This window comes from Carassius gibelio, chromosome B20, assembly GCF_023724105.1.
Source record: "Carassius gibelio isolate Cgi1373 ecotype wild population from Czech Republic chromosome B20, carGib1.2-hapl.c, whole genome shotgun sequence".
Taxonomy (NCBI): domain Eukaryota; kingdom Metazoa; phylum Chordata; class Actinopteri; order Cypriniformes; family Cyprinidae; genus Carassius; species Carassius gibelio.
The window spans coordinates 12,627,066-12,699,154 of NC_068415.1; the positions used below are offsets into that span (position 1 = coordinate 12,627,066).

Here is a 72,089-nt window from a genome sequence, read left to right on the forward strand (position 1 = left end):
TATTTTGATCCGTTTACTCCTCTTTTTTAATCTGATCTTGTATTACAGTAAGTCACCATAATTAATAAATTCCTAGATAAAATTTAAATCATTCAGTTTAAATCACACATGATCAGGCTTAATAACAGTCTACTTTAATAATATACTTAGGCCTGTTTAGGTTTCCGAGTCATTATTTTTGCAGAATCAGAAATAGATTACTAAGCACAATTTCCTCTGTTTTAGCTCATTTGTTTGTACTACTGGGCCCACTTTTTGGCTCAGGAAATTATTTGATGTCTTTAGAAAATAACCACAGGGTGGCAATGCAACTCCATAGCTAATAAACTGAGGACACTAGAGATTCCAGATAAAACACAGTTGGTGTTGATTATTCATATAGAGTGGAAATACACCTCTTTGTTTTACTCAATATGGAAACAAAATATTAAAAAAGACAAATCATAACCATAATGACACTGCTTTCTTAGACAACTCTTCAGAATATTAGGTTTGTATTATATGCTAATACATTTACTCATACTTTAGTATTACTGTTTAAATATATGTATGAACATTATATAATGTTAAAGTAATTACTATTTGTATATTAATAAATGCAAATGTCAGTTCAGTCTAGAGGAAAATTAGTAACACAAATCGCAGATGATTTTGTCACCGAGTTGCAAGAGTTTTCTATGTTTTATGCTTACCTTGTCTCCCCTTCTCAGAGGCCAGCAACCCGCAATCACTCAATCCCTCAGCTGTCCACTATCATTAAAATGTGTGAGATGGGCCAAACCACAACACTCAGTCTTGCGCTTAAAAAAAAAAAAAAATCTCCATCAGTTTTTCCATTGCAGCATTTATGTGGATGAATGGCCTTAAAAAAAGGTCAACACTGAACATTGATTACACACCTCGCTGTCAGAAGGGCCTGGGGAGAGGGGTAAGTGGCCATTTGTTTTGTGCAAACTCTTGAGTGTCTAGAAATCTTCAAGAAGGGCTGGCAGAAAAGGCTGGAGCATTGTAGAGCTCTCCATCATACTCTGGCACCGGTTGACACTACAGAGCCGTTTAAGAGCTGACTGCTCCCCAGACATCCAAAACTGCAGAGTGTGACTCTGCGCTTTTATTTAATGCATTGCTATTAAAATTAAAGCTAAACCACTTAAAACATACATTTTCGCAGGGCTGCACTGCAGAACATTTCAGCTGTCCAACTGTTATACAGCAGTTAAATAAAATAGAAGAGTATATGGAGTGTTTTACATTTAAGTCAGTATTGCCATTTTTATTTATTTTTATTTTTTTGGTCCACCAATGAAAATATCTCTAAGCCAATGCAGATGTGTCCCTGAAAAACACACATAATTATTTTGTCATTCCTGAATGAATTCTTTGAATCAGTGATTCAGTGACTCACTTGTTTAGTTCATTTAAATGAATCAGTGTTAATGAACCAATCAGTTAAGTAAACGAATGCATGACTCGCTCATTTGGGTCATTCCTAAATGAAACCATGTTTTTGAACAAATCGTTTGAATAAGTGATTCAGTAGCTCATTAATGAATCAGTTAAGTAAATCATTCTCAATATTTAAGAATAGCAGAGTCCACACCACAGCTGTAACACTGACACCCAATCAGAATCCATCCTGCTATAACAAGCTTGAACTTAAAGTGGCAGATGAGTGTGCACTTAATAAACATACATTATCGTTCGCTGGTGTGAATGCTAATATCTCTACAGTTACAGTATCTTTATAGTTATCATTCTTGGTGTGAACTGGACTTTACTCAGCTTTTCATTCCTGAATGAAACCATGTTTTTGAACAAATAGTTTGAGTGAATGATTCAGTGACTCACTTGTTAAGTTTTGAAACGAGATTTCTTATTAAACAAATCAGTTAAGTAAATGGACGCTTGACTTGAATCAGTGTTTTTGACAAATTGTTCTGTTTTTACATGGAAAAGCGATGCAAAACAGCATGGTAGAATGCAAAACACACCCTTATAGTGCTCTATCCTGGGAATGCTGTTTGTTCATTACATTTAAAAATAGAACTAATTGTAATGTATCCTATAGTTGGCTGGATTAAGCCTGAACTGAAGCCAATAACTGCTAGCAATCATGTCAAGCTTTCTCAGTTTTGAACCAAGTCTGAAAACATCTCTACAATGAACAGCTTGTACAACAAAGATGTGCATTTTTTTTTCCGCAGATGTTGTTGTTGTTGATTCTGATCCTTGAACCAATGAGATGCAAATGGGTGAAGCCACATTATCGGTGGCGCACTGGTTTTGTTTATAGGGGACAGCAGAAGGATTATCCTCTCCAGTCCATTTCATTTGATCCATATGGCCCAAAAGGCCTTAGCTTCAGCTGTGCCACAGCTTGGGAGCCACGAGTTTGTTATTGTCCCAACTTAGGCTGAATGGAGTGCTACAAATCCTGACAATATAATATGCACAGTCAGAGCTCTGGCTTTCTCTCTCAGCAATGACAGACAGAAAAGCAAAGCTTCTTTAGTGTTGTTTACTTATTTAGCCTTCATACACAAATATAAGTTTACATTTAAATTGATCTATCATTTAGATGTGATGTCTCTGCAGAATAATTGATTACAGGGCTGTCGTGATGGAGTCATATATCTATAGATTTTTGTCATCATCTAAAAGTGGACCTCTCTCTCTCTCTCTCTCTCTCTCTCTCTCTCCTCTCATGAGCAGGAGCTGAGCAGAGCGATTTACAGGCTGTCGGGTTGGCTTTGTTCCCGTGTAAGTCAAGTCTCGGTGGAGAAGAGACGCATCAGTGCTCCAAATGGCCCCAGCCGTCTCATTGCATTATCTTCAAATGGCACGTCTGATGGAGAAGTTAGAGAACAGCTCCTAGATTCTCTCATTTAGATATGCCTCCTTTATTAACATGTAACGCACCTAGATTGGCCTGTGTATTTTTGTGTTAAACCAAAATTGAACATGTTTACTTAAGTTCAAGACCCTGGTCTTGGGGATTTGGGTTTGTGCCATGTAATGTCCCCTAAGCAATCTTCGTATGGATTCAGTGTTCTGGGTGCCTTCTCATTGATAAAACATTAATACTGGGTCACCTATTATAGAGGGAGATTATGAGGAAGCTTTGAAAGCTTTCGAGCAGAAGAGGTGAGAGAACCAATTCCTTATTCTGCCAGCGGCCGATGTGTGGCTGCCTGGAGGGAAAGGAGCGCTGCACATGAAAGCTTGTTGATAATTTCATGAATACCTGCACTGAAACACACACACACACACACACACACACACACACTTGTACTGTATGTGATCAATTGTATTTGGTCACATTTATGAACGTATATGTGTGTTTCAGTGTGAGTGTGTGTGGATATATATATATATTTATTTATTTATATATACATTTGATAGAAAAATACAGTAAAACAGTACAAATTATTACATTTCAAATGACTTCTGATGCTAGTCCTACTTACTCCAGTCCTCAGAGTTACATGATCCTTTAGAAATCACCTGAACAATATCTTAAAATATTTGAATGACCACTACTTATGAAACTAATCAGTGTTTAGATTTTTGCTAATAGCCTAAAATGTTTTTTAATATAAAACAATGTCAACTTAATTTGTGATTTTCAGTGCTTTAAATGTATTTCAGAGAATAGCAATGTATAATGAGAGCACTTGGTCTGAATAATAGGAAGCAACACAGACAGATAACTTTGACTGACGTGAAGCCTCACTGGTCCCTGACTAATTGACAGTGTAAATATTGTCAAGCATTAACATTTTCATGTGAAAGTGACTGAATGACAGCCTGCTCGGCCTTCGGGTTCTCCAAGCAATTTATCATCCTTATCTACACTGGGGTCATTTATCTAGCTGAGCAGAGAAAATATGTTTACATTGTGGTTCAAGACATCTTAATATTCCACTTTTCTAAATTACTTGTCAAGCAAGGTGTGTCAGCAGACGGAGGCTAAATTACAACATTTTCTCCCCACAATTTCTCCCAATTTAACTCTTTCACAATGCTCCTACTTGCCTGACATGGAGGTTTTACGGTCTCTACTTAACCTTTGTTAAAAAAAAAAACTAAACAAAATAAATATTATACATCTTTTAAAAGAAAACAAATTTTTATATATGCAACAGAATGAGAGTATTCTAAAACTAGTCTTATGAGTCCTTGTTGTTGCTAGGTACGATATTTTTAGTACAACAATTATGTAGAGATAATTATATCTCAGATAGCAATTAATGGAATATAATTATTCACCATACACAAGCGCAAAACTTTCTAAGCCTTAAAGATATCAGGTGTCAAGAGTAATGAAATCATATTAAAACAGATTTATAAACATATTCTGTGTTTAAATATTATAGTCTACTTATAGACAATTTTTCTGATTAGAAAGCTGCACATATACAGTTTTTACAGCTGTGCACTAATCTAACCACTAAATTACTCTGCAAATTTAAATGATGACCAATGATTTTTGCACATAAAAAGGCACCAGATATGATTCAGTAGTACAATTTTATTTAAAACTAAAAAAGTCAGCAAGTTGCAATTAAATTAGTTCAATGCACAATATATAGTAGTTTTACATTTTGGTATGTGATGCATACATTGTGCAACAACCTCTGATTACTCAAATATACATTAATGGCTTGTTCCAGACAAACTATAACACTTATCTGTTCTGACGACACATCGACTTATACTTATCCCTATAAACATTTTCTCTTACTCTGTACACACAATAGACTGTCAAGAAGGCAAATATTGATATGTACATTCATGCAATACACTTCTGAGTACCTTATACAGTATATTATGTACAGTATAATACACATGTATCTTGTTGAACGAGTGAATGACTGTACAGTAGTTTGTGAGGATGTTTTACAGAATATGAAGAGGGATATTTGTTCACACAAGCTTTTATGTTATGTAAACATCATTGCTCAGTATGATTCATAGTTCAGTGTTACTATGCATGAGCAGTGCCTCACTGTTTTCTACAACAAGCTCCTGTTTATAAAAAAGAGGTGGGGGGGGGGGGGGGGGGGATCTAGACACGTTCAATATACAGTTCCAATGAAAATAAATGAAACAATAGAGAGGATCTAAAGTGATACAAGCTAAATGTAGAGTTTAGCTTGTTTGATGAATCACCTTGATACATTTTTAAATCACAGTATTAATGAGTTTAAAAATAGCTTTAACCATCTTTGTAAAAGCTTGTAACATCCTAGTTTTTATGAGTTGCCAAAAAAGGTCAAGAAGAGATTTGATGTGAATCTAGAATGATTTCAAAGAGATGAACAACAAATGCTGATGTGAATCAATAACCAAATAACTGTTTTCTGTTTTACTGTATTAACCATACTGATTTGATGTAATGACTGACTAATGTAAAATCTATATATTTCCCATTGTTTTTTTTTATATATATATATTATGAATTGCAATATTATGGATCACTTTCATGAACACATCATGACTAATTGTGAAAGGGTAAACCGATATTGCACATCCATCATATTGTGTACATATTAATGTTACACAGAAAGCCAAACTAGTCAAAGAATGATGCACCATATATCAGGACCATATCTCTTATAAGAGAACATGAGTCAGTTTTTAATAAGCATGTGTGTACATATTGGATATTTATTGGCAGATAATGGATATTCAATTGTGAACACTTTGTTTTGTCATGTCTTTTGTCTACAACCAACTTAAAAACATCATGGCAATGATTTACCCTTTAATAGCACTGTTTCCTAAAGGGTGCTTTCCTATACCTAAAGGGTGCTTTTCCTATACTCTGTTATGATTTTTAAAATCTCAACTAATCAATCAATTATTCATCTCAAAATAAAGAGTTATCCATATTTCATACTGTACATACTGTTGTCTATGCATACAGACATTGCAGTTTGTGGTGCATTTAATTTTTTGACAAAATAGAACAGATTTTAATATCAGCTATTTATCAGCCAAAACATGAAATTATTCATCAATCCTTTCCTAAAACTAGTCCATCATGCCTGTTGTTGTTTTTTACTGTATTTATAATTCGATATCTTTCACATGTGGGCTACACCATCAGACAAATTTGAATGCAAATGTATATTACGATCAAACTACAAGCTGCTAATTATCAGCAATGCTAACTCTAGCCTTGTATTTTTTGTATTCTAAACATGCACCTCAAGAACTCAATCCTTTCCAATTGCATAGTAACACAAACCGCAATAAATTTCTGGGTGATTAAGGAAAACCCTTGTTATTCTCCATTGTATATTTTGCTGCACAAAATACAGGATCATCCGATCCCTTTTGTTGATTGTATCAAAACAATGGGGCCAATGCAGTCATTTAACCATTAAACACTCACACAATCTACATGAGGTGAGAGGACCCTTAATGTTAAATGAGAAACACTGCAAAGACAGAGATAAAGACAAGAGAAGACAGGAATTTTAAAACATCATTGCATTCGACAGAAAGTGCATGCGTTTATTTAATTGTTGGTGTTGTATACTGTCCTCAAAGGGGCCCCGGGGGGCCGCCAGGTTGAGTCTTGTGATACTCGTGCAGCTGCCAACATCGCTAAGAATTTCCATGTCTCCTCAAAAACCTGCTTATACTTGCCTGTACACATCAGTCATTACATATTCACTTTTGTCTTTTCTTTAAACCATTTTATGTCCCAAGAAGGGCAGCCATGAGGTTTACCATTCCTAAATTCATAATATACCTTGCGTCCATCTCATAAACCCAAACAGAGATGGTGGTGCTGTAGGGTACAGAGTGTTCAGCTGTAGCATGGCCACTATACTCCAGTGTTATTGGTTTCCACTACCTGCTGTTTACAGCGTGAGCTCATGGCATACTCCCCTCGGCTTGTGCCGTTCTCTTCTTTTCGAAGGGGTTTCCTGGAAAAGAGAACAAAAAGATTAAGCTTCAAACGACTATTCTTGTTCAGACTGAGGATGCTATTGATCGGGTTGTAGAGGCTTGAGCTTAGTTCAAAGAAATACAATGTCTCAAAGGCAAACAGAAAAACTAGGAAAGGAAAATACAGAGTACTTACAGCAGGTTAAATCTAAATTGTACTTGTTTCCTGTGCACCATATTTGTTCTATCTTACAATCAGTGCTTCAGGAAGCCCCAGTGAACAGTTTTAGATGCTCCTTGAGACTCTAACAAAGTCTGGGTTGATAAACAGCAGCACAGGTCATCAAAGTGAGTTATTCCGCAGTTTAAATGACTTCCCGCAAGCCGTAATGGCTGCTGGACTTAAAAAGCTGTGGTATGCGCTCTGGCCTGTCCGTTCTTTATTACGATTTGAAATATGCAATCTGACTGCAGCCAATTGCCTTCATAACTGCATTAAAATCCAGAGCTGCCCAAACAGCGGAGCACGCAGATCCAATCTGTTGATATTTTGTTAAATCATGTCAGTCACATATTGACTTAATGGTATAGAGAGCCTGAGGTGAGAGCTGAGAGATAGATGCTGGGCATACACATTTTGTAAGATGCCAAAATGAATATCAGTAAAAGTTTGAATTAGTTAGGGAATATGTAATGCTTCAGCTTTTGCAAAGTAAGGCTGTACAGAAAGGGGCCACTTGAAAGCAGTTATCAACAATGTTCAATAAGCTAATGGAGGAGCCTGATGCCAAACTACTACGTCACTGCTAAAACAACACTTTCGTTCAATAGGGCTCAGCGCCTGGTTTATGTAAAAAATGCCATTCAGAACCTCCATAGTGAAATCGATTTTTAACAATACCTGATAAATATTTGAAGACAGCCTTAATATAACTCAAAGGCTAAGTGCTGAAGTATGCCTCCGTAGAAACCATTAGCCTGCTTCCTTTTTTAGTAAATCCGAATTAAGTGAAATCCACCAAGACGACAGTTACCATGGAAATCAAACTGATAACTAGAGAATGGCTCAACAGCACAGCAATAGAATATAAAATTACAATATATACATAACCATTCAAATGTTTGGGTCACCCTATGATGACCTCAAATTTTCTGAACAGATTTCAAAAAAGATTTTACAAATATACTTAGTGTACAAAATAATATAATAATCCAATTTACACAATTTATTTTGTAATGTTCTATGCAAAAGACATTGACTGCAGCTGAAATCAAATACTTTCAGAGTACACACAGTATTCAAAGACCCTTTTATTTATTTTTGTTAAACAAATACAAGGAGCAACTTTAGTACACAGAGCACTCACATTATTTTTTTGACCTTTTTGATTTCTATCAAATGTTGCAGTTGTTCAGCTCAGAGTTGTCTGGGCTTCAAGGCTTAGAATTTTGTGGAAATAGAAAAATGTGGATTTGACTTATAAGAGTAGAAGAATAAGAAGTGTGTGGTCACTGAGTTCTACAGTAAACACACCAGAAGCTTCAACAATAACAGTAAATACCAGAAAGAGAGATTCCACATCACATTAATGATTGGGTCAGGAAAAATATAAATGGTCATGAGAAAGAAAACAACCTGACCTTTACAGAGCCCATCTCTACTGTCTGCAGCACTCTGGGGTCTGTCTGGAGGACAAGACTAATTTCATAAACAGGGCTTGAGCTCATTAAAATTGACCCGTTTCTTCCAGAGAAATACACATGAGATTGCAACTTGTTGAATGAAGGCTGCTTTTGCAGACAGGATAAGATAAAGAGCATTTGTTTTAGCTGACCCATATGAAATGTCATTGGTGTGTGGAGCCAAGCTACAGCTTCAACATCCATCATTTAAACATGGTAAAATGTTTATGTTTTTGGACCTCGTTAATATATATCAAAGATTTTTTGACATTTATAATAATGTTACTCGAGCACCAAATCAGATTATTAGAATGATTTCTGAAATATCATGTGACACTGTAGACTTTGGAGTAAAGACTGCTGTAAATATTACATTAAAATACTACAGAAAACAGTTTTCGAATTGCAATAATTGTTCACATTATTAATGTATGTACTGTATTTTTGATTAAATAAATGCAGCCTTGCTAACAAACAAACACACAAAAATCTTGCCAATCTCTAACTATTTCTCTAATGGCAGTATATAACTGTTTCGAAGTATAGCTCATAGTAAACATGGTCCAAATTTGTTGACTTTCATAGTAAACAACTGTTGAAAAATTCTTCAAAATATCTTCTTTTGTGTCCTGCAGAAGAAAAAGTCTATATATTGTCTGAAATGACAAGAAGGTGAGTAAATAACAGGGTATTTCATTTTTGTGTGCATCGCTCAAAATTATATTTCCTTTTTTCTGTTGTTTGATTAAATAGCATATTATTATGAGTATAGACTTTGTTCCTGTTCTTCAGCTTCTAAATAAGACCTAGAATTTCAAACCTTGAGCAACAAAAACAGCTATGCCTTCAACTGAATTCCTTGTCGAGATTGATTAAATGTTCAGAGGTAGCTAGCGCTCATCTGTTGTGATAAACACAGTCTCTGTCTCTTGGGCAGGACTGATGAGACAATCCCATAGCTCTGCAGGGGCCATCTGTCACAAGATGCCCCAGGCTGCAGGGCTTTCCTATAAAGACATCCTCTTGCTTTGCATGATTTACACAAGGGAAAAGACTGCCTCATCTGATTTTAGAGGGGTGGAGTGGGAAAGGAGGAGGACAACAAGAAAAAAAATGTAAAGGGAACATCCTTCCTTTCAGAAGTCAACACACAGGGAGAAATAACAGTTACATTATCTTTAATATAACATTAAATAAAAGATAATTAGCTTAACTAAACACAAAGTTTATAGAAGCATATTATAAATAAAAGAAGAGCTGTAGAGCTGCACTGTAGGGCTGGGTCACTTAAGGAATGGTCTTTGTCTATTTGAGATGCTTAACAGCTGGACAAAATAAAGAACAATTTGATACAAATGGAAACCGCAGAATCCATACTGAATAGTCAGATTATTTAAGCAAAGAAGGCCATTTGGATTGATCACATTATCCCAGTCTTCTCAATTCACGTACATCCTGTCTGGAAGTCCACTGCATAAAACTATGCTTTTTCAGCTAAACGGTAGTTTTCCACTGAGAGCTTGTTTCAGTCCCCCCTCCAACCTGCTAAAGGCTCATGGACTTCAGCAGTTGTGCGAATGTCCCTCGAGTCGTGTTGCTCTACTGCACCGTGTGCAGATGCCCTGACAGTCGCCCATTTCTCTGTGGACTCCAGCACTAAGCTTATGTAACGTGCCAGGACGGGAAGCCAAAAACTCCTTTATCTTTCCCCTGAATCAGCACTGAGCCTGCTCGCTTGCACATTTTCTCTCGCTCTGTTTCTGCTCTCTACCACCTTTTCTCACTGATGGACAGCAGCACCTGAGAGGTCCTCGTGGCCATTCCCCAGACATTTCAGCACACTGTTTGGCTGCCTCAGTCATGTGTGACCTCTCCTCTGAGATCGACACATAAATCCTAAGGGGAAAATGTGGGCCAAAAATGTCTCTCGGGCTAAAATAAATGCTGATCAGGAAGGATAAGTTCTAAAGAACAGCTGAAGTTAGAAAAACAAGCGATAACTTGTATGAGCTGTTCTCTTAGGGCTGCACGATTAATCGTATTTTAATCTCGATAACAATATCCACCTTTCTCATTTCATTAGAAATAATCATCACAATATTGGCCAACTCCCTATTTATCCTGAAACATGTTTTTAATTTGGCATTTTTATCTTGCATTACTAGCAAGTCTTCACTAGCGTTCATGCTTGTGGCCCCAAAACAGAGCTTTTCTCCTTTAAGGATACACTTTCTGCACTGTGTTTTATTTAATTGGTGCAATCTGGCAACCCTGTGCACGCTCACTGATGGCGGCAAAAGTGCTGATGATAATATGAAACATACAAGTTTAGCAATATCTCCACAGCGATATTCTGCTTCCATGAAAGGGTCATATAGACAATGTGTTTTTTCACAAGCTATTTGTACTGTTTGTGTTACCAAATGGGCAATGATCAAACTTTCACTGAATATCAATAATGGATCTATTGTGTTTACTAAGGTGAACTAAAGAGATCTTATTGCAAAGTGATACCTATGGGTCTTTATTGTTCTTTTGCACTTTAATCTGTGTAAAATGTTTAACTTTATCTATTTTTCTGTATTGCTTTATTGTATTTAAATGTTCTGTTATTTTTGTCATAAGACAAAGTTATGTAACCTGTTATTCTAGATGACCACTTTTTTTTAACTAAATTGTAATACCATGATAATACCATTACCGTGACAAAAAGCATTACCAATGAATCGCAACAGGAAAATCTGATACCGGCATATCCCTAGAATGTACATAAACAGTCTACATGTTTACATTTACTCATATAACACTCAAGGTTTCTTGTTTGGTAAACACAGGGTTGGATCCTCAGTGGTTCAGCTAGTCATTTTTCATTGAAAAGAAGCCTGAAATATCACTGCAAAACATAAAAAAAACACACCCCTCACCTCCAAATGTGGGCCTGGGTCCTTAATAATACATGATGTGTAGTACACGCATGGCAGAGAGCTACACAAAAGATTACAGGTAAAGCTAAATATTTTATAACCTGGCTCCTTGGAATAGGCACCAGAATGTATTCATTTTCTCTCAAAATAAGATTGCTGAGATTGTTTCCATATGACTGCAGGATAAGTATAAGTTAAATGATGCTGTACAACTGTTATGTAATAAACTAGAATATTTAATTACCCCCCCCCCCCCCCAGATGTCATTAATCATAATAATCAACTATGTGTAGCATATCAGACCCGAACCAGACAAATTAAAGATTCGATAATAATGAATAAATGAATTAGGGGCCGTTCACAAATCTCGCCTAAAAACGCGTAGAAAACGCAAGGCGTGCCGCTTTCTCCTTCTTTCCAAAGCGCTCGGGCAGTTGCGCCTCTGGGGCATCTGCTGTTGCTAAGCAACAATGACGCGCTCTCTCCATGAAGACGCGGAAATTTCAGCAAAGGATAAATTGATTTGCAGCACTAAAAATCGCTTGCAGTAACTCTCCTGCTACTAAATTTATCTCAAAATGGCAATCCATATACCGCTATGGTCAGCTGTTCCTTCATATTGGCTGAGCTTTCAATGCTGTTACGGGAAAGGATGAAGCTGAATGTTTAGTTCTTGTCACATGACCCGCAGTGCGCTTGTGGCATTCTGAAAAGTTGAGATGTCTTTAACTTGATGCGGTGCGAACGCGCCTGGAAAAAACGTGCGCTTCGCACCACGTGCGAATCGCGACGGCGTCGCTTCTATTATGAGCGCGCATAAATTGGAAATAACGAAATAGATACGATATGTGAACGGCCCCTAAGAACTGCGGTCTTCTACAGTACTTCAAATATGCCGTGGATAATCACAGAAAGTGACCGAATTAAAGAACATTGTTGCGGCATCCCTCAAGCAACGAATAAACACCGCTAACTTGGAGAATGCAGTGAAAACTCCTCTTCTCGGTCCACCCTAGACCCTCGGCACAAACATCTCAGGTTTCACGATGAAAACATGAGAGAAGCAAGAAAAAAAAACTTTTTTGAACAATATCAGAACATTTTCCTTGATGCGAGTGGTGCGGATGCAGCCGCCACCAACGATGACGGAAAGCCCACTTGTCGGAAAAGGCTGAGCCAGTTTTTCAGAGATGATCACAGAGAGTCCAGCCGAGACGAGTGGGGAACAGTTCTTGCTGGAGCCATGTATTCCACCAGATGAGGATCCCATTCAGTGGTGAAATGAAAACACGAAGCGTTTCACAAAACGTATTCGCTTAGCACACCGTTATTTGTGAGTCGGCCTTATTGTTAACAGACTAAGGAGTTGATTTTCCCCCGATCATGTTCACATGCCCGTATTTCTTAACAAGAACAGGTAAAACAATATAAAAATAAAAGCAAAAAAGATTTGCTGACAGTTTAAAAGTTTAAAAGTTAAGTGTAGGCTGCAGGCTGCTTTACGTTTTTTCTTTGTTCACTTTTTTTTTTTGCTTTTAATCTGTACTTTTGTTTGTTTGCACGCATTGTTAAAGGTTTTCAGCTACAAAACACGATGTGTAATGTTCAAGCTTATTGTGTGTAAGCTTGTTCAAAATGACGGAAACAATAAATGTTGCTGAAAAATAACTTCTGTCTCATTAAACTTAATTTAAATAAATGAATATTCGAATATTCGTTTTTTGTGAGCTCAAATATTCGAATGTGATATTTGCGGAAAACGCCCATACCTAATTCCTAGTGCCACAAGTCGGAAACAAGATCCTTGGATTAACTTCCCCCCACCTAGCAGAACCACACTGAAATTCGTAAGGGGACCTTTTAACCTCTGGTCTCCACATAACATCTTTATGTCAGAGAATGGCACAGGAACTGTCTTTTATAGATGTAAAAATGAACCAAAATGAACTAAAAAAGACTTATAAATGAATATCAGTCCATTGCTTACTCCATATTCATTTATATGTAACCCACACATTTGACTACCATGTTTATAATCACTTATTGTGTATGTCTTTTAATAACTATTGGATAGCTTAAGGATACATATTCATGTTTAGTATGTATGTGTTTGAATCTGTTTGCTTGAAACATTCCTGACCATCAGTTATTTGTCAAATGTATCATATTCTTGTTATAGGAATCATGTCCAAAATTATACCCTGCAAGAGCGGGAAGATTCAGACCACATGCTTGATAAGATAATATATGATTTATGATACCCGAGCAAAGACAAGATCTAATTGGTCAAGACAACATTTGAGGTTTGGCCAAAAGGCCAGTTTAAATACTCAGGACACCATCAAATTTTGCTTTTAGCTTTTAGCTTTGCTTCTTAGCTTTTGCTATCAGTCATACCTGCATTTAGCTTTTGCTCCTAGTCATGCTTTTAGTCATCACTTATAGCGTTCTTTGCAAATTTGATGTTAAATGGCTCATTCAGTGAATCGCAGGGCTTGATCAGCCGTGAAACAGTGATTCTGTTCAAATTCCCTTTAAAATCTTAAATGATTCCCTTTGAGCTAAATTGACCTGTTTCCCTTACATATGTGTTATCACAGTATAACAATTAAACAAACTTAGAATTGATAAAAAATATATATATATCTGTAGCTCAACTGGTAGAGCACTGCGTTAGCAAGCAAGCAAGCAAAGTGACATTCAGCCAAGTATGGTGACCCATACTCAGAATTTGTGCTCTGCATTTAACCCATCCAAAATGCACACACACAGAGCAGTGAACACACACACACACACACACACTGTGAGCACACACCCGGAGCAGTGGGCAGCCATTTATGCTGCAGTGCCCGGGGAGCAGTTGGGGGTTCGATGCCTTGCTCAAGGGCACCTAAGTCGTGGTATTGAAGGTGGAGAGAGAACTATACATGCACTCCCCACACCTACAATTCCTGCCGGCCCAGGACTAGAACCCACAACCCTTCGATTGGGAGTCCAACCCTCTAACCATTAGGCCACGACTTCCCCAGGTTGGGGACTCGATTCCCCGGGAACACATGATATGTAAAAATTGATAGCCTGAATGCACTGTAAGTCGCTTTGGATAAAAGCGTCTGCTATATATATATATATGTTCTGAGGCAAAACCAGGCAAATTTATTAAACAACATAATCCCATGTGTCCCCCCAATATCCCATCAAAATCTTTTTAATATAGCATATTTTCTTGGGGAATATTTATCAATTTATTTTGTAATATCCCTTTAAAATGTGTACAAATGTGTGTTGAGTTTGTGATATTAGTTGGTTTGTGTCTTCAAAATTTAAAAGATACTTAAAGATACTAAAATATCAATCAACATCAATCTGACTGTCAATCCCTCACTAAACAATTATTTTAGGTTAGTTAGGCATCTTGTAAACATTCTTGTCATTTCTTCTAAAGTTTAAGTGCCTGAGCTTAGCCAGAGCATATTTATGAAAACCTGGTGTACTCTTTTAGAAATCACAACAAAGGCATAGGATGTTTTGACTAACTATGCATTACAGCATTTAACTGCTGCATGTTCAGCAGAGCTAAGAGGGTGGGGAAAAAAGACAAACTGAAGTTATGTTTGCCCATCTTATCCTGAGGGCTCTGAATGTGTTTCTTTAGAGTCTTCGTCATCATAATTACACTACCGTTCAATGACCAGGATGTTTTATCGTTTGTTTACAGCGGTCAAAAATCACGAAGCACCACATTTCTCTCCTCTAAGACCGTTTCTTCACTATATGCACTGAGCAACTTTTCAACTGCTTTTGCTTTCCCCTCCAGTGACTCTAATTCCATTAAACTCATTACAATAAGTGAGCCACACCAGGCTTCAGCATACAGAAGCCATAAAGCAATGATTGGGGTAATAATCAGAGCCTTCACTGGGACATTTTAGCAACTGTTTGAAGAAGCACCATTTGTGGTGCATCGGTCATTGGGCATAGCTAAATGATGTGTTCGCATGCATATAAAGGAAGGCATTAAACATGTCTCTATCTTCATTTTGGCAGACTGGGCAAGCTCATTAGTGGGGAAATAGCTGCCAGCTGGGTTTTCCTTTGGGAGTTGGCTTCCTTATACCAAGTTCTCAGGCTAAAAAGAGGCAATGTGTAACAAACGGATTCACCAAGTGAAATGATTCCAAAACAGAGCTCATAACAAGTCCCCGTTCAATAGCCAGGAGGGGATGTTCCACAGCTTTCATAAATAAAAGATTAATTTCCAGAAGACTGGAATGTTTTAACTTTAACAGATTGGATCCACCTCCGCTAGTTTCACTGGAAAATCTGAATAGTTTCAATTTAATGAGAGTAGCTTCGGGATGACACAAACCAGGCCAAATATAGTCAACTGATGCTTATCACATGGAGTCTGTTTTTTGGAGGGTGAGGCAATCAGTTCTGGTCCTGCAAGCCAATTAGTCAATAAAACACTCCAGTTATGCTAAAATATACAGCTAGGATGCAGTTTTAACAACTGTGATATAAATCACCTTTCACAAAACTATGATTAATGAAACTGCGTCTTTAATGTTTTAATTATGCTGTTACCATTTATCACAAGTAATAAGGCACAAAAGGTTGCAGGTAATTGCAGTGTGCTGACTCTTCATTTGTGAATTTTACTTAACAATATTGCAGAAATGTATTGCATAATTTCTTCCTTCCTTTTTGTCATGGGAATAATTAGATGCTTTATAGATGAAACCTGATGATACATCCTATGTTGATCCACCAATTTAGAGTGTTGTGGTTAAAGATTGAAATGCTTGAGGATGGTTGGACACCAGCTGATGATACCAGCAAGGATGAGGCATCTAGTGATATATCCTAAGCCAAGTGGGAATTCACTTTTGCAAATAATTTATCTTTTGTATTCTTCACAATCAGCTCCCAAAAATCAGAAAGGTTTAAACAAATATGAGGAGGAGACAAAAGTTTCAGTGACATGCTGTACTATCACAGATAAAAATGGTATATCAGTGGCTCTCTTTTGACTAAAATGTTCTTCTCTTTATGGTAGGGTGACCATATGCGCCGTTCATACGGGACACGTCCCAGCCAGGATTTTAATAATGCCTAAAACATCCAGAGGAGTTTGACCAATAACATGCAGGTATTGTACAAAATCGACAAATCGTGGGGCTGCGTGTGAGAAGGTGAGATATAGAGGGATCGCGATCAAAGCGATGCAAATATGCACACGTGTTTGTTCGTTCGATTGACTTGAAGCGTCGCTGCGCACAAATCCGAAAAAAAAAATAAGGAGCAGTCTGCTCTGCGCTTTCTAGCTCTCTTGAATGTTACACAACGATCAGCCTGCACAGTGCAAATAGCCAAAACCTGTATATTTTAGGCAATATTAAAATACTGGCTGGGATGTGTCCCGTATGAACGGTGCATATGGTCACCCCACTTTATGGCCAGTGTTGGCTTTATATGGGATTTTAGAACATGGTCACGTTTCCACAAAATGGAATGCAGCCAAAAATGTGAGTTAACACTATAGCTCATAAATAATAATATAAAAGGGATGAAGCTACTGCAGAAAATAATATAGTGATAGCATATATTTAAGGTCAGTGTTTGTTTCTTTAATAAACAAATGATTACTGACTCCAACCTGGCAGCTGAAAGCTTTTATGATTACCTAGAAGACAAATAAAAGTAACAAGATACAGAAAAATGCAAAATAGCAATACATCCGCTAAATCTATGAATTGTCATAGTTTAGCCCTGGATGTATCAAAGACATTCTAGGAGCCTCTTTCCTTTTTCGCTGTGTGAGTGATTTGGACTGTCTGAGGGCATTTCCCTGTCTGCAGCTGATTTGACTGGCCTCACAATTGTGCCCTTGACAGCATGTCACTGGTACCAAACCAAAAGAGCAGCTTAAGGCTGGCACACCATGCAAGGCTTATGTCTTCTACTGCACCATCAGTGCAAAACACATTCTTTTTTGTAACCATAAATGATAGTCATTGTTTTTCCTAATGTAGGAAGGTGACAGCCTTGTGTCAATTCATGTTTCAGTCAAGACATCTTGTTATATTAAAGAAGCATGAAACTGACACAATCGCTAATGGAATTTTCTCTGTTTAGTTGTAGGCTTGTATGGTGCTTTAAAAATAAAAGTCAACATCAACCTAAAGCTCACTCAGAAATGAAAATGTTGTCATAATTTACTCACCCTCATGTAGTTCCAAACCTGTATGATTTTCTTTCTTCTCTTGAACATAACCGATAATTTAAAAAAAGGTTTTTTTTCCTCTAGTTGAAGGTTTCTTCAAATTATTTTCTCTTGTTCCACACAAGAAATAAATGAATTATAAACAAAGGCAATGTCCAAAATGTACCTCTAATGCCCAAAATGCTGACCATTTAATATTACATGGCCAAATTTACAGTATTGTTCAAAATAATAGCAGTACAATGTGACTAACCAGAATAATCAAGGTTTTTAGTATATTTTTTATTGCTACGTGGCAAACAAGTTACCAGTAGGTTCAGTAGATTGTCAGAAAACAAACAAGACCCAGCATTCATGATATGCACGCTCTTAAGGCTGTGCAATTGGGCAATTAGTTGAAAGGGGTGTGTTCAAAAAAATAGCAGTGTCTACCTTTGACTGTACAAACTCAAAACTATTTTGTACAAACATTTTTTTTTCTGGGATTTAGCAATCCTGTGAATCACTAAACTAATATTTAGTTGTATGACCACAGTTTTTTAAAACTGCTTGACATCTGTGTGGCATGGAGTCAACCAACTTGTGGCACCTCTCAGCTGTTATTCCACTCCATGATTCTTTAACAACATTCCACAATTCATTCACATTTCTTGGTTTTGCTTCAGAAACAGCATTTTTGATATCACCCCACAAGTTCTCAATTGGATTAAGGTCTGGAGATTGGGCTGGCCACTCCATAACATTAATTTTGTTGGTTTGGAACCAAGACTTTGCCTGTTTACTAGTGTGTTTTGGGTCATTGTCTTGTTGAAACAACCATTTCAAGGGCATGTCCTCTTCAGCATAGGGCAACATGACCTCTTCAAGTATTTTAACATATGCAAACTGATCCATGATCCCTGGTATGCGATAAATAGGCCCAACACCATAGTAGGAGAAACATGCCCATATCATGATGCTTGCACCTCCATGCTTCACTGTGTACTGTGGCTTGAATTCAGAGTTTGGGGGTCGTCTCACAAACTGCCTGTGGCCCTTGGACCCAAAAAGAACAATTTTACTCTCATCAGTCCACAAAATGTTTCTCCATTTCTCTTTAGGCCAGTTGATGTGTTCTTTGGCAAATTGTAACCTCTTCTGCACATGCCTTTTTTTTAACAGAGGGACTTTGCGGGGGATTCTTGAAAATAGATTAGCTTCACACAGACGTCTTCTAACTGTCACAGTACTTACAGGTAACTCCAGACTGTCTTTGATCATCCTGGAGGTGATCATTGGCTGAGCCTTTGCCATTCTGGTTATTCTTCTATCCATTTTGATGGTTGTCTTCCGTTTTCTTCCACGTCTCTCTGGTTTTGCTCTCCATTTTAAGGCATTGGAGATCATTTTAGCTGAACAGCCTATCATTTTTTGCACCTCTTTATAGGTTTTCCCCTCTCTAATCAACTTTTTAATCAAAGTACGCTGTTCTTCTGAACAATGTCTTGAACGACCCATTTTCCTCAGGTTTCAAATGCATGTTCAACAAGTGTTGGCTTCATCCTTAAATAGGGGCCACCTGATTCACACCTGTTTCTTCACAAAATTGATGACCTCAGTGATTGAATGCCACACTGCTATTTTTTTGAACACACCCCTTTCAACTAATTCAACTAATTGCCCAATTGCACAGCCTTAAGAGCGTGCATATCATGAATGCTGGGTCTCATTTGTTTTCTGACAATCTACTGAACCTACTGGTAACTTGTTTGCCACGTAGCAATAAAAAAATATACGAAAAACCTTGATTATTCTGGTTAGTCACATTGTACTGCTATTATTTTGAACAATACTGTATATCAAAGTGTAAAACGCTAAAAAATTACACAATTCTCACATTTTACTAACTTCAGTTTTTGCTATTTTAAATGTGGTTCTGAAAATGAAGACAAGTAAAATCAACCAATACAAGAGACAGAATGAAATGCATAAATTAAATACATAAAATATAGAAAAATACTGAAATCACCTCTTGATGGCCTTGTAGCAAATGATGGCAGTCAGGAGGAGGAAGACCACAGATGCACAGCTTACTGTCCCCAGTACTAAGATCTCCATCTCTTTCCTCCATGGTGTTATGGGGGATACCGTGGAGGGAGCCACTGGAAGAGAGACAAAGTGTTAAAAAGACTGCAGATCAAATAACAATAAATGAAGAAAGAGGATATGCAGGATAGGGATGTGCAAAACTGCAACTACTAGTGAGTCTTAAGGAAGCCCTGAAACAGCTAGATGAAGAACAACAGAATGCAGGGTTCTCATTTTATCTTACACTAATGAAAAATTAAAATGCCCATGACAAAAAAATAAAGATTAATAAAAACTCAACACAAAACAGTCAGATGCCCAAAGACACCTGTGTACATAGACCAAAATTTATGAAGTATTTCTGAAATCTTGTTATACGGCAAGATCACAAGCGTTATAAAATTTGTCATAAAAGTGGTGCTTTGATGCCTGTAGCAAAAATACATTTTAAGATACAAATTCACAGAGCACCTTTAAGTTAGAAAAGACAGCTTCACTAGTTAGTCAGTTGTTGGACCTGTCCCTAATGTAGAGAACAGTACCTTTATCACTCTCATATACTGGTCTCTTATACCAGTACAATGCCCAATCACAAGCCTGCAGCATTCTGCTCTACTCCATTTATCATTCCATATCCGAGAGGTGCTTTATTTGGACCATTACACAGCCGTCTCATCCAGAAACATATTAGTGCTTCAGGCTGCTCTACCTTTCCCACCACTTTAAAGTTTGGATGAGTTTTCTCTGGATGGGAACTAATAGTGGCACCTTGCTTTAGTGAGCAGTTTTAATGGTACTTATAAAAATGCACAGGAGAAGGCTAATTAACAAGTTCACTGCCCTCATGAGCACACAGGGCTACTGCTTCTTCTCTCTCACTCTCCCTTCCTCTAGATCTTCATTTCTTGCTTTCCATAATCGCATACCTCACTGTGTCTTTCATTCTGTTTGCTTTTCTTTCAAAATACCTTTGAGAATTGAGCCTCAGATTCAGATGTATCTGTTCTGAAACTCTGCCTGTTGACAGTCAGTATTTGAGATTGGCAACTACATTTATTAATAAATGTGAGTCTCAAATTCTGTTCATGTAACAGCTTACATTAGCAGCTAAAATACTGTTTTTGTAATAACTCTTCTATGCGTAATCAAGCCTGCCATTTGTTTGATAAAAATTGTGTAATATTGTAAAATATTGTTACAATGTGAAATAACTTTATTTTACTATTTTTTAATGTAAGCTTCTATACAAGTAACATTTTTAGCAGTCATTACTCCAGTCGAAGTGATTTCCTTAGTAACCATTCTTATATACTGATTTGGTACTCAAGAAACTTGTCTTAACATTGTCAAGGGTGAAAAGTCTTGTGCTACTTAGTATTTTTGTGGAAACCATGATCAATATTTTTCAGTAATTAAAAAATTAAAAAAATTAAATTCGTAACATCTATTTGAAATATAATATTTCTGATACAATGCAAGTCTTTGTTTGTCAACCTTTGATTAATTAAATGGGTCTCTGATGAAAAGCATAGATTTATTTAAAGACGAAAAAAATCTTACTGACCTCCAAACTTTTAAATGGTTTTTATATTATTATACGTGTGTATAGACTTTGCTCTCATATATTCTTACCCATTGCATCAAAATCAGCTGGATATCACAGATACGCCAAATAAAACATTAAACTTGATGTGGTAGATCATAGTTAAGAAGGTTAGTGAAAATGAGGGTCAGTTTTGGGTTCCCCATTCTTACCAGCTGAGCACTGGCTCCAGCACAAGAATCAGCATTATTCCAATGGAAAAAAGCAGTGGAACACTGTGACTCTGTTACACAGAAGAAATACTACACACATTGCTCTCTATTATTTCTCATTATTTTCACAAACCTCCCATTAATTAAAGGGAGTGAGGTACTAGCCAGGAGCGTCAGAGTATAAATCACTAAATAATTGTCCCTTGGGTCGAGACCAATGCATCAGCAACTTCATATGGGCTTCTCTCTTGCCGTTTATCATCCTGATTGATGCACCCAAGCCTCACTATTTAGAATGGACGGAAGAAACGCAAACGTATAACTGCGGAAATAATTCAAAGCAGAAGGTAACTCTTGTATTGATTACCAAGTCAGATTCTTTACTGATGAACTACGACACAACCAGAAATCAAAATACATTCTAGAGAAGGCAGAAAGCTTCAGGGCAAGGGAGCATGTCTAAACGAAGATCACCTCAGTGACCTTATTTAAATATCAAAGTAGACTTGTTCATTTTTAAAAACACCTACAAGAGGACGTATACTGGTTGATTACACATCTTTAATGCTTACATCAAGACACCATACAGCAAGTACATTTCCGACTGATTATTATTTCAACAGAATTTGTTTGTTTGTAGAGGCTTCTCTGTGTCTTCTGCTCATGCTCTCTGTCTGATAACTTAGAGAAAGAGCAAAATGACTAATGTTTGATAATGAGTGTACTGTCTGCCTTGAAGAAAGGTCTGTCCTCAGAAGACTCCTTAGTCTCAGATGGCCCAACACATGCTGTGTGTGTGTTTACAGAGAAATGATGGCTGCCCCAAAGACATGACCTCCAGTGGCAAAGAGCGTCTAGCTTGAGCGAACTCAGTAATTGGACCCTTGTGCATCTGTAGGGAATGTATGAAGCACGCAATGGGAAAGGGGACACTGTGATCCAAAAGGAGGTGCTCAGAATCTTAAAAGGATGAAAATTCTGTCATCACTTACTCATCCACATAATGATACAAAAGATACATTTTTGCTGAGAAAATTAAAGTCAATCTGACCATTATATATCTATAAAAAAATTCTTCCAAATACCTGCTCTCTTATTCTGAAGAAGATAGTAAGTAATACAAGACCGGAAACAACACAAGAATGAGTTTTCATTTCTGGTTAATGATGCCTTTAACCTTCAAGAAGATGCTTGCAAATGCATCCCTTGAGCTACAAAATTAAGTCAATCCACGGTATAAAATAAAAACAATCAAACAATGAAACTGTGCAGGACTGAATTGATTTAGAATTTTCTTTAAATTTACTATTTTGAAAATGTCTACTCAAGTGAGGACTTTAATTCTGAAAAGCAGTCACATAGTTCAGGAAGCAGGAAGTTCAAGTATTACTGCAAATCACTGAAACGCACAAGAGAGAGTAAAACATCTTTTATTAGATTGTAAAAGCTATGAAGAAGAAAGAAGGGAGTTTGAAACACAAGTTGGAAAACAAAGCATGACACTAGGAAATCTGCTAGGAAAAACAATGTCTAAGGAAACAATGGCGTACATCGCGTCCTGTTTGTTGCTGCCGTGTGTATTGAGTTTGAGCTCCGTCACGTAATTTTTGAACCGACTATATTTTATCTTAAAAATCTATTTTATACACCATCCTTTTCGTTTCTATAATGTGTGAATATATCCTCTCGTATTCTATAACAAAAACAAATCATAGCGCCGTCATCACTAGTTTTATTTTGTTTTCCCGAGTCTGCTATTTAGCTTATAGCCCGTTAGCATCGCCATGGTTGCCGCTAATACCACTTGCATTGCTAATACTCTATTCACACACATTACCATTGCTTTACTCACTGTTACTTGCTTTAATGGCAGATGTATGTCTACCTTTGAGTGCAGGTGAGGACACATTTGCGACCTGGAGGTGAGGCAGGCCCAGCTGAGAGAGCGGAGAGCCACTCTGGAAACCTCCCGTGCTGATGCTCACTGGTGTAAGTATGCCGCATGCTTCTAACATTTCCATAACTCCTACTCTGTGTGTTTCTCTGCACAGGGCCGGTGCACCCAGGACGCGATCTTCAGAGATGTCCTTTACTCCAGCGCCAGGAAACCACTGGGTGCATCCACAGTGGAGGACGCAAGCCAGGCCCCGGGCGACGACTTCTCCTGGAACCGATTCGCTCCCCTCTGTAAGATGGATTGTGACGCTGTGATCATTGGAGACTCCATCGACCGACACGTTCATGCTACGCTAGCCGAAGATAAGGTGCACACTCACTGTTTCCCTGGTGCTCGTGTTCTCGATGTTGCGCAGATATCCGCAATCCTGAAGGCCGACAAGAGGCCCAGAGCGGTCGTGCTTCACTCCGGGGTTAACGACACCACGCTGCGGCAGACGGAGACACTGAAGAGGGACTTCAGGAGCCTGAATGAGACGCTTTGCCTTAAACAAATGGTTATTGTCATGGTGTAAAGAACAGAAACTGCTATTGTTAATAATTGGAATCTTTTCTGGGAGCGTCCTTGGCTTTTTCACGGTGATGGCCTGCACCCTGGCAGTCAGAGTGGAACTCCTTTCGGACAACATCTCCAGGACACTTCGCTCCACATGACTAGTAAGCCAATTCAAATTACTACTATGATGACTTTTGTTCTACCCGCTTAAATGATATAAGTACTCACGCTGTCCAATCTGTCGGTTCCCCGAAAAGTGGGCTCAAAATATACATTTAATGTAAGATTTAGAAAAAATATTATCGTGATTAAACCAGAAAAATTTTAAATAAATGAACAAAAAACTATTTTTAAAGTTTGGGCTCATAACCATTAGATCATTCACACCCAAAGCAGTTATTGTAAATGAAATGATAACAGATAATATTTTTGATGTACTCTGCTTGACTGAAACCTGGCTAAAACCAAATGATTATATTGGTCTAAATGAGTCCACTCCACCAAACTGGTCGTGGCGGAGGTGTTGCAACAATGTATAGTGATATTCTCAATGTAACCCAAATAACAGGATACAGATTTAACTCATTAGGATTACTTCTGCTTAATGTTACACTGTCAGATATGCAAAATAAATCTATTGTATCTGGCTACTCTGTATAGACCACCAGGACCATGTACAGAATTCCTAAAAAAAATTAGCAGATTTTCTCTCAGACCTTTTGGTTACCATTGATAAACCGCTAATCATGTAAGATTTTAATATTCACATTGATAATACAAATGATGCATTAGGAATTGCATTTACTGGCCTAATATACTTTTTTTGGAGTCAAGCAAAATGTCACCTACTATTAAATTCGAATAAGACAGAGATATTACTTATTGGACCAAAAAACAGTACACAGAATCTAGTAGACTACAGTTTGCAACTAGACAGATTTACTGTTACTTCCTCTACAGTCAAAAAGCTGGGTGTTATATTAGACAGCAACTTGTCTTTTGAAAACCAGCTCCTCTGGCTTCGGGCAGCCGGCAGGAGTCCCCCGTTCCCTGCTTCTCCCCATTATGGAGGTGGCAGCAGGCTCCAGCCTCCTAGCAAACGGTAGCGACACCTCCACACCCTCACGGACGGCAGCCGTCCCTCCACGTCTCAGGCGGCCATCAGTAAGCTTGTCCGTCCCCCCGGCAACTCACTCCACCCCACCGCCTGGATCGTCCACGGCGGCAGACTGCTCCACCATGCTCGATGGCCCTCGGATTCACCACAGCGGCGAGGGATCTTCGGCAGCGCATCCCTCCTTCCTCCCGGGTTTAGGCACCAATGTAATAAAGTAAAAACGTTCATAATCACGGGAAGGAGGAGGCGGGAACCGGCGGACATTTAAATAAAACTTTTATGATAAAATAAACACAAAACAGCACGACAGACCCTCGTGGACGACTGCCTTCACTATCATAACTCCTCCTTTTTATCCTTCCAGAGCTCCTCTGTGGGACTCGAGACCACTGAGTGCCGCAGGTGTCGTTCATTTCCAATTACTCCACCGGCCTCGCTCCTTTCCCACGGCCCCGCCTCACTCGTCACACATACACTTCCGGAACAACTTGATGTCTCTGGCTGGGTTTTTTTTAATCATTGTTTAACTTGCTGGATAGTTAGATGCCAGAGAAGTCTAATAAGGCCAGTGTAGAAATCACTGGACACAAATGGCTTATAATATCCAAAATTAAAAGCATGGATGTAAAAGTTTAATACAAGTACCTGTAACTAGTACACTATGAACAGCATTGTCTCCTGTCTATGATAAAGAAGCAGCAGACAGAAATCAGAGGTTCAGTCTTATGAAGGCAGAGCGAACCAGGCCTATTAGATTAGGCTATTTTTGTACCTGCTCTCCTGTTTAATGGAGTTACATGGCTCTGGATTGCCTGGGCAAAACTGATTTTAAAATAAGATGACTGACAGGCTGCCAGATATAAAAAACAAACAATAACTCCATTTGAGTAGAGCTCTGCACATTTTTTGGTAGACTGCCACAGAAGAAGCAAAGTCGGAGACTTTTAAGTAATTGACTAGGAATTTTCTACTCCAGACTAATTCTTAATGCTCAGAGTATGGGCTCATCATTCTTTTATTCACTCTCACTCTCTCAGTTGCAGTACCATCTGCTGATTTCCTCATACTTGAATGTTATCCGATATTACACAAGCAAGAAGTGGCAGCCACTGGCGTTGATTTCACATAAATTTATATGACATTAGGCATGTTGAGACCTTCATTCTGCAGACCTGGATTTCCTAGGATTTAACTGAAAGCCCCCACTCACATCCATTGTCGCCTGAGCCACAGACCTCTTGCATTTGATCGCAAGCGCAGGTAGAGAGGGCCTCCGCTCTCCTTCTACAACGGGAAAGTCTGCAGGCGGAGGGAGGGAGCAATCGTGAGCCTCCATCCCTGTGGGTGGCTCATCCACACTCATGACAAAGTGCATCCAGGCAAAGGTCAGTGCAAAGCCTGCAGGCAACTGCTGCTTCCCTCATCCTACCTAGTTAGTCATACTCAAACAGGAAAAACATCATTCCATCGTCCATTGACGATGAGTGTTGAAATAAAAAAAATAAAAAGTGAGTACAAAGATGATTCAAAAGCTGTGGAGGTGTGGAAAACTAGATGAGACGTTGAGGGTGATCGATGAAGGCGACTCTCCAAAGTCTCTGGCACACATCCTAAAGCCCTTTTTAATTAAAGTTAGGAGCCTGCTGCAGGGCCAGACCTGCGAGCACGTCCTGTCCATTCGGTTGAGGGGATGTGATGGAGCCAGACCATGACTGCTGACATTCCACCACAACTCCTGACATTTGCCAGCAGCATTGGGCTGGATTCTCAAGAGGGAGAGCACGAGCTAGAATAAAATATTGTGTGACTTCTGCAGTGTCTTCTGTTCATGTATCAACATCTATATACCAAATCACTATGCTTTTATCAACAATTCCTTTGATTTTATTTTTATTTTCAAAACATATAAAAGGTAACTTTTCATTATACAAGATACTTTTCCTACTCAGGATAGTCACTGACTGAGATTTGAGATTTATGTAAATATTGTTACATAATTTGCCTGCTAAATGTTCCATGAAGCTCATGCTACACCACTGAAATCTAGTCCCGCCCAGATAGGAATGTCTGTTGATATTTTTGATAACATTTCTTCTAATTTATTTTGACCTTTGGTGAATACCGTAAGCTAATTTTCTTGTTGTGCAGCCTGGTGCACTTTCATTATGAATTTAGACCTTTTGCCAAGATTCTGAGTGAAATAACAGTTGGTCGTTCGACTGCCTGCTGGCATCCCATCCAACATAAAAAGCTAATTAAATCAATAAGGAGAGCCCGATCCCGGAAACTGCTCAGAAAGGCCAATGTAGTAGTAGGTCACAATTTAATTCCTTCTCTTAATTATATACAAACATTTATAAATAAATGTACAGCCCACGTTTAAACAACAGACCAACCTGCTTTATAGTAACAGAGATTCCAATCCCACCTGAATTCAGAAAACAAATTCCATTCTATCAGTACTTGGTGATTTGGGCTCCGACATGCTTTTAGTTCTCTCGTATAATATTTCAGTTTAATTATTGATTTACTTTTTTACAATTTAATGTCGCAATGAGAAGCAAGTAGCTATAGATCTTTACTTGCGTTTGAAATTAAAAAACAAAACCAAATGACCAGGGACTTCGTTCTATCAATCAGTTGTTGATTAGATTTTGACTGTTGCACTCACAAATAGAGGAAGATCAGAATACAAGCTTGCAAATGATTGTAAGAAAGGGGTGTAGTTTAAGCAGACTAAATGATAGGAAATATCCACCATACATTATGATACAAGTCTGTCATTTGACAGGAAGATCACGTTATAACATTATGATTTATAATTACAAATTATTCATAGCTGAACCATTCACAAGCATTTAGAACATATCATATGAGCGATTATAATAACCAAACAGTTTGGTTTTAGATTTGTTTGTAAAGTATGCCAGACCAGAAACACAATAAATCTTCAAACATATGGTATCCTGAAATAGGCTTATTTTCACATGTGGCAAAACAACTCTACATGACACAATGTACAAGCATTAACAATTTTGATTCTAATGAGAGGTGTGTTTCCCGTACAGCAACGTAACATGCTGTTTAACCACCATAGTACGATGCATTGTTGTTGAAACAAACTAGATAACAACAGCTGTTTCCCAAACACGGTCGCATCTCCGTCATCAAGAGCTGTAGTTCCATCCCTGTAAGTCGGCAACACTGTTTGCGAATGTTCGTTTGAACTATGGTTTCGGGAAACACCGAATCATTGAACTATGTTGGTAATGACGGAACTTGCGACCATAGTTGGCTAACGATGCTTTTGGGAAACGCACCCCAAGGCAGAAATTTGTTTTATTTCCAGAGATATGCACCCATCCCAGACAGCATTTTTTATGGCGACAGTTTTAAAAGCCCATTATGTTACTCCTACCTGGCACTTTACTTACTATCTTTATACTGCAGATGTTAACCTTCATCTGTCCGTCCCCTGGACCTTCAGTCCACATCTGCATTATTAAGTGTACTGTATCATGAGTTAGCTGGCAACAAACTAAAAAAACTAAAAGGTGAAGAAATGCATAGTAATGATTTATTTTACATTTTCAAATACAGAAAAAGGAGCACTACAAATAAAACATTCAAACTAAATGCAAAGTGCTGCATCATGAGAATCGTGATCAACCTCTCTAGTATGTAATTAACCTAAACTGGAAAGTTTTAATCAGCAGTGCATAAAAAAAGCTTTATGGTCTCCCTTCCAATCTGAGATTATTTGAGGGTCTTGAACTTATTTGCGGCTTACAGTACTGTCATGTGCACAGAGCAACTGCATGGCTTTCCGCCAGAGATTGTCAATCTGCTAATGCTCCTCGATTACCAATGTCCTCTCAAATAAGACAAACTGGATCATGAAGGATCAATCCATGCAACATTAGCAGATAGGCTCACCAACACATTGGACACAGGGGAAGGTGAATGCATGAGTGTGTGAGTCGAGGTGAATGGCTCCTGATTCATCAGACTCTCTACTTTATGCCAGGTGAATTTCTCAATTTCACAGTCAGCGAAAATGTCACTGGGTGTTACACCCCTCATCCTTCTGTGCTACAGTCCAGTCATCAGACAGCAGACAAGATCTTGTTAGTATGAGGCAAGGTAGCTTTAAATTTCCTCCAGTGTTTGGAAATATATTAGAATGAGGAATGTCAACGATTAATCGATGATCAATTAATTGTCAATAAGAGATGCAATCGATTCAAGCTATCAATGGTCAATTAACCTATATTTAATTTTGGGCTGAATGCAGCAAAACACGTGTGAGTGTCTGTGAGTGACTGCAACGGTATATAAATGCATCATCATTCATTCATAATGTACAAATTAAGTTTTTAATGTGATTTAAACTTTAGAAGTACATTAAAATAGCAACAACACAAAGTTGTTCAACATAGAAAGCAATATAAATGTAGTAAGTCATTTCCCCAAATAGTTGTTTCATATTGTCTGCTTTCCAGAGCTGTGGGAGACGTGACAGAAAGGCTATCCTACAACTTGTTAATTCGTTCCTACGACTTATTAATTTGTGGCAAATTCTGACATTTTCCAGAACAGGATCCAGCAGGATCAAATTAACGTTAAAAATGTTTGACGTTGCTGCAGCAGCACCGATGGATTCACTGACTGTGCAGCGCAGACACACACGCCACAGTTATGTTTGGGATCATTTCATTTTAAATGCAATAATGTCAGTTGAAAACATTGCAATTGTGTTTTAAAATACAACAATGAGCACCACGAAACCATTTAAAGAGGCACGTTCAGCGGTCTCCGTCCCTGGATAGGAAACAGTCAACAAAGTAAAAATGATCTCAAATGTACAGCGAGCTCTCTTCATTTTATCAAATTATCACAATCACATTTATTCATTTTATAATCCTGTAACTAGCATTTTATTCAGACTTAAATCCCTTTAATAAAAAATGTTTGTGTTGTTTTTTGGCTGTTGTACATCCTGTCGGCCGGTGACTGCGTACCGCTGCAATAGACGCATTTTGCAGCATTAATGTTAACGATTAATCGATTAATTGATCGATAATTTAACAGTGTATACTATACACACACCTCACCTGATTCACTGAGAAATAGAACAAAACAAGACACTATAATTGTTAATTTATGAGTGACCATCTTTGCATTGCATGGTCACAGTCATATAAGTGTGCATTATTACAGTTTAATTAAATTAAATTACAGTTTAATTAAATTAGAAAGGATAAGTGTCTGTGACCCGTTAAAAATACTAACATTTGTTTCCTGCTGATTAATTCATTTCATTTTTGTGCTGCATGAAAGGAAACAGATGGCAGAAAGCGGCATCCTATTTTTCTTTAGGCTTATTTTATGCACAAAGATTTGTTTTATTGTGAATGTATCCAAATAAAGGCAAACTTTTCAAATATATTTTTATATATTATAAATATATGATTGCGCTGGCATCGCATGCGCGTATATAGTTAAGATTTGCTATTTCGACAATGCAGCCTGTTCATTATTATTTTTATAAAATACAGTCAGTCAAACATGAAAAAAAAACACTGCTATTTTGTGTTCCCTGGTTTTTGTTCGCGTTTCTTGTTTTGGACTGCTTACCTGGATTTTGACCTTTGCTTGACTGATTTATGATTCTGGATTACCCCAATAAAACACTGCTATTGGATCTACCTGTTTGTGTGCGTTCCGTGACATAAATAGGCTACTGTTAATTGAAATTATTTGTTATGGAATGAAGAGAACTAAAATAGCATAGTTATGTGTACAGTGTTTATTATAATGTTTGTAAACATTTTGTGTCTGCATTAGGCCTATTTCTGAATGAAATAATAAATTGCGACTTATTAATAGGCTACGTGATGTGTTTTTTTCTCTCTAAAAAATACAATTTCTAATACGCGTAGCATAGCCTATTTTAAAAATGCAGCAAACATTTTTAAATATTTCGATGAATTACTGAAAATAAATAACCGGTTAAAATGAACATCCCTAGTGCTGATCTTTAACTGTGAGATCCTCGATCATCCTATTTTCATATACACTGTTATATAATGTAGCACTTTATAGAAGCAGAGCCACTTACTGCCTTCTCACTGTGCAGGACAATTTTACACTTCTGACACAGCAATTTCCCTATAGCAAGCTATCCTACTTGCACATATTTGAATAATTCAGAAGTGTGATAAGAGGGAACATTTTCTGCAATTGGTCACACCGTACAAGCAAAAACATTGCCTGGTATCTCAGAAATGTGCCGTCACCTGCCGTGGTTTCACCTAATGGGAAGATACGGAAAGACAAATTTGTTTCGCTTTATTTGTGTTTTGTGTCGCAATGTGTTTTTGATTTGGCTACACTTAATTACTTTCTAAGACGCTGAAACACTTAATTAATGTTGACATGCATTGAATTAGCATAAACAGGCAGATACACTTGCAAGACAAAACAGCCCTCTGGACGGAGACATTAGCTTTGCTTTTCCTCTCCTTTACTTTGATGGTCAGGAGGGGGAGTCAAGCCGACAGGCCTGGAGGGAGAACGCCTGACAAGAGGAGAGAAGTACTTGCCATTTCAAAGCAACGCATTATCCTGTTGTTTTTAGGCAGCAACTTTATGCCTAGATTAAGGAATAACATCACGTCCCACAAAACAACTAGATCAGTGAAGCAGGCCTATATATGATTGTTTATGAGTAGAGTAGCTTTATTACTTATAAAAAAACAGTCAAAACAAACCATTAATCTGAAGATATGTACTAGATATATGATTGAAGGGTCTTTAGATACAAAAGCAAGAAAAGCAAAATTAAGATTATTTTCATGTTTTGTCAAATAATCACTAAATAGCAGACACTAAGTGACATATTTTATATTTTCAATTTAATTTAAAATAATGTTATACATATTACCTTTAAGTGTGTGTTATATCATGACAAGGGTAATGTAAAAATAGAGGAAATTCCACTTTCCTTCTTGCAACCTCTACTGCCACTGCAAACAACATTTTGATTGGCACATCGGTTAGTACCATAATATCAAATTCTTCACACCTTAAGGGAAAAGCCTGAGAAGATGGGCTCTCAGTGCTTTTAGGTTACTAGAATCTGTCACAATAGCAATCCCAGTGTCTCTAAACACCTCTGTGAGGTTAGCAGAGTTAGCCATGTGTTTCTGTCAGCCACGCATGCCCTTTTTGGGCTTAAAAGAGTGTGTTCTTTTCCAAGAGCCCAGGAGCAATTCCATCTAATCTACTTCCCCTCATCTACATCCTCAGCAGTTCTGCTAAAAATAGATTCAGACTAATCTCGAGATAAAACGTGTACACTTCGGTAATATTCTGGGTTCAATCAGTACTTATGTGTCTGCTCCAATGTGGTTTATAATAAAGACAATACAATAGAAAGCAGTACAGCATGACATTATCCATTGTGGACAATAATTGGCCTGGACAAGCTGGAGAAGAGGATGTGTAAAAAAAGCTGTTTAAAAATATCTTATTGCTTTATTGGTATGAATCTGGTCTTTTTTAGTTTGTTTGAATGTCAATTAGTACTTTATGAATCTGTTTATCCAGCAGAATATTCCTGATATTTAGCCAAAGTCAAACTTGTGTTTTAATCCTACTATTAGGTTTGGGGCGGTAGCTCTTCTTTTTGCAGTCTGTCCCTCTGAATTCGCAACTAATACATTCCTCAATTTAAACCTTTTATCGCTGCTTCAGTAATGACAGGTGTGGGAGTTCTCATTAAATGCTACTTCCTCATGAATAATTTTAATAAGCTAATGTTTAAGCCATTTTGCCCCTAAAGGCAAAGCCTGTCGCAAGCCTTCAATTGGTTACTTATCAAAAAACGCCTTTTACAGTTAAATCCTCAGCGCACACGCAATTGTTAATAGCTATGTTGCATTTCGCCCTCAAAACATTTCATGTCACAGCATAAAAAAATTGTATTAAAGCATCTTAGGCTGTTCATGCAATGTATTGATTTAGTTTGCTTCATATCTGAAGACGTAGCAAGCATGTATGCACGAGGCAGGTATTAATGCAAGGCACATACTAATGTATTTGTCATAAAATCTTACAAATGTTTTTCCCAAGAGCTTGCCGTTGTTGTGAGAGTACATTACTCAGCTTAAAGCAGAAGGCTAAACTCCAGAGGCAGATTGGTTTCACAACCCTTTCAATGCCGAGGCCTCATTGATCTGGCTTTCCTCAGCGCCTGACAGGGATCCCTGAAAACAAATCTAAAATTTCCACCTCCTGTAATGAAGGGGATTGAGCTTTGTGTCAATTGCGAACAGCAACATAGTTTCCGACCATGTCCATTTCTCAAAACAGGAGGTGTCAGGAAATGAAAATAGTTTCAGCAAGGAGGGCAATCTATTAAACTGCTTATAAGCTACCTCAAAAAACGACAGCGATAAAATCGGATTAAATGAACGCGCCTGTCTTTCTGGAAAAGCATGCAGCCACAGCCAATTCATTCATTTTGGGGGATTGAACGCGCTGCAGATTCTGACAACATGACACTGAGATAAAACCACACTTGTTAGAGGAAATCCTAGATTGCAAGATTTACATTTTACGCACAGAAAGGTACAGTAACACCTCTCTTAGGTGATGCAGAAAAAATGCTTTGGAGCTTACAAACTGTGTTTGATTTAAAACATTTGCAGAGGTCAACATTTGGCAATGTTATGAACCAACTGCTATTCATAGTTTTCACGTGACGTCACAGCCTTATGGGAATGCCCACCTGGAGGGCAAAATACGGCTTTAATCCGCTTCCAGCCAGTTTGTACTAATTGCTAATGTACTAAGAGGGTAATATTAAATAGCATACGTTATTGATGATGCCCACTATTTACAGTAAAGCAGATGCACCCAGAATATAAATGCAACATGCCAAATTTAATATAGAAAACCATTTAAAGAAAATATTGAATGTGGCTTTAAGACAGTGATATTGGAGAACCAAACTTAATATACTCCTTATTAATAAAACATACTATATACAGGCAAGCAGATGGACCCTGAATATGAAACAACACATAAAGTTTCATGTTCAGCATTTTCCCATAGAAAACCATTATAGAAAGAAAATGCTTAACATGCACATTGCATTCACATATTGGGCCCCATATGTATATAGTAGGACTTATACAAAAAATTATACTGAATATCACTTTTTAATATCACTGTCTTAAGATGCGGTCACATTAGCAAACCTAGGCAAAATAAAGTGAGCAAAAAAGGTCCTCACACACTGCCAAACCAAGCAGCTTTGTTTATACAATGGCCAAATCAGTCATAACCGAAACTGTTTCATTACAAACATTCTTCCAACAGAAGAAAGTCAGTCATACAGGTTTTGAATGACATGAGTGTGAGTAAATGAGAACAGGATTTTGATTCTCTTTTAAGCCATGTTAATAAGCGTTTTAGAATATCCTGCTGTTTTGGTGATTGAAATACCATGGTAGGTAATGTATATGGTTATCAAGTGCCTAAACCTTGCAGTTCGTTCATATACCTTTGTTTTTCTTCTTTTGAGAGGTGGTCTAAATATTTGTAGCATGAAACAGATGGAAAATTGTCAGGCCTGGTCTGCAGTTCTATGGATGTTCAGCCCTCCGGGTCGCTTTGCGAGTCATGTGACTGAAAACAATGAAGTGAGACTGCAGAGACATTAGAGAGTAGGACTACTCACCAGTTGGAGCCAGAAGCCTTGGGGGTGGTGGAGGAGGGGGTGGAGGGGGTAATGGTGGGTAGGGCCTACACTGGCATGGCAACTGGCAGCTCGCTTCCAGCGGTGCCACTGTGGTTCGGGAGCATGATTTCTGGAGCTCCCCTCTCGCAAACTAGGGAGAATAACAGAGCACAACTGAGATTTAGCTCTTGTCTCTTTCATCATCATGCCATGTGTAGCACAGCAAAAACTGCAATAGTAAAATGAGATTTTTTGCAGTAACGCTTAGAATTTACAACGAAGAGAACATCATAACAACACAAGCACTCTCTCGTATTTTGTCTCTGCATGTTGGCGAATGGGAGCTCCCTCCCACTAAAGTGGAGACTGAAGGGTGTGTGGAGGCTGAGGTCTCTCAAAGAGAGCACCCACCCACACCACAGTGCCACGGACCCCCAAAGAGTGGGAGTAACGAGGGGTGAACCCTGACACTGCCACCCCCTAATAGGCCATCCAGGAAACACTTCTCCTAGTCTTGTGAGCACTGTTGCCACGGGGGACAGTAGTAGAGGACCAAAAGCAATGTCTCCAGAACTGAACACTGTTCAGTATCTATGACTTCAGCTGATGCTGGAACTCTTAAATAAACCGTAGTGCATACTATTACACTAGACTAGTTCTAAATACTACAATTGTAGAAATACTAGATGTGCAAGGTCAAAATATAACACATAAATATTCATGGATATTTTACTTTGTGTATTAAACTTTAATATTCCGAAACTGCCATCTAAATCTAAACATTCTGATTAAACTCAAAATAATATAAAAACGTTTTATTTGTTGCCAACTGTATTTGACCGTGCATATGTATACTAATACATAAATACACATCTAAATAACTAGATATATGCATAACGTACATTTCAGCGCAGTAGAGAATCACAAAGTGGCCGTTATGCACGTGCGCATCCGCGACGCTCAGTTATTGAACCGAATTATTATAATCGGCTGAACTGCTCAGTCCAACTCACCTGAAATAACGGAAGAAACAGTGAGAGAAAACAGTGACTTATCAAAAACGGCAAAAAACCCAAACTAAACGGCGATAAATTTCGGATAAACATTCCTCTTCTGTCTCTTCACAGTCCACCTGACGAGGACGCGAGTCTGAGGCGCATAAAAGTCATTTAATATCCGCTTCTCAAGGCTTACCAACGATGTTTTCCTCGAGTATGAGCAGACACGGTCTCTGAAACATTCTCGTCCAATTAAAGCAACAATAACTGGTGACATGGAAGGATTTGAAGCGACATAGGAAGGACGTTAGCGTTGCTTCTGAGGAAAGTTGTTGATCCTTCGCGCGCTGCCGTTGCGCGTTCCGTTTCCACCGCACAGGAGTTCCAAAGCAAAGTTCTCTCTGCGCGCGATTCTGTGTGAGCCGAGCGCTGAATCAGGATTCATTTCTGGCCAGGCATGATAAGAAGATGTCAGTTTAGTTACTGACACTCAAAACGCCACAGAGAGCCCACGCTGACTCGGTTAATCGCCTGAACGCCGGTGCTTAAGTAGCTCCCAAAACTGTAGACTGGGGGATTCACCTCTTCATGACTTGGAAAGCACCACCTGACGTGAAAACGTCCAGTGAGAGACGCGCGCAAAAATATCGTACTATTATTAATGTGCTAGCCATTTACATTAGCGACGTAGTCACACGTTTTCTATCGTTCCCGGTTTGAGTTAAAGCGATGTATTTAACGAGGACCCTTAGGGTTACGTTTGGTTAGGTCACGGCGTCAGACAGTGAGCATGTATTCGGGGCGAGTTGGATGTACTCTGCAGAGTAGACAGACACATAGCACATGAGGCAATGAGGGAGAGAGCCGAGGGGGAGGGGGGCAGTTTGCCATCCACAGCTTTTGTTTAGGTGGCAGAATTTTAATTTTAGCTTGCGTGGTAAATTAAAGGACGTTTCCTGTGGATGTATTACAATCAACATGGGATTTGATTAACAGCAGGAAAATAATTTTTAATTAAGAGACTTCAATAAATGATCCAAATGCGTAGTTAGTCTAATTCTGAAATCGGACATGGAGTGCCAAAATAAAAGCAATTGTAACTGGCAGTAAAAGTGCTAAAGTACTGGAGCAAAGTGCAGTAAAATCTCGAGCAGGAAGTGCAGGTGCTAGTCTATAAACAGTTCTAGACCAGTTAGGCTTGTGTCTGAATCATGATTGTTGGTTGATGGAATAAAAACATTGGTATTTTCTAATTATTGCATTATTAGACATAGTGCACTAGTGCTAACACTACAGTTTAGTCCAGTTTAAAGCTGTGTGCTTAATTACATTCCATATTCAGTTTTTGTGTTTATCATGGAGGCAGTACAACATACTATTCAAACACTTCTGTTTGTTTAACTTTATGTGTGAATTTCCATTTATGTATTTTTTTCTGCACAACTGGATAAACAAGACTATTGCTCAGTGGGAATGGTGTAAAAGTGAAAGTAAAAAGTGACATGACATACAGTCAAGTATGGTAACCCATACTCAGAATTCGTGCTCTGCTTTTAACCCATCCAAAGTGTACACACACAGAGCAGTGATAACACACACACTGTGAACACACACCCAGAGCAGTGGGCAGCCATTTATGCTGCGGCACCCGGGGAGCAGTTGGGGGTTCAGTGCCTTGCTCAAGGGCACCTAAGTCATGGTATTGAAGGTGGAGAGAGCACTGTACATGCACACCCCACACCTACAATTCATGCCAGCCCGAGACTCGAACTCACAACCTTTCGATTGTGCGTCCGACTCTCTAACCAATTAGGCCACGACTTCCCCACGTGCTGTATTTGGACCTGAATGCCAATTATATATATAAAAAATAGTATTACATATTACTACAGGTATGTAGGATACATATTATTATTAGCCTTTTATACCATATGTTTATGGACTGTGCTGTACATTATAGACAGTAAAGTACAGTATTTTGTATAGGACAGTATTGAACATAATGTGTCTACACCCTGTAGTCTTTTTCATTCATGAAATATTAAATATGGCATAAACCCTGCTTAAGATCCATATACCTAGCAAGGATTTAAATAGAAACAGAAAGACATGACGAATGTTGGTTATATATAGACACATTATCAGCAAGATCTTTTTTGTAATCTGAAATATGATTTAAGTTTAATTCTTTCTTCCACCTCTTCCTCTCCCAAACCCCAGTGCATGGTGACAGCTTACACTTTTGCACTAATACCCCCTCCTACTTCAGATTTAATTAAACTGAGAAGCCCTCTGATGTGATCATCCTAAACGAGGTTGCTCCACTAAATCACCAAAGCAATAAATTCCACCCAGAATAAATTGAATCTTAATTTATAGGTCTTCTTTTATGGACTGAGTCAGAGTCTACCAGCACCTCAGACACCATGTCTCCAATGTGTTGCTTCTGTTCAATTACAGCGATCATTCATTGGCTCTTAAATATGAACCGGTAGATATTTTGATTTATTCCCTTGGTAAACACCGCTAGGATTATTTAGTGCAGTTTAAGCACATCTTTATCTAACAATCTGAAAGTAATTATGTTCATTTAAAATATTATTTAGTCAATACTTCACATTAAAACACACCTCCCTGGGTTTACTTTTTTTTTTTTTATAAAAGATCTGAAAACCAGTGCGAAGCTATTAGAAATGCAGGCACCATACACGGGTTCTCCTGAGTGCTGGACAAATTTAGTCAATATGGAATCAATGTGAGTGCTTGGTTTTAGTGATAGGCTCTAGTCCAAGTTAATGCCATTTCATTAGTTGAGACATGGCGTACTGCAGAGTAGATTAGAAATAGAAAGAGGGGTCGCCGAACAGGGAGGGCTGTATTTAGACAATAGCTGATCCTACAGATTGATGCCAGGAAGTCCTGCTTGGTCTGCAGCAGTCCTCTCCCCTGCCTGCTGACCACCCTGAAGGGTGCTGTAATCTAGTTAAAAAAAGAGATTGATGGCTCTGTGTACATTAAGGTAGATCTGTCTGATTGTTCGTCCAATTGAGTCCAGGCCATTAGGCCCGTGTTCAATCAAGATGAGCTCACGCTGCTTCTTTTCCTACCACTCCGTCTTTTCGATTTGCGTTCCTTATCTCCCGGACTTGAATTCTTGATTTATTCTTCCTCACCTAAAGAAACCCCTAGTCTATTCTGGGCTTTTTTTCTGCCGAAGATGGAATTGAATTGTGAATCAAACTGGCTGCAGTGGGTATTCTCTTTGGCAGATTCAGTAAGGATTGAGGGAAATTTGCACCTTAACAACCCTATAGTTCTGTCTTAAGTTTAGCTTCATTGCAATAAAGTAGTATTGCAGACTACCTGAATGCTTTCGGTAAACAGTATGTCAACGGTCTTGCTATAAAAGATATAAAAAAAAGAGATAAAGAGATAAAAAAAGAGATCAAAAAGACATCTGGGATGTAATACTTGAGAAATGTTATAGCTGTACTCAAACAAGATGTTAGCATAACACAATCTAAAATGATCGTAACTAAAACTTTAAACACTCAGTCTTTAGCCCATTTTGGGGATCATTACAGCATGAAGACAAAAGGCACCACAAGATACAGTATTTCAATCTCATATATCATATATTCTTATTTTATTGACCCTGAGGAAGCAATCCTAAAGAAGGCTACTTTTCTTTTGGTCTCTCAGAGGCCATTGCCATCTTAATTTATATCTCTGTGAATGTTTTGACATATTTGTAGACAAATTGTAGTGTAGCTAGATTTTGCTTGTCACTCAATCAATAATCCAATCATTTTATCAGAGTTTTTGAAAGCCAAAAATGACTTTCACAATGAAAGTGATTATTAGATAGATATAATTAGTTAAAGCCTTTGCTGCTGTCAACGAGAAAATGTTCCTGTTTAATTCTAAGAAATAATGGGGTTCCATCCGCCTTCTGAAAAGTAATTAAAATAAGGACCATCTTGCAAAGCTGCAGTCATTCCTAAGTACATTTGCAATTATCTTAATTTCTAAATAGAATTGGTCACTCATGCAAAAATACTAACTATGAAAAATTAAGCAATTCAAAAGTGTGCTTAAAAACATTATTAATGATAAGCCACATGATGATGTTCTTTCATTAGGCACAATTCTAACATTCAGAACACTACCAATGCTAGAATTCAGTCGTCGAATTGCCATGAACCTCTAAAATCAACTGCTAAAATAAAACCTTGTTAATTTTTAGTGTAGTAGAACACAGATTTGACTTCATGCATACTTTAAACTGAAAATGTGATAATAAAAAATCTAATAAAAAATATTGACTGTTGCTCCATCTTGACAGTAGCTGACCTGAAAAGAAAAGTGACTGTGAATAAAGTCATTATGCTCATTCCCAGTATAGCACCCTTTGTGGTAATGCTGAGAATACAACATATACTTGAGTTTTGAGAATGTTTTGACCTATAATCGATTATTCTGTAAAACATTAATTTAATTGTATCCATTCTACATTGTCATTTTCAGAGCCAGGCTTTAGGAACACTATGGCATTTTCACACCTGGTTCAGCTGGAGAGTTTGTTTTACAACCTGGCATCGTAGTTCAGTTTGTTTGGCATGTATGAATGCTTACTTGCACTCGAGTCTGCACCAAAAGGCTCTGTGCGAGATTGCCTGAAGGAGGTGATCTCAACTCAGCCTGACTGAAAACTAACATGTTTGCTTGTGATGATGAGTAAGCAGTCTGACCCAAAAGATCAACAAACCACCCTGAATCATAATTCATAACGGCAAACCCTTTTCGTAAAAGCAGCACTGTCTGATTACTTACTGCTAAACAATTAAAAGGGGGCTACAATGCTGTTTCATATACTCAAAGTTGTTCACAGTGTTAAAGAGATGGATTCTCATGCTAAACATGGCCAAAGTATAAAAAAATTATAATTTGGATGTATGAAAGAGAATTTCTGTGCTGAAAATCGTACTTCCTGGTTGGTACAAGTTTCGGCTGTTTTTTTTTCGATCGTGGATCTAATGATGTAGACGATGGTGGAACTCCTTATATGAGCATTTCTCTCAGAAAAGCATGCCCGTTCACACATTGACCAGGGGAGAGCGAGACCGCGCACGCCTCCAGGAGCTCGGCTTTTTCCAGAGAGAATCGGAAAGCTGTATTTTTCTTTTATAAATATGATAAAACTAAAGACTTTTTGGAGATATGAGGATGCAGTACTACTCTATAGGTACTCAAGATTAACATGAGATTAGGTGAAACTGTGTATGTTATGTACCCTTTAAAACAAATGATCTACAGGTGTGAATGATGTGATATAGATTAAAGCACTGCACACTTCAGTCATTTGTTTCATCACAATGTTTGATGTAAAAATCCATGTATAAGGATAAATAACGTGTGTAAAAGATTGCGGCCTTTAGATGAATCAAACAATAACCCCTTACGAAAGTAAAATATATTTACCAATATATTTCTTAAAATATATTGTGATATATTGTAATATATTATTTTCCCTTTTTATTTTCTAATATTTTATATATTTGAATACATTTAATAATATATTGATGATACATATATTATATAATATATTGCAAAATATACAAATGATTGCCGCTTTCAATATATTGCAATATATTGGAAAAAATAAATATATATAAGAATATATGCCTAATATATTACATGATATTTTACAATATACTGCAATATATTTTTGTTTCATAAGGGACAGCCTACCTCTTACTCTTGTCTTTCAGATAAGACTTCCACACCACTGCTTTACTCCATGTCAGCTCTAATAACATGTTGCAGAGCATTTCTTTGTGCTTGCATGGTCTCTCCATGATGTAATGCTCTATAGAAATCTGCGGAGAGCATTTGGATATAATGCAGCTGAAGCACAGTGCCCAACCTTGCACATGTCCTGGGGAGGTTGCAAGGGTAGACTGTGTCCTGAGATGGAGGGAGCAGTGGTGATAGATGATGTTGTGACAGCCGTTCGTTTCTTGCTGAGTTTTTTTAGCCCCAGGTCAAGGAGTGAAGTGAAGTGGAGTCAGCACAGCCATGGCGCTGTGATTTAAGGCCTGTACTTCAGCGGTAAATCGATCTGAGTGGAAGAGCCTGAGTGGCCAGCAGCAGAGAAGCAAATCCAGCAAGGTATCCCTCAGCTCCCAGGGAGCGCATTGCACTTTCTGACAGGATAGACAGTGCTACCAAAAGCCTCTGCAAGCTCATTCAATCCCTAAACTCAATTGCTACAAAGCATGTATACAGAAAAGTCTTTGCTGTGATATTTTTGTTAACAATTATTTGCTTTCTTGTGCAACATGTAACTTCCAGAGTTGTTGTTTTTTTGTTAGTTTTTTTTTACTCAAGTATTTAAAATGGACAGCTGTACCACCTTAGCCTTTTTCAAAGACTTAAAAAAAAAAAAACCTTTTTAAAATAAACTATGAATTTTCTATAACATTTTAAACAATATAAACAGCTTTAAGTGAATGCAATTTATGTCAAATTTTTAAATTTGTTTTAATCATTGTGAGCAGCATAATTATGCACAATACAGACTGGTGCTTTTTGTCATATGGAATTCTTTTTGTCCTTTGTAGATGTTCTGAGAGAGTAGTAGCCTAAATTTTCATTAGGCTTATAGCCACCAAATATTTGCTATTTTACCTTTTTCATGAAGCAGTTCATCTCTCTTCTAACTGTCAAGGAAACTTTTAAATTTAAGCTGAGAACATTGCTGAAGGATGCTTCACTCTCTGCTGCGAAAGATAGCTAATGGCACTTTACAGATAAGAGGACACGAGTGATCTGCAAAAGCTTTTAGCATTAGCATTATCATTAAGAGGTACTGCATTATATACATCTTTGCATTCACCTCCGTTGATCTTTTGCATCGTGTCTGACAACAGAGTTTAAGTATTTTCCAAACATGGTGAAGTCCAGGTCTAGTAATTGCTAGAGGTATCGTAGATGCCCATGAATTAGATCTTACGGCAGCACGAGCAGAAATAAACTGTAGGCGTTCTGAGTTGAACTGACATGCAAATTACAGAGTCATTACTTTCACACAGTAATGAAATGCTTGACTGGACCCATAACACCTCATGACTTAAACTAAAATCATACCTTAATGTTTGTACAGTTGTGGAATTGTGGAATTCTATAGGGTTTTTCCTATGACTGGTACAACATACACTGTAGCATAATATCTAGAAACATGGCTCATATTGACGGTCGTCGAATTGAAACTTCATGGCATCTTCCAACTTATTGAGCCATAAGCTGAGAAAATAAAACTTAACCCCTTGTTCACAAAAATATTTTCAAATCTAATTACACAGCTGTAAAAGATCTGAAGGTTTTATATACTTTGTAAAGTCATATTAGTCCCTTTTGTCCAGGTTCATTACACTATGATATTTTTGGTTGTCTGAAAGATGGCTTAAATATAACTGATTAATACTTTTATTAAACAAGAATGCATTCAATGTGTCAAAAGTGACAGTAAAACATATCGTTTAAGCCATTTATAAAAAAATATATATATATTGGCTTCATTCTAATTAAACAGGTTTCAAATGAATAAAACTTAGACATGTTCTGGGGCTGTTGTTTTCATCTTGTTTACAATTGAACTATTTTGGAGTAGCATGCCAGGGATGATAGCGTCTGGAGTGATTGCTGATCTGACCTTTGTCCTTGCCATTCTGATGTATCATCATCGCCTGGCTCAACAGCACAGGTCAGTTCAGAGAACAAATGGAAAGATTATAGGGGAGTAAGAGAGGTGAGATGTCAGTAAAATACAATGAGCTAATATGTCAGAATGTACAAAAATAACCCACTGTAATGGACACACATGCACCAGGGGCCTCATTTCCATTTCTTTGTTTCTTTTTCTTTCTTTTCCCTTTGACTCTCCCAAAAAAATGTGATGTCTATATTAAGAGATAGTGCTCCCAAAAATAACAATTCTGTCATCATTTGCTCACCCTACTGTCGTTTCACACCTGTGTGTCTTCCTTGAAGATATTTTGAAAAGCATCTCTGTGCTTTTTGCATCCATACAAATAAAGTTAATGATGTCCAACAGGAACAAATCAGTTGAACAATTCTTTAATGTGTTCTTTGGTAACACTTTAGTAAGAATCAGTTCTCATTAGTTGCTTATTAGCATGAATATTACTAGCATATTGGCTATTTAGTACTTATAAAGCATATATTCTATCTCTATTCCTTCCCAATACGTTAATAATTAATAATACCTTAATAACACTTAATAATACCTTACTTGGTCATAGTTAATAGTTAATTAATAGCGAGAATTGGACCTTAAAATAAAGTGTTGCCTATACTTTTGTCTTTTGCAAGAGAAGGAAAATGCATTAAGGATTAAATGACACGAGGGTATGTAAACAATGACAGAACTTTCCTTTTTGAGTGAAGTATCCCTTTAAAGGGGTCTCAGTTTGGATTTTTGGCTCAAGTGTGACAATAGCCTTGGTCAAATCTATTTTTTCTTTGAAAAATGTCACAGTATCAAATGTCAGACCATGGCAAAAGATCAAACACGGCTTTAGTCCAAAGACCTTCCAGAGATGGAAACGCTGTGTATGGTATCGCAAGTCTGCAGAGGGGAGATGTTTATTTTCCTGAAAACTAGCTGCCCAACATCAATAGCAAAAATTAACATGAACAACGTGGTGCAATCTTTTATATTAGTGTCATCATGCAGTATGTTTTTGATACACCAATTAGGGCCTGAGATATCAGTCTGTGTCCTTGTGCTCCTTTGAATGGATTAATGACTTCTTTTCATTTATTATCTCCAGGTAAGGGCCTTTGAAACGATGGATGCATTGTTAGCTTAGCCATTATTAACGCCCATGCAGGCTCCAGCTTGGCCTGCATGATGAAAGAGAGCAAAATGAATGTGAGGGTAATAGACATAGATCCACAGCTGTGGGACTGAGGGCCCCTCTTTGTAACTGAGCTTCTATTTCAGTTTGAATGATTGAACTTTGATAGCCAAGAGCACCCCATTTCACCTTTTGTCTGGCAGACATTAGCTAGGTGTCGTTTAGACTGGATTGATCACGGCATTTAATTGTGTTTCAAATGAAATTCCAGCACAAGTAAGTTTTAATCATTCAGAAGCAGTTCTTAAATGATATTCTCATTCACAATTTCTTGGTTACTAACCTAAACACTAGAACGCTTTCATTGGGGATGCTTTTTTCTTCTTCTTCTGTGGAACACAAAAGAAGATAATATGAAACATTTTTGTTTATTCAATGAAAGTCAATGGGGTCCAATGTTGTTTAACCATTGATTTTAATTGATCAGAAACAAGGTACAGAAACGGCTGAAACATTCTTCAAAATATCTTCTACATAACAAAGATGCAGGTTTGAAACACCATGAGGGTGATTATATAATGACAGATTGCAGATATATTACTAATATTGTGTGTTGTGTATGGTTATTTATAGAATGCGCCATAAAATTATTTGACAGCATAGTGTATCACAGATCAGCCTTTCTATTTTTAAAGCCTTTATTATTTCCCTTGTGACTGAAAGGATGGATGTTACCAGCCCAAAGCCCTTGTAAACAGTTGATGGTAGCCATTGACTTCCATAAATGGCTACCATCAACTGTTTGTTTACCAACATTCTACAAAATATCTACTTTTGTGCTCAACAGGAGAAAGACACTCATGCAGGTTTGGAACAACTTGAGGGTAAGTAAATGATAACATATTTCTCATTTTTTTAGTCATGTTTTAGTCTTGCATAATTTGGTCTAATGCTTGCCTTCACTGCAGAGTTATCGGTATCAATGTTCTTTTTACTAGATGAGAGAAATGATTGTAAATGTCAGCAAAACACCTTTTCCGTGAGTCTAATGTAATGGTTTCTGAGAACTCAAACCCATGCTGTGAGAGGAGTGGGGAAGCCTGTGGAGGACGGAGAAACTCGTGATTGTGGTGCGAACAGCGGTCAGTGAGTGGGTTTCTGCTGCCAGGTGCATCTGGCAGGGTAAATTATGTGACTGATTTACCTCATCACAGCGGCGCAGTTGCTTGTGGTTAACGGGGCATTAATCATGCAGTGTCCTCCGGGGGGGTTCACCACTTTCATAATTCCTTTCCACTGTGCATCTATCCAAGTTTGGGGTTTGTAAATCTTTTTTATGTTTTTGAAAGAAGTCTGTTATATGTTCACCCTGACTGCATGTATTTGATTTGTTTGGGGGATAGTTCATACAATATTTTTTTATTTCCTGTGATCACAAAGCTGAATTTTCAGCAGCCATTCTTTAGTGTCACATGAACTGCAAAATGTATTATTATACTCAATGTTGAAACAAAAACTAAAAAAAGATTATTTGATAAGTAGGATGATGATACACTTTATAAATACATTTGTCTACATTTTCTATTGTTTTACTGGCACATTTGAACAATTTAATGTGTTCTTGATCAATTAAAGAAATTAAACATATCCACAATAATATAGTAATTGTGCAGCATCTCTAAAAATATATCCTACAGGTCACCAATGACCCCGAGTCAATGACGCAGAGCAGTGCTGATGTCTGGCAGATGCCACTTCAGATCTTTGCATCTATCACACGGTGGTCTAATGGTGCTTGCCAACCTTAAAGGTTTACATACTTGATGTTAGCTTTGATTCATGGTATAAGGTTAAGTAAATGTTCTAGCAGCACTGACAGGTTTATTGTACACATTGTTCCCATACAAAATTAGATCTAGGCACTAAACACTAAAACATACTTTCCATAAGTATGTGTATTGTTAGGTGCATTTTAAATAAATCCTTTGTGAAAGAAAATCAATTAGATAAAAGGTTTGAACAGCATGGACACATTAAATATTGGACAGTGAAGGTTAATGTTTTTGCACTAAATCTGTCACTCAGTTACAAATGAGCGCACAACACTAGATGTTTCAAATCTCAGCTTGAGTTAATGAGATGCAGCTAAGCCTAGAATCCTTCAAAACTAGTTTGATTACAAAGCTAATTGATTTGTAAGCGAACATGTTGGCAAACCAAACATGAATGCTGACAGGCTAATGAAATGTTCCAGTAATGTGTAATCTGACCACAGATTGTATCCAGTCTAACTGAATCAGTCCCAAATCCTAATGGTAGGAATCAATTCCTTTTCTATCATGAAGGGCACTTTTTCCTAGTCATGTTTTTTTCTGGGCTCACTCGCCATCAAGTCATTGCATTAAATCACTGATCATCTCAAGTGCTGTCACCAGCAGATGCTGCACATAAATGAGGTTGAAATACTATACATTAAAATATATAAATAAATGGGGGGTTCAAATGTCTTGAAATTGAAGAAATGATGAAATATACACCTATAGAATGTATACAATTTAACAACCAAAAGCTACAACTGAGATAAGTATATGACTGATGTTTCCAACACGATAAATGGATTTCTTAATTCAACAATGCAGCCACAACCTGGCTTTCACCTATTCAGAATTTCATAGTTACTTATGCATGCAGAAATCTGACATTTCCAAACAGTAAAAATGTTGGATGCATAAAATCCCCAGCTGTCTTTGATCTAATTAAGCTGAGATTTCATTCCTCGTTTGTTTTTTTTTTATTCAGTCTATAGCACCCCAGTGAGGCAGAGCCACCGACTGAACTCAGCCTTAAAATGTAATGTACCAAATGTGATTGCACACATGATGTAAATGCTTTTTAAAGTATGCCCATCAACAACACAGCATTACACAACTGTTACCTCCAGTCTTCCAATATGATTCGTTAAGTGGCGTTCCATGAGTGCTGAATATAACAGTCTAACAGCACTTTTACTGTCTGTACCATTCTGTTTATTTGTGTTTGCGCATTCAAGACATTAATAGTGGACATTTTTCATTGACTCTTTATGCAGGTTGCATTGTTGTAACAGTAAACTGACTGTCTTTAGTAGTCAATCACTCATTGACTCAAGTGATTTATTCAGAAACACAGATTTATTCTTAAGTTTTTTCATTTGAGTCATTAAATAACTGATTCAAAACGCATTCATTCAGGAACGAGAGGTTACATTTGCATTTGTTAAATTAGCAAAGTAGCAAACAAAATGTGCACAACACAAAAGAAACAAGCCACTACAAAACAAAATTAGCACAATACAACAAAATTTGTTCTATGTGTTGTGTTGTGTTGTGGTGATTTCATTGTGTTGTGAAGATTTTTTTAGGCCACCATTATTATGAGACTGAATAAGTGCACTTGAAAATGTCTACTACCGTTTTGGACACCACTACAAATGGCCAACTCCTAAAATAGTGCACTTGATGATTAATGAACGAGACACATTGTGAGTGAGTCCTTGAATTATTCCCTCAACTGATTCTTTCCAAAAAGAATTCAAGTGAATTCTTGAATAATTCATTGATTCTTTCAAAAATGTATTCATTCAGGGACGGAACACCTTTCATTCTCAGAAATAAGACAATAGTTTTGTTTCTGCAAGTCACGGGGTCACTGCATAAATGCAGCTCTGGCAAAATAGGTGCTCTTTAACAGATGTTCTCATTAAGCTGAAAGTAACTGCAAAACAAAAGCTGGCGATCCAAAAATAACACACAGTACAGTGACATTGTGGTTAAGCCTTGAACAAGTTCGAGAAATGGCACTGCTGTCTTTTACACAAAGGCTCCATCTGCTGGGGGCATTGAAACACCAAGTCATCTCAAATGCCAAAGATGATCTGTGTACCCTTAAAATAACAGACTTTGCCCCTTTATGGTGATTTATGTTGACCACCGAGGCTGTTTAACTTTTCCACCATGAAGAACAGATGAATCTGTAATTTCGAAGCGGCTTTGAATAGATTTCATTTGTCAGCTTTTTCATATCACAACGCTACTTACAGCTTTTAGCAAACCAAGCAATGAGTTCAGTGTTGATAATAGCATTTATCTCTCTTGTGAAGCTGTGATTATGGCAATGCAGTTTCAGCAATGATTTTTTTTCTCCTCCTTCATCTTCATGCTGACACTAAATTGTAAGAAACAAAAGTATGTAATGCACAGAAGACAAGATGGGAATAACACAAAAGGTAGAGATTGTGTTAAAAAAAAATACCCTGGGCTCACTTATTTTCGTACTGGTCTTAGTATCTTAGGCTTGTGTCTATATTTATGAAACTTTTAGATGACTATTTTTAGGTTTTATTTTGAAAGTAGAGGCCTACAGTAAAAACAATTTGATGCATTATTCATCTGGCTAAATTTAGAGGTGCTGTATTAAGACGAGGCACTCAGACTACGGTCTGATGGCGCTGTGTTCTGGGTTGGACAGGGTTACATCCTATTTATTCTGTGCCCTCTGTGCTATTAATAATCTGCCACTCGGATGTGATAGTGACTTGTTTGGGAAAGCCCCTAAATGCAGAATGCAGTTCATTTAGGGCTATGCCTGTCTCGCTGTGTGTGTGCAGCATGAATTTTTCATGATTTTTCTTTTTTAATTTATGTTTCTTAAAATATATAAACATTGATTTATATATTTTAATGTTCATGTTAACATGATTTTTATATTTTTATATTGTTCACTATTAAAATAGCTGCAGATTTACTATAAAACTCACTTTAAAAGTTGAATGAGTTCACTACCAGTTTTACACCACAAGAGAGCACTAAATCAGTGCACTAAATGTAATTGGCTTCTGTGTCCTGGAGTTTTCAGAATACTTAACTTTATGTCCTGTTCCAGTCATTATGACCCACGAGAGATGTTCCTTTTCACATTATAGCATTGGACTTAAACATACTGACTGTGTTCTCACAGGTTATAACAACTTATCTGTTAAAAAAAAAAAAATACATTAAATACATTTTTCCCACCTTGTTACCCTCGCAGTGTTCCTGTTCAAAAATAACCAGCCTACAAAAAAATTGTTTATTCAGTCTTTTTTATGGTACTTGTTTTCTCTCGGTTTAGCTTAGGTTTTGTAGTTCCTTTTGGAACAGTTTAATCATAAACCTCATTGATCTGAAATTATGCAACCTAGTTTTTGAGGGAGCACTGCCAAAATTATGAAATAATGCTTTTGCATTAATGCATTAATTAATTTTACTTCATTTTTTATTTTTTATTTCAATTATTTATTTATTTTATTTTTTTCTGCTCATACATACTTCTTCAGCTTGTTTAGGTGTTTATGTAATTTCAAATCATTTTAAAATGTTGTTGTTTTCACTGATATGTACAGTATATAAACAAAAACAGAGTGAAAAGGGTCTCGCCAAGGCATAAACAACAAAATAAATAAATATGAAAATTCTATTAAATTGTGGGAAAGTGTGGGAAACCATGAGCCTTATGACACATTAACTGTGTGTATAGTACATCTTCACAGCAAACAGATACAAACACACACACACACACACACACACACTGCAGAGACCAATTCACCCAGAGCTCACTTATTTATCATGCACACATAGTGCACACAGACACACACACACACACACACACACAACTGTGGTCACATATATCTTTTATCTTGCTTATTCTTACCTTAAGGCACGGTGTGTGTGTTTTAAACTCTGTGGTAACATTTAAACCTAATCACTGTCCATTTACATGCTTGAGAACTCATTTCATGTTTTATAATGAATGAATGCACAGAAATCAAATAAATCCAGACTTTCACTCATAATTCTTCTTTATTAAACAGATATGCTGAAGTAGAGCAGACACCAGCACAGTCTTATTTAGCTTTGAGCAAGAGGGAAAGGACATTCTGTCCTGAGCTGTGGGAATATCAGGAAACAGTGTTTGCTCTAGAGACGGTATTGCTGCTATCTACATGTTAATCTTTGAGAGATCAGCTGCAGCATGCCAGAAAGGGAAGGAGCATAAATCTGTTTTATTTTCAGTATACAGATCAGGTGCACATTATTAAATCTTTCTCAAATTAATTATATATAGCATCAGTTGTCACATTTTGAATGTTTGTACACTACAGTATCTGAAAAGCAACAGGAAATAGTGGGTTAACAATGGATAATCTGCTTTTGATAATCATAATAAAACTCTGCTTGACTTTCCATAATCAACAGAGCCTAATAAAATAACCATTTCGTTTTTCTGGAACATTTAGCTGCAGATCTCACAGTACTTGGGGGGTCTGCTTGTTCCATTTCACTGTGAGTCGTTTTGAATTTCACTATACTAGATAAAAAAAAATCTAGTCAGTGGAGACACTGGGATGAGTGACGCACTATTGAATTTGACCCAGGGGAACAAGCCAATCATAATTGAAATATAGTCAAGCTGCTGCATTGATAAAGTAGTTAGCCGAATTACAAGATACTGACAAAAAGTAGCAAATTACACAAGGGGCTAATATTTTCATAATTACTAAACAATAAAATTGTCATATTTAGGCCTGTCAGTTATTCAGAAGTATATTTTTGCTCATTTAGAAACAATTGGTGGTACAATATTAAATTTGAACAGATCTATGCTTACCACAAAAAAAAAAAAAAACTCTTTGGGACTCGAATTGGTGAATAATTTTGTGAATCCATTCATTTAAATGAATCATTGAATGAATTAGACTTTTCAAAGCAATATGTTCAGGTTATCTTGTTTACATTTCTAAAGACTAGAAATACATCTGGTTTCCTTTATAAAGGTTTAAGGAAACTTATTTAAACAATGTTAGAACAGAAATAAATTCATGTTACCGCAATGAGGCAGAATCTCAACATTCCTGCTGTTCTGGAAAAATAAACAAACAATGGGGATTCTAAAGTGCTTGAGACCAGGGTCACCCTCTGCAGTCTTTGGAAAATGAATGTATCCGAATGTCCCTACACTTAGCAACATACTAATTGAATTGACTAATCTTATGTCTAGATCATTTTTATGACCAGAACATTTTTTGAAATAACAGAGAAGATACAGGGAATTTTATTTATATCAATTTTGCTGAAAAATATATGTATATATTTCTTGCTCATCTAAATATATGAAATGCAGATTAATATTCCCCTTAGCAGCAATAAGTAAACAAAATAAATTAAACACATATTTGGGTAACACTGTAGGATAAGGACCCATTAGTTAACATTAGTTAATGAATTAATGAACACTGACAGAGCGATACATTTGTTATAGTATTAATTATGTTTTGTTAATGTTAATGCCGTGTTGTTAATAAAAATTCAACTGTTCATGTTAGCTCAGGTCCATTAAATACTATTAACAAAGACACATTTTGATTTTAATATTGTATTAGTAAATGCTGAAATTAATATTAACCAATACTGAATTCACTGAATTGAATCTTTTTCCTGGCATTTCAAATGGTTCAGCAAAAATATGAGTGTGCATGTGAACACCATCATTTCTACAGTGATACGTTTTTGACCGCAATGACCTTAGCCTGTCATATAATAGGGTTTCCTTTGCTCCAAGGAGGACTGAAACACTTATGGACAAACATTGACCGTATCATGTTTGTGTTTAGGACATTATCCAGCACATCAGCGTTCTGTGTAGTTTCCTCAAGTATACAGACCTTTCGAGATACTCCGTGTGGGTGGTAGCTTGCCATTTAGCCGGCAGCAACTCTCCTGAAGCTAAGCAGAGCTGAATCGATACCTGGATGAGAGACTCCTGGATAAACTAAGGGTAGCTGCTGGTGTTGTGCAGCCCAGCAGGGGGTGCTCCCAGAAGTGCCACTGCATGGGATACTACACTCTAAAAAGGCAATGTGCCTAAGATTAAATGTTCAACCGAAGTTCTGACTCTTTGTGGTCATGAAAAATCACAGGGTCCTGGCAAACTTTGCCCACTGGCCTTCTAATCACCTTTACATATGAATTGGCTGCATCAATCTGCTTACTTATTTAGTCTCTGCTAAGACATTATTGAAGTGACTTTTTTTTCAAGAAATCTAATTTCTATGTATTCTAAGCAGTGCCCCCAAGGCCACAATTAGCACAGTGAAAACACAAAGTTATCAACAAAAAACAGATGGTGTTAAAAGAAACTTTATTACAAGAGAAAGCATACAGTCATTTTTGCATGTAATAAGGGCCACAGTCCTCAGGCATTAAACACTAAGGAATTAAATTTGTTGTTAGATTCAAATGAGGCCAATTTCTCTCCCAATTGGACAATTGTAGTATTGGATAATTGTATTATACTGTTATTATTATTAATTTGTCACTTGTGATGTTGCTCATGTTTTAAAGATCTCTATTTTTCACTGGAGGTTAATAATTCTTTAGAGGCAGCCAGGTCTGTCAGTGGTACACGACACCCGGTAAGTTGACCATGACCGAGGTGTTCTTCAAGATGGTGGTGGTTTGGCTTTCTGACGATACTCTGGGATGTGGTGCAGAATCCACCCGGCGGGGGCCAGGAGGGCAACGGCAAACACAGACATGATGAAGAAACTTTGCTGCAGAAACACACATGCAATTTAACAGCTTAAATACGTACACAATTTGGACTGCTATTTAATTTAAAAACAGTAAAATGTAAAATATCATTACATTCAAAATACATTACTTACATATAAACTAATAAATAAATATATGCATAATTAAAGTCTTTAGTGTCAAATGAACCTTCAGAAATCATTCAAGTATGCTAAAATGCTCAAGAAACATTTTCAATTTCAATATTATTATCTATGTTAAAAATGGTTGTGCTGCTTCATATTATTGCAGAAGCCATTCATTAGGATTTTTTTTTTTCATAAATAGAAAAAACTGCATTTATTTTAAACTAAATATTTGGTAAAATTATCATTGTATTTTCTGTCGCTTTTGATCAATCTTATACACATCCTTGCAGAATTAAATAATGAATTTCAATCAAGAAATGAAAATCATACTGACCTCAAACCTTTGAACAGTTATATATATTATAATGACTATTTTTGTACTTCTACTGTGTGAACCAATATGATGTTTTGCTTGATTTGACATTGTTATTCTGTTCTTGTCTAACCACAAGGATTATATTCTTCAATACAAGGAGTCATCCAGGTGAATCCTATTATCTCCATTGACCTCAGTTAAACTAATGTTGGCTGATCCCATGAATCTTTGCAATCTTTTAGGATTTTGTAATTTTTTCACTCACCCCAGGTCCGATCTTGCTTTTGGGTGGTTTGCTGTAAATGCTGGAGTTGCGTTTCTGGACAATATCCCTCGCCCTGCTGACAGTCACCGGCTGCACAGCTCCCCTCAGAAAGGTCAGCATCCCACCAGCTGTATGGGTCAGCACCAGTAAGTCTGGATGTGTCTGAGAGAGAGAGGCTAAGGGAGACGGAAATGGGGATGTTCACTGGGTGCAACCCCTGGGTTTCCTGCCTCAGGACTGCTGAAGAGAAAATAGATGTATCCTGTCATATTATAGACTTTATCTCCCAAAACCAGCCCACTCTTTGGGAGGGGCCTAGACTGATCGACCACCCACCCAGTCTATTAACTTTTCATCAATGCCCCTTTTGACAAGATTTTAATGAAACAGCAGGAAATAACATCATATTGTCCTAGATTCAGTGTCATTTAGATTTAAAGTTACATCAATTCATGTTGGACCGCAAAACTATGTGAAATTAAGATTTTGAACTTAGAGGTGATGGACAAAGCTCATTTTGGCTCATACTGTAATAGTCCCACAGATCTGTGATTAATGTCTTGTTTGATTTACAGCCTGCTTTGCAGACTCTGTTTGACAGGACATGGGTTCACAGGAACACAGGTAGCCAAACACCTGGCTCTCTGCTTAGTGTGCATTCAGGGCTGTGTCCAGTACAAAGAGGTACAAATTACTAGAGATCTGATTAGAGGAGCAGATTAAAGGGAGATAAAAGTGCAGAAAGTGGTGCAGCTGGCTGTGTGTTCTGTCAGCTGTCAGTGCGGCTTGTGGTACTGCACTTCATTCATGTTTAGTGATCACATTACAGAGGTTGGTCTTTCATGTTAGAACCATTCAGCACTTACAGTGTGTCCACAGTGGATACACCCTACTCATTGTTTGGTTTATGTACTGGGTGTGAGCAATTTCTGTTGTGTGTGTCCTGTTATTGTGCTATTTTGATTTCTCTGGTGGAAAGAAGATTACCTAAGAAGTTTTTTGAAATCCACTAAACATGAAAGTAGGGGCAAAACCATCCTGAAACCAAGATACTGTAGTTTTTTTGTGCTTTATTTGAAAGCATAAATGCCTACCAGCCGCTGTTGATGGTAGCGATGGATGTGTGTGAAGCTATTGAAATAAAAATTAAGTCTTTTTTTTTTCAGATTTTTTTTCCAGATTTGCCTAGATTATGAATGACGTCATAAAGATGTATGAGAAATTGTAGGCCATCCTTCTGAAGCCATCTAGTGGACAACAGTTCAATAATGTGGTGTTGTCGCCCTCCTATGGAAAAAGCCTGATGACAAAAGATATTATATTATATTATATTATATTATATTATATTATATTATATTATATTATATTATATTATATTATATTATATTATGACATCAATTAATATATGACATATTAATTCTAATATTATTATTAATATTATATTACACACACACACACGAGATGTTAAAGCCAGTGGAGTGGTCGAAGCATACGCATTTCTTCATTACATTGGCCCATAGGTCCATCCGACACAGAAGACTGATTGGACCTTTTTGCTCTATATGCCTCATCCGAACTCGAGCAGATAGATGGCGTAGCGACATTGCTAACCAAATCCTGACGCTTAGCCCTCCCCTCATTGTTTTACTGAATAAGAGGAGGATACAACACTACATGTAATATTTGCTCACGGCAAACTGAAAGCGAAGAGCACAGACTCTATTTGAGCTGTTTTGTTGTTGAACGAATCATTAAAAGCGACTAATGTAGCGCGGATGGTATAACGTAAAGTACTAGCAGCCTGCTAGCGCTTCATGTATGTGTTTGTATGTGTGTATGTGAGTGTGAACCCGGGACGCGCAGAGGCTTCTTTTTTTTTTTTTACTCAATAACACTCACAAAAGTGCGAGAGATTTTGCTCGGCTAAGCAAATATCAGGAGTCGCTGGCTCGGATTTTGGCTCGTTTTATGAGCAAGAAGAGAAGTGAGGAGCAGTAAACTTGACTCAGGTAGGGTTGAAGGTATTTTTTCTCCTTTTTTGCTTTGCTTGCTAATCTGCCATGGCGAGCTGCTGAATTAGCTACATTTACAGTTGTGCCTTGTGTTTTAAAATCACAACAACCTTTGAATATTTATTCTTAATGCTGGTTGCTATAACATGATAAACTCAAATAGTAACCCATTTCACTCTTCCGCATAGAACTAACGTTAGTAAGCAAAGCTTAGTTATTATGGTTAGCTTGCATGCTAGACCAAAAGAAAACATTAACATCACGTAAGTTCTGTAGTTTATTGCACAGAGAGGTTGAAACGACTAGATATGCCGCATTTTGGTAACTTTTTTTTTTACTCAAATGAGCTTTTAAGAGCCACCTGAATGCTAAATGCACATAAAGCTAGGCTAGCTGAGTATGCGTAGTGTGCAGTTATTACAGATACAATGCCTTCATGTATGCGGACACGTCATTTAATAAAGAGGAAGATTCATCCTAGGAATAAGCATATGCGTGTTGAATTGGAGCTGTCAGTAGCCACCAGCATGTTATAACCGGTTTCAAATATGTGAGTGACTTGATTTAAGAAATACTCTTCGAGTTGCCCAGCATAACATTATAGATCCCAATGAGTTCCAAAAGCATACTTGGCATATTAGAGATGTTTGTGCTTGTAAAAAGCTAGTATAGTATCCACGAGATAGGTCCTCCCTCACTGACCTTTATTTTATATTTAAAAAAGATGCTTGTGCACTGTGCCTTATTTCGGACCCCTGTAATTAGACAGGGTATTGTTTAGGAGAATTAGTGGACAGGAACATTTTCCCCTGTCTTTGTCTCGACTGTTTATTTCCTTTAGAATTCTGGAAGCCATCGGGGTCTAATTAAAGGCAAAGTTTTAACTGATGACCAAATTGGTTTACATCAAGTCCCATCCTGTTTGGCCCCCTTGAGTTCATTCACCTCAACAGTATCTCTCAGTTTCCCACATGGTGCCTTTTAGGATCCTTCAAGTGTGTTCTGAGACTGTGCTAATGAAGAATTGTTTTGCGACCCAAATTGCTTTCTTCGTGATAATGGAGATGGTCACAGTGAGAATTATTTGGTGTTGTAGGAAATATTCAGGGATTTAAAGTGCCTTTGTTATCAGATGTCCCCCAAGCAAGACTAGAAACTGTGATTTACTGATAGCCTAGCACCTACCTATGTGAAACAAAGGTACATTTTAATGAATCCAAACCAATCCAATTCTGTCCTGCTTTATCTGCTGCTGCTCTGTTGAGAGAATGTCGTCCTTAATATAGCTCAATCAGTACCACTGCTGTTCCATCAACGTAGGTAATTCTTGAAACAGCCGAGTGAAGAGAGCAGTGCGGTTTGGGTACTGCAGTATGTTGTAGACGTGTTGTGACTGTGGTTGATGTGTAGGGGTTTCCCCCTATTTTTTTCATCTTCCCGTGATGTAGGCCATCCTTTCCTTTGCTACAGTGCTGCAATATGTGCCTCTGCCAACAGATAAGTCAAATTTATGTGTGATGGTGCTGCAGTTCTGTGTTAAAGGTATAGTTGACCTGAAAATGTGAGTTCTGTCATCTTTTACTCACTCTCATATCACTTCAAAACCTGTAATGAATTTGTAACCTGTTATATTTTGAAGAATAGCTATTCATGCAAATCAGTGACTGCTGCAAAAAAAAAAAAAAAAGTAGTCCATATGACATGCTCTGTATCACAAGTCATGTGATTGTGCTGTTAGAAGAATAGATTGAACATTTAAGTTATTGTTCACTGATGATCTTGCTGCTTGATTTGTGAACTGGTTGAACTTGTAATCGGTTCATCCAGCATTTATTCACTGATGCATTTCTTAAATTCAACTAACTGACTCAGTGGACTTTGCTGCAGTTTGGGTTTGCACCTCAGTGAATAATGACTCGCTTTTTGATCTGTTGCTCAAACTTTCAGTATGACTGGAATTTAGTGCACAACTTGCATGTAGTGCATTTATAGAAAGTATAAAAAACAGCATTTTTTTCATTAGTGCTTTTGGTCCTGTCCTTGTATAGAAAATGAAGTGTGAAGACTCTTTAGAAGGTTGTCTGTTTGTTTATTTATTTATTTTTGCGTTTGTTTTGTTTTTGTGAACTGCTTTGTGCTTTCCGGGGTTTTCTTTATTGCTAAAAGCACAATGCATAAGGCATAGACATTAGATGAAAATTATAGGCAGGGCTCATTCATATAGACACACACAGGCATATACCACTGACCCATTTTATACTGATATTTATTTCATGCAAACCTCAGTGTTACCAAGCTATAGGTAATTTTAACTTGGTGACATTAAAAGCAGAATTTTCAACTTGTCAGACTTATGAGAAATGTTTACATTTGCAAGACATTAAAACATATGTCCATAATCAGCGCATACAAGATGTAGTGACAGTGCAGCCGCTGACCCGACAGGACAAGTGACAAATCTGCCAACTGTCCCAAAACTCTCTCACACTGCGTACCATCAGGCCATCCTCATTGTTGAGTCCTGTGTGGGATAACTGCTTCACAGCTGACATTATCTAGTCAGTCCATCCAGAATCGTTCTGAATTCTTTAGCGGTCTTGAATAAGTTCACTGTCTTTCTGAAGCGATGTGTCAGGGTTTTGCAGACTGACTGTGTGCTACTTGAGTACAATGTCACATGAGTATAGCTTGCCAATTGCATATCCTCGAAAAGCATCAAACAACTGCAAATCAGATTGTATGGATTAACAGCGCCCCAGGTATGATTTGAAAATAAGTTTTTTGGGGGGCTTTTGTTGACTGTGCACTCATAATCTTATAGTAGTCTTATCTCAATAAAAGTATGATGATGTAATGAAACATTGCTCATGTCTTCATGTTCAGTACAATGATGTTTCAGCTCATTTGGCTTATGTATTTCAGGGAAACAAGGAAATTTGGTTTGCTATAATGGTTTGCTATTTTTTGCAACATTAATCCAAAAATGGTAGTTGACTGATGCACATGGATATAGAAATCTGAATAAAATGTTTTTTTTTCAGTCTGCAGTTTTTGAAGGTCCCTTTAGTTCCTCAAGTACATTGGCTTGACCTCTGGCTGCTGTCACTGGAGAGAGAAATTGGATGGGGAAAGGAAAGTAGGACATGTTTTCATTTTCCACTCCCCCTTGTTGTCCTTGGCAACCACTTTTCCCCCCTTCTCTTAAAATGACAGGCTGACTCAGGTCCCAATATTTCACCTTGTCCAGTAGGATGTTGGAGTTCTCTTTCTTTTGCACACTCTTCTCTTACACACACACACACACACAAGGGAATTAAGTGCGCACTTCCTTTGTCTAGCCCTCATCATCATGCACTAATGAAACCCAGTGCTGTTATAGACCAAGACTGCAACAGTGGATTTATTTCAAATACTAAGAAGTGAGCTTTAAAGCTGTATTTTCACTCATTTCTCATAGAAATGTCATTCTCGGGATCTGCCATATTTTACAAGAGAAATGTTGCTGCATAAAAAGTAATGGTAAATTGCAGCACAGAGGGGGTTTACTATGAGACACTTCCTGTGCCTGTTAACTTGCAGGTCGACATCACATGTAGCTATATTCATTGAGATTGGGGAATGTTTGACATTTCCGTTCAGAAACTTGAACTTCTGTGCTCCACATTGAATCAAACACAGAATAGAGGAAATGTTATCACCCCCTCCCCCAAAGTCCTTTTTTATTTGACTATATTGAGCATCCCTCCCAGGCCCAAGGGTTGTATCAATCATTCAGGAATATTGCATTGCAATCTAAAGTCTCTTGAATTTGAACTCTCATTCAGCATTCCCTCTGTGGCTTGACATCACTCTTGTATGAGACCTCAGATCTTGCAGGCTTTAATTCATTCATTTTAAAGGCATGAAATAGGCAAAAGTGGTTTGTTGGAGTGTGTGTTCACAAACCACATTTCACTGCTGGAATGCCCTGCTTGGAGAGTTGCGGTCAGGGTATTTAGTTTTTTTTTTCTGCTTTGGCCCAGACAGAGGGTTATTTGCATTTATTCAAAAATTTTTACCTTAATGAGGTTGCATTATTAAGATTAAAAGCAATGTTTTAATTATGTAAGCTGCAATACTTTTAATTTAAATTCTGTGTTGTAGCTGTTTGGGGTATGGATGGTACAAACCCTCTCAGTAAATAAAGCTACTGCACTTTAAAGCATCACTGCTATAGCAGTATACTAATAGATGAACATCTTTGGCCATTGCATTTTATCTCACTTTATTTTTCGTTTTTTTGCTCTCTTATATAAATGCCCCCATAAGAAACCCATCCAATCTGAGCTAGCCCAAAACCAGCGTAATAATACAGGGCTTCCTTTAGACTGATTATTTGCCTAGTCATTCAGGCAATTTGCAGACTCAAGTTGATTTAGAAAATGCTGATTTGCAAATCGCTAATGCTCAATTGGTTTTTAAATAGCCAGTTGCTTGTTTTGTTAGCTTGAAATGGTTTGCACACACACATTCAATAGCTTTTCCAAGTGTTATAAGTAGACAAGGCTCTATCCACATGACCAGCTAAAAATGCATTTCTAATTCTAGGCTATAGTCTCAGCAGGGATTTCAGAAGCGCTTTCCAAAAAAGCTTTAATTTTTGACTGACTGGCTTTCTGATGGGATTGACAGGAGGCTCTCAGTGACCTATTTAAGGTTTTTGATAATGCATTAGCAGTCTGCCCTGCATCAGGCTTTACTGAGACTCCACGTGCTGCTGAGATGATAGTGAAGCCTTCACTCCATCAGGCATGCTTAGACTCTGAGACATGCTGCGGCTCTTGGTCATTCTTCTCACCGCAGGCTATGTCTTTCCTGGTGTCTAAACTGTGATTATGAGTACATTATGAGGAACAGATTGTACTTGTTTACAATTTTGCATAATCGCATTTGTACTGTGCACAGGTGACTAGACAATGAAAGAAGGAATAATGAATATCCTTCACACTTAGATTCACTTTGATTAAACAATACATTTATTTTGATTCATATCGATAGCTTCTATTACCCCAAGTGTTTAGATGTACTCCTGCATATATCTGGCACACAGACATGTTGAGGTGAGAGGCAAAGCTCAGAGGGAGCTGGAGGGTGTATACAGGAGTGAACGGGAGCAGTCAAAAATCCCCACCCCCATACAGAGATCTAGTCCATAATGATTAGCCCATTTTCCTGACTCTAGAAGTCAGAAAGCCCCTCAGCACTCCTCTGCTTCACAGTAATGAGGTATCATGGTCACAATGACTCATCTTAATGAGAAGATAATCATATGAACAACCTTCGACTCGCCCAGTAAAGGCCTCCTCGCTTCCTTTGTTTCATCTGGATCTAGACGTTTGTCCTCGGAAAGTGAACACCTACCTGTATCTGGACTGGCATATTAGGTCACGCTCGGCACAGGAATACTTACAATAGTCTCTCCACAGGGAGGAAGAAGATCCAGTTTCAACCTCATTTTGGAAACACTTTTAGTTGTCCATTGTGGTTGGAGCCTTTTTCCATAAATTGCTCTGCTTCTGAAAAAAAAAAAAAGCTGCCATCCCAATTTTCCCTCTCTTTGGATCAAGCTCATAAACTGTGGACTTAGTGGACACACATGTCAAATACATTATCATGCTTGTCAGTCCCGTGTTGATCTAATTCTTTGTAGTTTTTAAGAATATCCAAGGTCCTGCTCTATTTATACAGTCTTTACGTACAACAGAACGGTCTTCAGAACAGCAAGCTGCACGGTCTAATGGGTGCATTCAGATTTATTTATTTGTCTCTTGAGTCTTGTACAACAGAATTGTTTTGCCAAGACTGATAGTCCAGTAATTACTTTTTCATTTTGATCAGTGGTACTTTACAAGCTTCAGCTGTCAGCGGTTCACAACAATGGAGGACTAGACTTTTAAAAATAAAATGAGAATTGGAATACATTTTCTAATAACTAATAGATCAGTTATTAAAGAAACAAATTAACAAGAATATTTAAACAAGTTTAAAATGTCTATATTTGTTTGTTTACATGTACATATAAAAAGTCATTTATATTTATATTCTTAAATTCTAAGTGTCACTCCTAGTCTTCTATACACAACAGTCTTGAGTCATTTTTATCAGAATGGAGCTTCCAAAGAAATGTATGGAGGCCAAATCACTAAATTTAATCCAGCTGATTGTGGAAACTGCAGCTGAAAGCGTAGAGGTAATTACATAGAAAGGACACCATTCATTAAAGTAATTGTCTCTATTGCTTGCATTTCTCTCTGTCTTGGTTTTTTTGTTGCAGAATGTGAGTTGAAGGAGAAAAATGGATTTCAATAGAGTTCAAATTGTGCATTTCACATCTGGTTTAGATTTAGCTTGTGCAAAAGAATCCCACACAGGGTTCATTCAGCCCTGGTTTTGTTTAACATTAAGTTTGTTTACATGCACTTCAGAAGTTTGATTTCAGACTAAAGCAATAATTTCATCTATTTAAAATGTCTTGCACACACTTTAGTCTGACTGAAAGCCCACCAGCCTGGTTTTTGTGAAGCTGAACTATTTAGATAATACAGTTGTAGCTTGACTTCATCCAGTCATTGTAATCCTTCAAATATTAGATTGATGCATTGTGTCATGTCTATTTGAATAGACAAATGTAGACTGTGTCTTAACTATGCAAAACCAGCAGTAGCTTTATTATAACTACATATGTAGTGTCCAAGGATGTTAATGAAATTGAATGTCATGTTTCATTAAAAATATTTAAATTTAGGTAGAATACTATTTTCCTGAATCTGCACCAGACAGTACTGTAAACTGTCCCATGTTGAAGGAAGCACGTCTGTCACACACAAGGCCTGACTGACGCACAGGACTAACAATGTTCTTACCACAGACAAGCTTTCCTCTTCCATCATATCATGTGGTTCAGTCAAACTGTGTGATCCGGGAATTCCACACTATTCTCCCCCTCCTTTCCTTTTTCCTCCTCCTACATTCATTCATGCATCACTGAAAGGGTCATAGGCTGAGTCTACTGGGAGTGCGAGCTGATGAAAGTCCTTTTAAAAATTTAACCGTGATGGACTCTTGCCAAAGAAGGGGACCGAAATCATACAGTTTTTCGGATTCCTGCTTTTACTTTAGAATTCATTCTATTCCAGTGGTTTAAATCTTTGAAAATGTTTAAATGCAATGGAAATTGAATTGTGTGACCCAGTGTGGTTTGCATTCTGTAACACACAACAGATATTTAGACTAGTTTATATTGACGATGCTATAGCAGCAGACTCTTTCATGTTGTCAGCTGAAATGGCAAGGGGTGGTTTTAAAGTATTAACTATAATGCTTGAGTCGGTGAGGTGGTAGATTGCGCAGTATTGATCAGTCTCATCTGTCCAAAAGTGTGGCACTACCGTTTACCTCAATCACCATGATTAGATCGTCCCAACACCCTTCAGCTAGGACCAGCCCTCTTCCTTGACGGCTCTGTAACAAATAAAGAGAGAAAAACACACAGGCTAAAACATAATAGAATTGTATTTTTGTCATGTATTCATTGAATATCTCATACTGCATCATAGTGATGTTTTGTTTTTGTAAGTATATAATTATTTGGAAACTCAAATTTGTGAAGCTATCAAAATAAGAGTGACCATATTTCTGGCCTAAATGCTTTATTCGGTTGTATTTATAGTAAAGACATTTTGACTGTCATAGTGTCATACGAGTTTGGAGAAATGAATGAAGTCATTGTGGCATTTCCCTTTTGCAGAGGAGTGAGGCCGATAGAGATGCTTCGATGAATGGAAAAATAATCACAAACAGGAAGCAGGTCAATTTGCCAATGAAAGCACAAAACATGCATAAATGTCCTTCTGCCATGTGTGTGTGTGAGATACCAAGAGGTTAGACTAACCTAGTGAACTGTTCTCATGTCATTGGATCTGCTCTTATGATGACACCACTGAGAAAAGTCTTTCTTTGTCCTGCAGGCTGTAATTTTTTTTCAAGACAAAGGGTTTTAAACATTTTATGCCCATAAACCTGAAACTGTGCAGGATCACCCATGAAAGTAATGCCCAGATCAAGTTCTGACCCCATAATTTTCGTTTTACTGTAATAATACTCTTAAATTAACTTTTTGCCATCTAAAATAAACATTTATATTTAAAAATTTGAATCACAATTGCCTCATTTATATATTAGTGTTTTTTTTTTATTTGAGCAAAGGAGTTTACAATTACAATAATAAGAAGACTGAGGTAAAAAAAATTGTAATTATCCTGAAAATCCTAAATGGTCCTAACAGTAGGTTTTATTTAATACAAAATATAATATAGAAATATTTATATAAAATGTATTTATATAAATATAAAATTGTCTTTTAGATTTATTTATTCTTTTTCTTTGATTTGATTTAGATTTTTTGACCTCTTGTGAGATTCACCCAGTTAAACATCAACACATTTCCATCAAGGACGGACCAGCAACAAACACTTTGACGCTCCGCCTTGCGAACAGCGCTGCATTATTTAGAGCAAGGAATGAATGCAAAGAGCGATGACAGGGAAAAGCTTTGGCTTATGTGTTTGTCAATTCTCTCCGACCGCTGTGACCCAAGCATAATGAACATCATCATCAGTCAAGATAAATCCATATTAATTACTTTGACGTTCATGCCATTCAAGACAGTTCTCGTATACCCTGTTTATTAACGTAGGAATTTCAAGATCATTGTGTGCTTTTGCTGTACTACTTGGGTCTGTTACGTCTTTTGTTGTTGTTGTTTAATCTGTTGTCTAAAACATTGAAGTTACCCCGGACTTCTCTGAACCTTTTCAGACGTGCCAATCCTGGCATCTCTAAAATGCTACTGGAACATGGCCAATTTTTTTTTTATAAAACTTTGTCTTGGATGTTTTATGAAATTGTATTTGCTGAATCTTAAATTTTCAGGGCGGGTTATTGGTCGAGTGTTGTGTGAAGCATTCGTCAAGCTCCCTCCGGAAAAGGGCGAGCCTTGTCTGTCAAGGCAGCGTGTCTCTTGATGAAATGTCGTGCCTCCTCATCATCAAAAAAGCAGTTTGGGGTGGCATGCTGTCCTTCAAGTGTGCTGGTCTCCTTATGTTTCACTCAGTGAATATTGTTGGACGTGATGGATTAAAATTTGATCGCTTGGCATTTTTCTCTCTTCTTTTTTTTTTTTTTTTTTTTGCCCGGCTCTGATGCTCAAACCTTAAAGGAATTCCTGTAGAAAAGCAGGACAGGGTGGACCAGGCGACCTGCAGCTGGCCTGGTGTGGCTTGGCTCTGTCCACGCTCATTAGTTTCACATGAGCCAGACCACTACCACTCACAGGAAACTGCCACGGGGTGCCTGTGACCCCTCCCCACCCCCCTCTGTCTCCCCATCTCAGAGAGAACTACAGACACCCTGGAACAGGGAGCCCTTTATACCAGTGATTTTCAATGGACATTGCTTATGCTCAGTGGTCTGGTAAAGTGTTGTACCCCAAACACATTTAACTTTCTCTCTCACAGTCTTCATACTCTTATGCTTCCGTGCAAACTGGATGTCACTGGCATTCACGTATGGTAGCGGAATTTGAGTGCGTATTTATGTTGAAATCAAATGGGATATAAATCGTCATATCCAAATGCAACAGAATGAAAATGGCACAAAGAACACTGGGAATACATCCTACAATGTCTGTTTGTTGTTATTGGGTTGTGGATATGCAGCTATGTGATTTGGAAGAATAAAGTGACGTAAGAGCTTGTGCCAGCTCAGTTCAAGGTATATTCTGTCTTTGAGGCGTGATAGCTCGCTGTGTAAACCTTTGTTCAGCAAGTGAGCGCGATCTTACTTCCAGTTTTAACTTGAAATAGACATAAATTGACATCTTATGTGTCTTGTAATCACGCAATCAATGTTTCACTCCTGGAAATATGGGTTTAAAATTGCTTGTAAACAAAATGTAAGATCATTAGTTCAGTCTAGAGAAGAGCATTTTGTGAAATATAGACTATAGCTACTCATTTTTTCTTTAATATGTTAGTGATTTCTTAATCATTTAATGTATATTTAAATATTTTATCAAACAAGTTCTGACAGCCATTATGTAAATTATAATATTTCAGAACAGATAGCAGAACATTCGAACATTACAATTTAACATTGCTCTTTAAAGCATTAAAATCACTAAACTAAAAGGTTAAATCACTAAAAGTAGATTTTAACTGATATAAGAAACAGACAAACTAATTCAAGATTATCTTACACTTTTAAGTTTAAAATTCAAAAGGCACATTTAATGTCCAACTACAAATAGGCACTTTTAGCAAAATGCATATTTGGATTTTTGCTCTCTGTCGGTTTAGCATGCAGCAGCGCTCATTCACTCACATAAGCCTCGGCCACTCCTGACAGCAAAATGGAAATATTTGCATGACTTTCTAATATTTACAGATGAAAATATACCTGTAACATGTCAGTTATGCACTGAGGAAAACATCCCAAATGCATTAACGGCACACATTTTTTAGCTGTTTGCCATGGATTGATTTGATCCATGATTAACATTTTAAGGGCTGTTTAAAGAATAAGCATCCACAAATGAGTTAGATTGTGTGAACTTAATGAGTCGTTTATGGAACCACTATAGCCCCGATTGATTTGTTAGGTTATTTCCGGTCAGATTTTGCACTTTAATCCCCCCTTTCCATCAGGTCTCTGTTGTTGTGAAACCTCATATTCACGCATAGTGGTGATGAGAGAACATGCTTGAGAAACAATTTCAGGAGAAATAAATTTGCATGTAAAATTTGTCACAAATTATTGGTCACTTTTTAAACAATAAAATTATAGCGTATCCACTAGTAAATATATAAATAAATATTTTTTTTACTGATGCAAATGTTATAAAAAAAAAATGCATAACTATGAAAATGCCAGGTTGTATTCGATGCATCACAAAGTTAACTTTTTATGCCGACTCAACGAGCAAATCTGTGAATTTTCGCATACCTAATGTAGACCCATATCTCAGTGTGCAGTGATCTGATTGACTTGAAATTACTGGAGGTATGTAGTAACAAACACCTCAATTGGTAAAGACATCAAGTATGATAATTATCTTGATATAACTATCAATATATCGATAAATTGTTTATATGCCAAAAGCGGAATAAAACCGCACAGCTGGTGTTAGTGACGTGACATGTGGCCAAGTATTAGTATCGGATGTATTGGAATTAGTGCTCCGCATTTATCCCATCCAAAGAGCAGACACACAGCAGTGAACAAACTCGCACCGTGAACACACACCTGGAGCAGTGGGCAGCCATTTATTGCTGTGGTGCCCAGGGAGCAGTTGGGGGTTCAGTGCCTTGCTCAAGGTCACCTCAGTCGTGGTATTGAAGGTGGGAGAGAGCGCTGGGGTGTTGTGAGGAGCCAAAAGTATCAATTGTTGTATTCATTTCAACAATTATTATCACACGGGTACATTCATTTAGTAACATACAAATCTTATTGTAGGCTATATAGATTTTATAATTGTTTATCTTTTTGCCGATCCACCGGTTCAGAACTGCGAGTTCTGCATGACATTGTTGAACCATTGAAGATGTTGTATGGCCTTAAATCTGAAACGGACCTCATGGAGAATCCCCTTAGTGATCCCTTTAAGAAGGCCTTTTATGGTGTGCTAAGTTGTTTTGTGTAATGTTTTAGTGTGCATGAATGTCTTTTTATAAGCATTGCATTGCTGCTGCGTTTCTAACCACAGGGCCTGATTTAATCCCAGTCCACAAACACCCACCATATGAGGCACACCCAGCCCAAGAGATGGCAGGCTTTTTCATGGGAGGATGCACATAGAAACCCCTGTCATCTGAATCTCTTCTCTCTGACTAACATTTAGGCATAGGCCAAGATTAAGCAATATCACAATGTTCCAAAGGCAACGCTGGACTGTTTCAGACATTAAGAGCCTGTTCAGACAGCCCATGCTCCTGTTAAATGCTGACCTTTCTTTATCAAGCTGATTCTGATCCCTCTAAACTAGAGAGGAAAAACATTGGATCAAGGATCAATTTCCGATTACACAGAAGTTGGTGTAAAGAATGGGAATAAAGCTGGGTCAGAGGCAGCTACAAGGAAAACCACCTCTTGCAATTGATGAACGAGTCTACAGGCTGGTTTTGTGTGACCCAGTTTGAGTTTTTCATACGCACAGGGCACACATTTCTCCATGTTTCACTCAGCGGTCTTTTTTCTTTCAATTTGTAATCCAAATAAAACAATCGTTGGTTTTCTGAAGCTTTAAATGTCATTTTGGGTTGAAGCAAACCTAGATGGTTTGAAAACCTTGAGGTGCATTATTGATACTTTCCCCTGCAGCAACGGTGCAGAGGCTCCCTATTGATTTGCCTAATGTGGCAAAACTGCTCCACTCTCCTGCTTGCTTACATAACTGCTGTCTGTGTCAGCGCCTGCTCTGGAGCTCTGCAGCATTCAAAAGTGTTCATTTATTCCCTCTCCATTCCTGTCACTCACGTTGAGAGACAGTTTATGCATTGGACACCGTGATTATCATTTTTCACAGCGGAATGTTTATAATGAGCCTGCTGTCCCTCAATTTAGGCCTTATCTTTGACTAACGTTTTTTGTACTTTAAAGCAACTTTATTAAACACTGCACAATGCACCGCTACTTCACCTGATGGAGGGTTCGTCTACACTGAGTGAATACAAATTCAGCAATGCTTGTCAAGTTCACGGTGTCAGTGAATTCGCAGAAATTGTAAATTTGATGTGTTCTCCAGTGGCAGTCTGCCTGTTTACGCTTTGCTGGAATGATGAAATGTGTGATAAACTGTTGCTTAGCTTTGCACCTCAGTCTCTAAAGATTTTCTTTTGACTAGAGCTTGCATTTCCTTTCCTCTCCTTTTTTTTAAGTTAAGGATGTGACATTTTGAGTCCTGTTTAGGGTTCTCCACTTACAGTACCAGTCAAATAAGCAGTTGGACAGATCAACACATAAAAAAGACCTTGTAAGTCTTCATTATTTAAGGCCCTTGGGATGTCAGAAACCACCTGCTTATAGGGTAAAATATATGTTAAGCATATATAAAATTTTATTTTAAAATTACACTCATATTAAACCACTGGTGTACTTTAGTTAGACTCTTAATTACCTTTTTTCCCACACTGTTTTTTTTTTTTTTTTGCTTTTGTTTTCTAGTTTAATAATATTTTAATAATAATAATTATTATTATTATCATTATTATTATTATCATCATGATCATCATAATTTATTATAACACAGTTGTACTGTGGCAATTATTAAAACACAAATTATATTATTTATAATAGTCTTCTTTCATTGCATGTCATTAACTTTGTATATTATTGTGAAAAACAACACAAATATTTGAAACTAGGCATTTAATATTGTCAAAGTAAAATGAACTTGCAGGTCTTTTTTTTCTCATGTTATAAATAATCCACACTGTGGACTTTAAGATGAAACCGCTGCAATGGCCTTTCTTGTCAGTGTCAGTCAGAGATGTTTTTCAAGTCTCCTGCCACAGTGGCTGGTAGATAAGCAAAATCACCTGCCACTTTGCAAAACATACCACATTGAATTGTGGCAGGTTTTAAATTTCATACCCTGCACATTTGCAAAATTGGAATTATTTCATGGAGAATTTGATCAACATCATTTGATGAGGCAAACTAGGGATGCACCAAATTTTCTGCAACCCAGATTATTTGTCTGAAAATAGGCCGAATAATACAGGTGCATTAGAATGTCGTGGAAAAGTTAATTTATTTCAGTAATTCAACTCAATTACTGGCAATTTAATCAACTACAAACAATTTTAGGCTTTGTTTTTTTTTTTTACAAAATCCCATCAATTCACTCATATATACTGATGTGCTGGTGTGCATTTGATCCTTTAATTATGGTTCTGTATTAATGAGCTGCTTACTGACACACACACACATAGCGAAAGTCACACAGCTCCCACATCCAGGAGAAAATAAACTTTTCAACGCTGCCCCACGACTTTTATTAAATACAGTTTAAATACTGAATCGCTTCATTATATTTTCCAGCGACGAAAGGATACTAGTAAGTAAACTAACTCTAAAAAGATAAACGCACAGACGCAAATACACGCAACTTCCATTTCTCTCTCTCTCTCTCTCTCTCTCTCTCTCTCTCTCTCTCTCTCTCTCTCTCTCTCTCTCTCGAATAGGAAATATTTGATTTATAATTATTGGGGGGATTAGCCCCCATCAATGTCTACGGCAGTTATCGCCCTGATCAGACATATCATGCAGTCTGTAACGATATGACGTTTTTTTTTTTCATGTAGCATGACCATAAATATGAACTCACAATTGAATGTAACATAAAACAAATGATTACTTTTCGTTAAAATCTTAATTTATGCCAAAAAAGCTTACATTTATTTGTCTTTTTGTTCGCTGTATCAGCCATGTTGACGAGATAATTCATACCCCTTCGTTTGAAGTGTAGTCCCGAAAAATCTTTGTTTGAAGATTGAAAAGAGAATCGAGACACCCCTACCCCTACCTGCATGCAACGGAGGGGTAGGGGAAAGGGGAAAGGGGAAGGGGTAGAATTGGGATTGGGCCTAAATGAATTCAAATTCTATTTTATACAATAAAAATATTTCAAATAAGAAGCCTTGAACAAACTATGCAAACATATTTTTCCTAGAAAACGTTTTCCATCAAATAGCACCTGATGGAGATTGAACTTCACATTAAACTGCTTCTGTTTCACACAAATGCCAGCACAGATGTGCATGTTCGAATGCGGAGCAATTGCGAAAGTTACAAAAAATGCTGTGCACTCTGCCACGTGAAATAAGTTTGCATGCACTCAAAGCAAATTATTTTCCGCATTCACCCAAGAAAACTTTTTTTAATTTTTTATTTTATTTAAATGTATGTGTGTGTACTTCTAACATGTTTGGTTGGTAAAATAAATTTTGTGAGTCTTCCGTGTCTGGAATGGATGTATTCTTGAGTCTTAAAGGTAAAAATAATATAATAAGATTTCGTCAACTAAAACTATACTAAAAAGAGTATGAACGTGACTCAGCAAAAACTCAAGGTGGGTTTGGTGAACACTGGGATAAAAAGTACCCCATGTGAACAATGAAATATAAAGCTGTATTTTTATTGTTGTGGAGATATATTTCTGCTGGAGGTCCTGGATGTCTTGTTCAGACAAATGGTATCTTGTGTTCTATCAAATACCAGCAGATAAAAAATCTAAAAAAGTTACTGACTCTGTTAGAAATCGTATAATGGGCCATGTTTATATCTTCCAACTATACAATATTCCAAACACCAACCTCAAAAACAACACAACAATGGGTCACTGGGCACAAAACCAAGCTTCTGCTAAGGCCATTCCAGTCCTCTGACCTGAACCCTACAGAAAATGAGAGGAGTGAACTGAAGGGGAGAAGCACCAACATGGAGCTGGGAATCCAAAGGGTCTTTTCAGGTGTTCTCTAACCTCATCAGGCATTATAGGAGAACATTTAGAGCTGTTAACCTGTCAAATTAAGGTATAACAAAGTATTGAATAGAAGGGTGCCATTAATTATGGCCAATGTGTATTAGAGAAAAACATTTATTTGATAATGAAATTTCTCCCCATTTTAAATTATTATAATTACCCAATGATAGTTTAGATTTTTGTGACTTTTTTTTTAACAAAAGATCAAAAGGATTAAAAATGCAGATTAATTTTAACGAACAGCAATCAAGATCATGCACCAGAAGTGCACACACTCTGAGTTGCGCGCTCTCTCTCTCATTCGCCTTCTCAGTCTCCTTACCGTCAAACAACATTAGTAACTTGTGTACTGTTTTACTTGTTTTTGACTCATCTGACCAAACTACAAACATTCCAGTGATTTCTGTGAGATATTCACTCGACAAGC

General features: G+C 37.5%; 3 protein-coding genes across 4 annotated transcripts in view; 1 reads left to right on the plus strand and 2 right to left on the minus strand.

Moving 5' to 3' along the window:
• Nucleotides 1–4,511: 4,511 nt before the first annotated feature.
• prima1 (proline rich membrane anchor 1) lies at nt 4,512–36,684 on the minus strand. 2 transcript variants are annotated; one of them, XM_052585545.1, is made up of 4 exons: nt 36,070–36,684; nt 34,876–35,026; nt 19,745–19,877; nt 4,512–6,941 (listed from the first exon to the last, which is right to left on the minus strand). In XM_052585545.1, exons 1-4 carry the CDS (start codon nt 36,148–36,150, stop codon nt 6,839–6,841), a joined length of 468 nt encoding a protein of 155 aa, XP_052441505.1. In that variant the 5' UTR covers nt 36,151–36,684; the 3' UTR covers nt 4,512–6,838. The 2 variants fall into 2 exon arrangements, with proteins under 2 accessions (XP_052441505.1, XP_052441504.1); XM_052585544.1 differs by having other exon boundaries at nt 35,889–36,684.
• A 16,268-nt stretch (nt 36,685–52,952) lies between these two features.
• On the minus strand, nt 52,953–54,323 carry si:dkey-85n7.8 (COX8 domain-containing protein). The gene is made up of 2 exons (XM_052586874.1): nt 54,071–54,323; nt 52,953–53,381 (listed from the first exon to the last, which is right to left on the minus strand). The coding sequence occupies exons 1-2, from the start codon at nt 54,188–54,190 to the stop codon at nt 53,271–53,273; spliced, it is 231 nt and encodes a 76-aa protein (XP_052442834.1). The 5' UTR covers nt 54,191–54,323; the 3' UTR covers nt 52,953–53,270.
• Nucleotides 54,324–55,566: 1,243 nt separating this feature from the next.
• btbd7 (BTB (POZ) domain containing 7) overlaps nt 55,567–72,089 on the plus strand; it is a 46,377-nt gene continuing 29,854 nt past the window's right edge. Inside the window, exon 1 of the mRNA XM_052587075.1 lies at nt 55,567–56,079. The gene's annotated coding sequence lies outside the window, so the exon portion shown is untranslated. The remainder of the gene's footprint in view (nt 56,080–72,089) is intronic.

Excerpts from the sequence above, each read along its gene's own strand:
- prima1 (XM_052585544.1), bottom strand. The coding sequence starts at position 35,981 with ATGTTTATCCGAAATTTATCGCCGTTTAGTTTGGGTTTTTTGCCGTTT. Across the intron at positions 35,027-35,888 it reads TGTTTCTTCCGTTATTTCAG|TTTGCGAGAGGGGAGCTCCA; the intron begins GTGAGTTGGACT and ends TATTCTCCCTAG. Across the intron at positions 6,942-19,744 it reads TGCTACAAGGCCATCAAGAG|GAAACCCCTTCGAAAAGAAG; the intron begins GTGATTTCAGTA and ends TCTCTTTTCCAG.
- si:dkey-85n7.8 (XM_052586874.1), bottom strand. The coding sequence starts at position 54,190 with ATGCTGACCTTTCTGAGGGGAGCTGTGCAGCCGGTGACTGTCAGCAGG. Across the intron at positions 53,382-54,070 it reads AAAGCAAGATCGGACCTGGG|CAAAGTTTCTTCATCATGTC; the intron begins GTGAGTGAAAAA and ends GTGTTTCTGCAG.